The 66,916-nt window shown below is 46.0% G+C and overlaps 1 protein-coding gene across 2 annotated transcripts; it reads right to left on the bottom strand.

Moving 5' to 3' along the window:
• Positions 1 to 38,510: 38,510 nt before the first annotated feature.
• On the bottom strand, positions 38,511 to 60,955 carry UBA52 (ubiquitin A-52 residue ribosomal protein fusion product 1). Of its 2 annotated transcripts, none has more exons than XM_075337857.1 (5): positions 60,879 to 60,955; positions 40,111 to 40,232; positions 39,868 to 39,954; positions 39,668 to 39,770; positions 38,511 to 38,662 (listed from the first exon to the last, which is right to left on the bottom strand). In XM_075337857.1, exons 2-5 carry the CDS (start codon positions 40,211 to 40,213, stop codon positions 38,569 to 38,571), a joined length of 387 nt encoding a protein of 128 aa, XP_075193972.1. In that variant the 5' UTR covers positions 40,214 to 40,232; positions 60,879 to 60,955; the 3' UTR covers positions 38,511 to 38,568. The 2 variants fall into 2 exon arrangements, with proteins under 2 accessions (XP_075193972.1, XP_075193973.1); XM_075337858.1 differs by having other exon boundaries at positions 60,883 to 60,919.
• Positions 60,956 to 66,916: the final 5,961 nt, after the last annotated feature.

Below are 66,916 nucleotides of genomic sequence, written 5' to 3'. Positions count from 1 at the left end.
TAGCAGCTGCGGACGCTCGTAACCAAGATAAATATCGGGTATCCAAGCAAGTTACCCGATGTTTACCTTTGTTACGAGCCTCGCAGCTGTCAGATGCCGGCTCCCAGTCTGGCACGTTTAGTTCCCCTCACTCCCGATCACATGACTCCAATGCCCGCCCCGAAACATCCAGTGACAGGATCCTGCAAAATAACACATGCATGTGTTTTTTTTGTAAAAGCAGGATCCGCTTTTACAGCAAAAAAACGTTCATGACGCATGTTAAAAAAACGTAGTGTGAAAGCAGCCTTAGTTCAGCGAGTGGTGATGATGTCATTACTGCGCACTCACTGTGCTGAGATGTGCAGAGCAGCAAGCCATATGCTGAACAGACCTGAGCAGAGAGGGGAAAAAAAGTGAGGTATTTAAAAAATAAAAAAAAAAAATCAGTGGGTATACTGGTGGAGGACTGTAGAGTGTGCATTATACTATATGGAGGACTATGGGGGTGCATTATACCATTTATAGGACTATGTGGGTTCATTATTTTATACGAAGGACTATGGGGGTGCATTATACCATTTGAAGGACTATGTGGGTGCATTCTATTCAGAGGACTATGGGAGTGCTTTATACTATTTGAAGGACTCTGTGGGTGAATTATTCCATACGGAGGACTATAGGGTATGCGCATTATACTATTTAGAGGACTATGCGGGACATTATTCTATTTGGAGGACTATGGGGGTGCATTATTTTCTATGGAGATCTATGGGGGCTTTATTATACTATATGGCGGACTATGAGGGGTGCATTTTACCATTTGTAGGACTATCGGGTGCATTATTCTATATGGAGAACTATGAGGTGTGCATTATACTATATGAAGGATTATGGGGTGCATTATTCTATAGGGATGACTATGGGGTCTGCATTATACCATTTGAAGAACTATGTGGGGTGCATTATTTTATATGGAGGGCTATGGGATGTGCATTGTACCATTTGGAAGACTATATAAGTGCATTATAATACATGGAGGGCTTTGTGGGGCCCCTTATACTGTATGGAAGACTATGGGGGTGCATTATACTATATAAAAGTCAATGTGGGGCCCATTATACTAAATGGTGGAGCCCATTGTACTGTATGGAAGTCTATGGGGGGTTCATTATACTATATGGAAGGTAATGTGGGCCCCATTATACTATAAGGAGGACTAAGGAGGTGCATAATACTATATGGAGGACTATGTGGGGCCAATTATAATATATGTAAGGCTATGTAAGACCATTATAATATTAAGAGGGAGGACTATGTGGGGCCAATACTATTTAGAAAGCTATGTGCTGACCGTTATAATATTTAGAGAGCATGGAGCACTATTTGATGGCTGTGTTGGGGCGGGCATTATACAGTATAAAGATGTGTTGGTGCCATTATACTGTATGTAGACCCATTATACTGCATGGAGGGCTGTGTGGGGGTCACAGTTTGGGGGATCATACTGTGTTTGGGTTACTTTGCCGGGATAACTTGAAGGGGTACAGTAGGGTCATTAGTGCATTTGGAGTAATACCCTGTGGGGTATCATACAGTGTTTGTGGGCACTTTTGATGGCATCATATTTTATGCGTGCAATGTAAGGGGAATCTAGGGGCTTTAATAGGAGGAAAATTACTTTCTAAGAGCTGTAAAATTGTGACTTATGCTCTTATGTGACCCAGACAAATATTATGTGTTTTGTTTTGATTTGTTTGTTTGTTTTGGGGGGTGCGGCAATTAGATATTCTGCTATGGGACCCAATGATTTCTAGGCACGCCCCTGAAAGGATAGTAAATATTTCTTTCTTGAGGTAAAACATTTTTTACAGCCAAGCAGGGAGCTACTTTACCTTCAAGAAAGAATTCTCTATGATCCTGTGCTGTAATTTCTGTATACTTTTTCACTTCCTCCTCTGCTCAGGAGGTATGGTATCATCAGACCAGGTCCCTGTACAGCCAGAATCCCAGCCTGTGGCTCGCTGGCCTCTGATGTGTGGCTTGTGGCTGTCTTCCAGCACCAGGTCTAGCAAACAGCGATGAAGAACAGTCTCCAGATGGTGACTTTTGTGAGTAGTCCCACATAGAAGAGTAGATCTGGGGTGTATGGTAGATCTTGGTATACTGCCCCAGTGTGATTTCTGTGGGAAAGCTGTGACTGTCATTATACCATTAATGGGTGCTCTGGGTGTGAATTCTGTGAGGGGTACAGGAGCTGGACATGTGCGTATGACCAGAAATGCAGGTGACTTCCAATCATGGGCAGTGAGCATCTTTGAAGCCGGGACTCATACATCTGGCGTCAAATAAGCTTAAAGCGGACAGGTGGAAAGCTGTGTGCATTTTATCACACTGCCATGAAGCTGACATTGTAAAGCAGGTTATTACGCCCACAGGGGTGTAATAACAAACTAAGTGGGCAAACTAGCCAGACTAATGCCCCTGCAACTGTCACAGCCCTCATTAGCATCTCATAAACGATCTTTTAGAAATACCTTTTCTAAAGATCTGTTAATTTGTGCTACTCAGTAGCGTAGCTACTGGGGGGGCAGAGGGGGCGGTTGCCCCAGGCCCCGTGCTCAGAGGGGGCCCTCGAAGAGCTTACGACCTGTCAGTTCTGCAGTGGCATAGCAAAAACTCTTGCCCAGATGACGAAAATACATGCTAGTGGTGCTGCAAGGACCTGCGATGATGTCGTGCCCATGTGACCGAGTGGCAGGAGCCACAGTTGCCGGTCAGAAACCAAACATCAAAAGATACTGATTTCTGAAGGAGATGCAGGGTGAGTGGCATATGAGGGCTGCAGACTGTGACAGAATGGTGTGAAGGGGTGCAGGGTGTTTGAGAGAGGGGTACATTGTGGTACAGGCTGTGTGACATATAGGGATGCAGGCAGGGCCGGCTCCAGGATTTTGTGGGCCCCAGGCAAAAGAGTCTCAGTGGTCCCCATCCACACGTAGGCAGACACATACACAGATACATAACATACAGGCATCTCTGCTATGTGCGGGGCTGTTCTGTGTTGGTCTGCTCAGAGCGGGGCTTCTCTGTGCAGGAGTGTTCTGCTTGGCGCCGCTCTCATCTGTGCAGAGCGACTCTGCTCTGTTCAGCTCTGTTCTGCATGCCGCGGTTCTGCTCTGTGCGTGGCTGCTCAGAACGGCACGTCTCTGGTCTCTGCAAAGCGGCTCTACTCTGTGCGGGGCTGTTCTGCTCGCCAAAGATCTGCTCTGTGCGTGGCTGCTCGGCGCAGCACGGCTCTGCTCTGTGCAGTTCGGCTCGGCTCTCCTCCGTGTGGCGGGTGGTAAGGTATCAGCTATTCTAAAGATGTCGGTGGTGAGGGCTTCTTAAAATTATGGCGCCTAGAGTCGGGTCGTGCGTAGATGGAGCTCTCAGTTCAAGCTCTTATCTGCGCACGAGCCGACTCCAGCCGCCATTATTTGAAGAAGCCCTCACCACCGACATCTTTAGAATGGCCAGTGCCTTACTGCCTGCCACACAGAGCCGTGCCGCACAGAGCAGAGCTGCGGCAAGCAGAGCCGTGCTGAGCAGAGCCGAGCAGCCAAGTACAGTGCAACCATGCAGTGAGTATCTAGGCCTCCCTCTGCACCATTCACAGCATCGCCGTACTCCACTACCACCCCTGCCTCCTGTGACCCCCACTCCTCTGCCAGCCCCCTCCCTGGTAAGACACCACCGGATTATAATACGGACCTCATATTTTTATGTATTTTTTTACTCCAAATTTGGGGTGTGTCTTAAAATCCGCTGCGTCTTAAAAAACGAAAAATACGTTATTTATAGAGAAATTAAGGAAACATATAAAAAGACAAAAATCTATACTCAGTCATGCACACTGACATACATAGATACACATCATACACGCACACACAGACACATTAGAGATATTATTATTATGGGGAAGCCGGTAGCAGCCTCACTCCCCTCCCCTGCTTGTCTCCGTCCAGCTCCTCCTGGGCATGTGGCTGTGCAGGCCGCACTGTGTGATGGTCGTCACTAACAGACATGGCTGCGCACAGTGCACACAGACAGCTGTATATACATCACAGGAAGAGTGACAGTGTGAGGGCTCAGTATGAGAGGAACAGTATACGAGGGACAGTGTGAGGGCACAGTATGAGAGGAGCAGTATACGAGGGACAATGTGAGGGCACAGTATGAGAGGAGCAGTATATGAGGGACAGTGTGAGGGCACAGTATGAGAGGAGCAGTATACTAGGACAATGTCAGGGCACAGTATGAGAGAAGCAGTATATGAGGGACAATGTGAGGGCACAGTATGAGAGGAGCAGTATATGAGGGACAGTGTGAGGGCACAGTATGAGAGGAGCAGTATACTAGGACAATGTCAGGGCACAGTATGAGAGGAGCAGTATATGAGGGACAATGTGAGGGCACAGTATATGAGGAGCAGTATACGAGGGACAATGTGAGGGCACAGTATGAGAGGAGCAGTATACGAGGGACAATGTGAGGGCACAGTATGAGAGGAGCAGTATACGAGGGACAATGTGAGGGCACAGTATGAGAGGAGCAGTATATGACAGACAGTGTGAGGGCACAGTATGAGAGGAGCAGTATACGAGGGACAATGTGAGGGCACAGTATGAGAGGAGCAGTATATGAGGGAAAGTGTGAGGGCACAGTATGAGAGGAGCAGTATACGAGAGACAATGTGAGGGCTCAGTATGAGAGGAGCAGTATATGAGGGACAGTATGAGAGGAGCAGTATATGAGGACAATGTGAGGGCACAGTATGAGAGGAGCAGTATACGAGGGACAATGTGAGGGCACAGTATGAGAGGAGCAGTATACGAGCGACAATGTGAGGGCACAGTATGAGAGGAGCAGTATACGAGGGACAATGTGAGGGTTCAGTTTGAGAGGAGCAGTATATGACGGACAGTGTGAGGGCACAGTATGAGAGGAGCAGTATATGAGGACAATGTGAGGGCACAGTATGAGAGGAGCAGTATACGAGGGACAATGTGAGGGCACAGTATGAGAGGAGCAGTATATGAGGGACAGTGTGAGGGCACAGTATGAGAGGAGCAGTATATGAGGGACAGTGTGAGGGCACAGTATGAGAGGAGCAGTATATAAGGGACAGTGTGAGGGCACAGTATGAGAGGAGCAGTATATGAGGACAATGTGAGGGCACAGTATGAGGGGAGCAGTATACGAGGGACAATGTGAGGGCACAGCATGAGAGGAGCAGTATTCGAGGGACAATGTGAGGGCACAGTATGAGAGGAGCAGTATACGAGGGACAATGTGAGGGCACAGTGTGAAGACTGTACTGTGTGAAAAGACAGCAGAGTATGGAGAATGGGCAGTGTGGCAAGGGACATGGAAGGTGTGGACAGTGTGGAGGCCATTGTTCATATACAGGTACATTATGTTGTATGGAAAGCGTATAGGACATGGTTAATGAGTGGGGATGGTTTTATGGATATTCATAAAGAAATACAGTGTGGTGGCCATAATTCATGGTGGAGGGATGGTGCAGTGATTGTAGTATATGAGAGGCACAATGTGGAGGCCATGTGTCATTAGGGGGACAGTGTGGGGGTCACTTTAGGGGCAGGAAGCATACTGGTGCAAATATTTTTTCAGGTGCACAGTATAAGGGTTATTTAGTGCACAGTATGGCTGGATATTTTTTATTTAGATGTAATAATGACACTGATATTTTTTAGGGCATCATGTTGGAATATGTTTTGGAAAATCAGAGGAAATGGAAGTCTACGGAAAGAAGCTGTGTACATCCAAAGTCATCATGTCGTCTGGATCAGATGAAGAATGGAGTGAGACAAAGCAAATCAGAGAAGAAGTCGCCAATACGGTACCTGGATCTAAGGGAGCATTTATCGTGGACAATCCTTGCATTTAAAGAGAATTTGTCAGCAGGTTTTTGCTCCCCCATCTGAGAGCAGCATAATGTAGAGACAGAGACCCTGATTCCAGTGATGTGTCACTTACTGAGCTGTTTGCTGTCAATTTGATAAAATCAATGATTTCTCTGCTGCAGATCTAGCAGTTATACACACGCACGCGAAGTAGTCCTATAATGATAACCTACTGCTGATTAATCAGTAATTTTATCAAAACTACACTGAGCAGGTCAGTAAGTGACACACCGCTGGAATCAGGCTCTCTGCCCCTACGTTATGCTGCTCTCAGATTAGAGGGCAAAAACCTGGTGACTGATTCCCTTTAAATGATAGTCAACCGTTTGGTTATATGAAGCCGATCGGCAGCTGTTTAATGGCGTCTGACTGCAGACTTGTGAATCCTCATAGCATGCACACAGTGCACTGTCATGGTTTTCCAGTGCCGGTCGTGAGAGTGGCCGTTATGTGATTACAAGTGTGTGATTGGCATACTTCTAGCCACATCTGCATGAGGCTTTAGTCTGATTTATTGGTAGGGTATGTGATCAATTTAAGTGCTTAGAACAGAATGAACGCCAAGTACGGCCCTGCTACACTTAACCGTACCAGTCTGCGCATGCATGATGCAATTTTTTTTTTTTCAGACCACTCTGTCTAAGGGCAAAATTGAACATCTGCACTGCCTCATTGGGTAACAGTGGTCTGAGTGCGATCCAATATTTTGTTGGATCGTACTTGGACCAAAAATATGGTTGTCTAAACAAGCTATTAGGCTGCGACACCATTGTTGTAAATATGGTTACCTGGTTAGGGGCCCACTCAGACGTTTCGCCCCCTCTGAGCCGAACCCCTAGCTACACCTCTGGTGCTACTATATACTGTGACTGTTAGGCAGGGATTCTAGATATGTACAAAGAACTAGTAGTGGGTCTGGGTGTACTGGGGGCGTGACTGGTTCCTTTTAACCCCTTCAGCCCCCGGGCACTTTCCGTTTTTGCGTTTTTGTTTTTTGCTCCTTTTCTTCCAAGAGCCGTAACTTTTTTATTATTCCGTCAATCTTGCCATATGAGGGCTTGTTTTTTGCGGGACGAGTTGTACTTTTAAATGAAATCATAAGTTTTACCATATAGTGTACTGGAAAACGGCAAAAAAATTCCAAGTGCGGAAAAATTGCAAAAAAAGTGGGATCGTACAATAGTTTTTGGGATATTTTATTCACGGTGTTCAATATATGGTAAAACTGATGTCTGGGTGTGATGCCTCAGGTCGGTGCGAGTTTGTAGACACCAAACATGTATAGGTTTACTTGTATCTAAGGGGTTAAAAAAATTCACAAGTTTGTCCAATAAAAGTGGCGCACGTTTTGCGCCATTTTCCGAAACACGTAGAGTTCTTATTTTTTGGGATCTATGGCTCAGTGATGGCTTATTTTTTGCGTCTCGAGCTGACGTTTATAATGGTACCATTTTTGCGCAGATGCTACGTTTTGATCGCCTGTTATTGCATTTTGCGCAAAACTTGCGGCGACCAAAAAACGTAATTTTGGCGTTTGGAATTTTTTTGCCACTACGCCGTTTACCAATCAGAATAATTGATTTTATATTTTGATAGATCGGGCATTTCTGAACGCGGCGATACCAAATATGTGTATATTTATTTATTTTTTAACCCTTTAATTTTCAATGGGGGGAAAGGGGGGTGATTTGAACTTTTAGGTTTTTTGTTTTTTTTTTTATTTTTTAAAACTTTTTTTTTTACTTTTTTTTTTTATTTTACTAGTCCCCCTAGGGGGCTATAGCAATCAGCAATCCGATCGCTGATCGCTAACTGCTGATCACAGCAATACCGCTGTAATCAGCAGATTCACTCACTTTGGTTTTCCCTCTGCTCTCGGCCGAGGGAAAATGAAAGTGAAAGATCATAGCAGCAGGCGTCATCACATGACCCTGTGCTACGATGGCAACCACCGATAGTCACGTGATAACACACGTGACTTCCGGTGGGGGCGGCGGTAAGTAACAAACATGGCCGCGCGCATTTAAATCTTGCTGCCAGACTTTGGCAGCAAGATTTAATGGGTTAATGGCCGCGGGTGGAAGCGATTCCACCCGCGGCTAGCAGGCACACATGTCAGCTGTTGAAAACAGCTGATATGTGTGCCGATCCACGCCGCCTGCCCGCGGCAGGGGGCGGGGCTTAACGGGACACGATCCTGGACGGATAGATCCGTCCAAGGTCGTGAAGGGGTTAATGATAATGATGAGGACAGTCCGGGGATGCAGGGACAGCGTTCAGTTCAGGGATGGAGTTCTGCTTGATGATATGATGAGGACAGTCCGTGGATGCAGGGACAGCATTCAGTTCAGGGATGGAGCTCTGCTTGATGATATGATGAGGACAGTCCGTGGATGCAGGGACAGCATTCAGTTCAGGGATGCAGTTCTGCTTGATGATATGATGAGGACAGTCTGGGGATGCAGGGACAGCGTTCATTTCAGGGATGGAGCTCTGCTTGATGATATGATGAGGACAGTCTGGGGATGCAGGGACAGCGTTCAGTTCAGGGATGGAGCCCTGCTTGATGATATGATGAGGACAGTCCGGGGATGCAGGGACAGCATTCAGTTCAGGGATGGAGTTCTGCTTGATGATATGATGAGGACAGTCTGGGGATGCAGGGACAGCGTTCAGTTCAGGTTCAGGAATTGAGTGCAGCTGATGATATGAGAACAGTCCGGGGATGCAGGGACAGCGTTCAGTTCAGGGATGAAGCTCTGCTTGATGATATGATGAGGACAGTCTGGGGATGCAGGGAATTCAGGGATGAAGCTCTGCTTGATGATATAATGAGGACAGTCCAGGGATGCCGGGACAGTGTTCAGTTCAGGTATGGAGCTCTGCTTGATGATATAATGAGGACAGTCCAGGGATGCAGGGACAGCATTCAGTTCAGGGATGGAGCTCTGCTTGATGATATGATGAAGATAGTCTTGCCTCAGAGCAGTCCCCAAAGGAATAGCAAGCCCCCAACATGTAGAGACAACGGTGATGTAAGAAAACACAATACACAGATAAGATATATTGATTAGTAAAGGCAAGGCCCGACTTCCTAGGTACAACAGGAAAGGAAAGAAAACTGATTGCAGTCAGTGCAAAACCCTGTGTAAAAATACAAATCTCCTGATTTACAAAACTACACGGTCTCTTTCCCACTATATCAGGTAGTCTTGTAAATAATGAGAGAAACAAAATACCAAAAAAAACACAAGAAATATAAAAGTGCAAATAATCAAGTAGAACTGAGAGAATCTCCCTTTTTTCTTGCAGTGGGGCCTGCAGGGGAGAAGCCCCCATTCTCATCAAAACAGAAAGACAATTCCTCTCCTGCAAGAAAATAGACCTTAAGCAAAATGAAAGAAACACTAACACCCTTAGGTGTGGGTCAGGCAATAAAGCAAAGAACTTGCATCTTATCTGGAATGATACAGGCACAGGATAAAGGACACACTCCAAGCCAATTCAGAGACTGAGGAAAAACATCTATTACCGGCCCCAGACAGCAGACACTGCTCTTCTGTATAGCCCAGGCTGATCTGCAATTGGGCTTCCCAAACTCCCCAGTCCTGACCACCAGAGGGAGCTCCAAACCATCACCCCCTCGGATGACATTCACTACAGACAGCGTTCAGTTCAGGGATGGAGCGCTGCTTGATGATATGATGAAGACAGTCCAAGGATGCAGAGACCGCATTCGTGTCAAGGATGGAGTGCTGCTAGATGATAGTGATGAGGAGAGCCAGTCTGAGGAACAGGGTAAAACTAATGCTGTCCAAAGCTAACATTGCTTATCCAGTGAGTAGAATAGAAAAATGTGGTGCCAGCCCTAGTCTGGCAAAGTGTTAGGTCACAAGTTAGTCCTATCTCATTAATTAGCAGACTTTATATTACAAGCAGTTTAAATTATCTCCCAGCACTTGCCTCCATGTTGTAAATCTGACTGGGCTGGTGCTTTACAAATCAGCTGGCAGCTCTCTTAGCCTATGTGCGCACGTTGCCTTCTTTTGTGACCACAAAGATGCAGCGTTTTTGGCCACAAATAAACGCACCCGCAGCAAAAATGCAGCAGTAAAAACGCATGCGTTTTTACTGCGTGTTTGTGCGTTTTGGGCTGCGTTTTGCTGCATTTTTGGTCACTGCGTTTTGCTGCGTTTTTCCAATGCATTGCATGGATGGAAAAACGCAGAAAAGAATTGACATGTTGCTTTTTTTTCACCTCAAAAACTACAGCTAAAAAAAAGCACTGAAAAAATGAAAACTTATAGACTTTGTTGGGAAAGCAAAGTTTTGGCGTTTTCTGACCAAAAATGCACCTGAGAAACGCACAAAAACGCCGCGAAAAATGCACTGTGTGCACATAGCCTTAGACACCCAACACTTGCATCACATAGCTTTGTCCAACTGTTGTAGTGGATGGATGTAAGTGTACAGAGTGGAACATTGCAGCTGTATAGTGCATGGTCTCATACTCCCACCCATTTGATATTGATGGCCTATCTTAATATCAGTATCATAGTGGACAATGCCGATAATATATCACTTTAGGCAAAAGACTGCACAGTTTTTCTGGTCCTATGCAAAACGTTAAAGGGAACCAATCATCAGGATTTTCGTATATAACCTAACGCCAGTGCAGTACTGGCACCATCAGGCTGCTTCTCTACATACCTTTAGTGGTCAGCTCAGATGTATAGGTTTTGAAATCAAAGAAAGTAAAGTTTATAAAATCAGCTTCTTGAGTGACAGCAGCTGAGGAGCAGATAATATCTGGGGGTTATTCATATTTATCCCCTCCCCCTGCTACAATTAGCATAAGTATTATACAATCAATTTTTGACTTGTAGGACCTGTGTGAGGTCATACCCATGTGACCAGAAGGGGTGGAGCCTTAGCCAATAAAAGCTGATAGCAGGAAGCAACATTTTTCTGTTGGCTGAGGCCCCGCCCCTTCTGGTCACATGGGTATGACCTCAGCACAGGTCCTGCAAGTCAAAATTTAAATCGATGGTATAATACTTATGCTAATTCTAACAGGGGGAGGGGATAACTCTGAATACCCCCCCAGATATTTGATCATCTGATCCTCAACTACTGTCAATCAAGAAGGTGAAGATTTTATAAACTTTACTTTCTTGGATTTTAAAACCTATACATCCGAACTGACCACTAAAGGCAGAGGTGTATCTAGGCTTTCCAGCACCCGGGGCAAGAATTCAGTTTGCCCCCCCACAAGCAGTTTGGGTGGTCGTCATGTGACCAATCACTCACATGTGATTTGCACACTTACAGTCACGTGGTAACGAGCTTCTCTTAATAATTCTCTCAATGTTCAATGAGAAACGTATGAAGAACAGCTAATTGTCACATGCAAGTATGAAAATCACATATGAGTGGAGTGGCCATGTGGTGACTAGCGAACAGAGCTGAATTGTGCAGTGAGTATATTACACGCTGTTAGAACTGAGGATACTACACTACTTAATTTTGTAATTAAAGGGGTTGTCCAGATTAGAGATGAAAATCTGCAGTGACTCTATTCTTGACTTCAGGCTTCTGAATTCTGCTCTGCACACTTTTCGGATTCTCCTGTGCCAGTGACGAGAATGGACGATCATGTGAGCACAAGTATGAGATTTGTATACTTCTGGCCACATTCTGGTTTGATGTGTCCAGACTCAGTCAAATCATTTTCATTGAGCATGTCTGTTCAGCACGTGACCACATCTATGTAAATCGCATACTTGCAGCTTCGTAACCTCGCACTGTCACTGCCAGCATCAGAGAATCCTGACAGTGTGCAGTGTGCGCACTGTGAGAATTCAGAAGTCTGCAGTCACATAGAGTGACACACAGAGTGACTGCAGGATCATCACAAACTTGGACAACCCCTTTAATGCTCCTAACAACCTAAATAAAACATAGTAACCCTTAACTTGTCAGACAGCACAAGACTTTATTAAAGAGATTGTCCACCACTTTAACACTGACAGCCTTTCCTTAGGATAGCTCACCAATGACTGATAGGTCGGGGTCCGGCACCTGGCACCCCCGCCAATCGCCTGTTCTAGGTGCCATGCCGGTGGTGGCAGGTGGCCGGAAGTGCTCAGTTCTGGATCTGCTCCATCTCCTGATAGTGGCAGCAGGTTCCTATTAAAATCAATGAGGCAGATGTGCAGTACCGGGCCGCGGACACCAGCAGAGGATGGAGCCGATCCAGAAATAAGCATTTCCGGCCACCTGCACCAAGAACAACTGATCAGTGGGGGTCCCATTGCGCTCACATCAGAAGCAATGCGCAAGTGGGACCAAGACCTAATGATGGTACATAGTCAGTATCACAAATAAACATTTACATTCAGGTACCTTATAGATGATGTTGCCTCTGAGTCATTTCTTTCTATTCTTTATCTTGTCCTGACGCCATGATGACTTTTCACATTCACATCTCATCTCTGCAGATTTCCATCTTCTCCGGTCTTCTGCAGCACATCCCGACACGATGCCCCTGAAAATAGCAGAATAATTATAATACTTCTATTTAAAAATATCTACCCTACACTGTGCCCCAGAATAAATAATGACCCCCTCATTGTGTTCTCTGCACAAAATATGACCTACACACACAGGGCCGGCGTCAGCACGCGGCACACCCGGGCAAATGCCGGGGCCCCAGGACAGCCGGGGGGGGCCATTCGTGAGTTCTAGGGACCGCAGTCCTCTGCAGGAAACTGCGGCTGCTGTCCCTTTAAGGCAGGCTGTCCACAGCATTCGCTGTGAACTCCTTGTTTGAACTTCATCTGTGGGTGGAGCTATCGCGTGGCATCCAGCTCCAGTCACTGTCCCACAGATGAAAATGAGGAGCAGTGCCAGCCAGCGACCCCCAGCACAGCACTGCCCTCCGGTGCTGTGTGGGCCCGCCTCTCCACCTTGATTTGAGCGGTATGTTCTACACCCCTCCCCGCCCCGCCAATTTATGGGCTCCAGTGAGCTGTATGGACTCCCCACGCCCCCTCCGAGATGTCTGTCCTGGCTCCCTTCCCCCCAGAGATGTATGTCCTGGCCCCCTCCCACACCCCGGAGCCGTGTGTGCTGGCCCCCAGAGCTAAATGTTCGAGCCCCCCAGAGCCATCTGTGGGGCCCCCAGAGCCATGTGTGTGGGGGCCCCCAGAGCCATGTGTGGGGGCCCCTAGAGCCATGTGTGTGGGGCCCCCAGAGCCATATGTGTGGGGCCCCCAGAGCCATGTGTGTGGGGACCCCCAGAGCCATGTGTGTGGGGGCCCCCAGAGCCATGTGTGTGGGGCCCCTAGAGCCGCGTGTGCACATTTCCCAGATGTCCCATTATAAGCTAAAACCCCCTGCATTAAAGGGAGATAACTACAACAGTGTGTCTGTGTCTGGGTGCAGCAGAGCCGAGTAGGTGTATGGGTGCAGCAGACCCGAGTGTGTGCCTGGGTGAAGCAGAGCCAAGTAGGTGTCTGGGTTCAGCAGAGCCGAGTAGGTGTATGGGTGCAGCAGAGCCAAGTATGTGCCTGGGTGCAGCAGAGCCGAGTATGTGTTTGGGTGCAGCAGAGCCGAGTATGTGTCTGGGTGCAGCAGAGCCGAGTGTGTGCCTTGGTGCAGCAGAGCCGAGTATGTGTCTGGGTTCAGCAGAGCCGAGTGTGTGTCTGGGTGCAGCAGAGCCGAGTGTGTGTCTGGGTGCAGCAGAGCCGAGTGTGTGTCTGGGTGCAGCAGAGCCAAGTGTGTGTCTGGGTGCAGCAGAGCCGAGTGTGTGTCTGGGTGCAGCAGAGCCGAGTGTGTGTCTGGGTGCAGCAGAGCCGAGTGTGTGTCTGGGTGCAGCAGAGCCGAGTGTGTGTCTGGGTGCAGCAGAGCCGAGTGTGTGTCTGGGTGCAGCAGAGCCAAGTGTGTGTCTGGGTGCAGCAGAGCCGAGTGTGTGTCTGGGTGCAGCAGAGCCGAGTGTGTGTCTGGGTGCAGCAGAGCCGAGTGTGTGTCTGGGTGCAGCAGAGCCGAGTGTGTGTCTGGGTGCAGCAGAGCCGAGTTTGTGTCTGGGTGCAGCAGAGCCGAGTGTGTGTCTGGGTGTAGCAGAGCCAAGTGTGTGTCTGGGTGCAGCAGAGCCGAGTGTGTGTCTGAGTGCAGCAGAGCCGAGTTTGTGTCTGGGTGCAGCAGAGCCAAGTATGTGTCTGGGTGCAGCAGAGCTGAGTGTGTGTTTGGGTGCAGCAGAGCCGAGTGTGTGTCTGGGTGCAGCAGAGCCGAGTGTGTGTCTGGGTGCAGCAGAGCCGAGTGTGTGTTTGGATGCAGCAGCGCCGAGTATGTGTCTGGGTGCAGCAGAACCGAGTGTTTGTCTGGGTGCAGCAGAGCCGAGTGTGTGTCTGAGTGCAGCAGAGAGCCAAGTATGTCTGGGTGCAGCAGAGCCGAGTGTGTGTCTGGGTGCAGTGTGTGTCTGGGTGCAGCAGAGCAGCTGTTTGTGTATGTGTGCAGTAGAGCTGTGTGTATATATACTCTTTGGGCAGCAGACTGTGTATTTACTCTGGGCAGCAGAGCCTTGTGAATATGTGGTGTTTGGGCAGCGTAGCAGAGATGTGTGCAGCAATGCTGTGTGTATATATAGTCTTCGGACATGTGTGTTTGTGTCTGTACATATGCAGCAGAGATGTGTGCAACAGTGCTATCAAGGGGTGTGTATGTGTGTAGCAGAGCTGTGTGTGTGTATGTATTGGGCCCCCCCATAACCATCTGTGCAGCCCCCTGGAGCCTTATGTGCAGCCCCCCAGAGCACTATGCAACCCACCCAAGTAATGTGTATACCCCCAGAGCTATTTGCTATTCGAGTAACATCTATGCCCTCCAGTAATGTCTATGTCCCCTGCCCCTCCTGTGATGTATATATTGTAGCCCCCAGCCCCTCCTGTGATGTATATACAGCAGTGTCAGTGTGCACTGTGCGCGGCCATGTCTGTTAGTGATGACCATCATGCAGCACAGCAACATGCCGAAGAGGAGCTGGATGGAGACAAGCGGGAATGTGTCTGCATGCATGTATGGTGAGTATCTATGTATGTCACTGTATATGACTGTATAGATTTGTCTGTTTATTAGTATTTTTGTGAGTGTGTCTTCAAATATGTATATATATGTATGCCTGTATGTGTATGTATCTGTGTATATGCGTGTCTGCATGTAGATGGGGCCCAGTGAGACACTTCCTCCCGGGGTCCACAAAAACCTGGAGCCGGCCCTGCACACACAGTCTCTCTTATGGTACATGCCCCACACACTGCCCTCTCCTTTCCATACTACTCTTCACACTGTCCTCTCACTGTATCACCCTATACTGCCCAGTCTTTATACTCTGCCCTCTCATCCCACCCCCTCCTCGCTATGGCCTCACACTGTCCTCCAATTCTGCCCCCTCCCCATACCACGTCCCTCCACTACCCAGTCTCTATTCTGTGCCCCCTCACATTTTTCTCATCCGTTACTCTCTTCTCACTACCTCCTGTGTTTCCATATACTTTTCCACCTCACTCCCCATCCTGCCCATTTGCTCCCAATACCATGTCTGTATACGTCACCTCTCCCTCTCCCCATACATCACCCCTCACCCTCCCTCTCCCCATACATCACCCCTCACAATCCCTCTCCCCATACATCACCCCTCACCCTCCCTCTCCCCATACATCACCCCACATCCTCCCTCTCCCCATACATCACCCCGCATCCTCCCTCTCCCCATATATCACCCCACATCCTCCCTCTCCCCATACATCACTTCGCATCCTCCCTCTCCCCATACAACACCCCGCATCCTCCCTTTCCCCATACATCACCCCGCATCCTCCCTCTCCCCATACATCACCCCACATCCTCCCTCTCCCCATACATCACCCCACATCCTCCCTCTCCCCATACATCACCCCGCATCCTGTCTCTCCCAATACTGTGTCCAAAGATGTTTCCATCCCCCATCCTCTCTTCCCACCATACTGTGTCCAAAGATGCTTCCCCCTCCCCATCCTCTCTTCCCACCATACTGTGTCCAAAGATAGTTCCCTCTGTGCTGCGGCCCTGACTTCCGGGTCAGCAGTGTGATCAGCTGACCTGATCATAGTACAGCTGTCGCTCTGACCCGGAAGTCAGCGCCGGCGTCACCACTCCAATTGTCCTCGTGTCTGACAGATAAGGACAATTGAGCAGTGGGAGCCGCGCGCTGCAGTTTCTATGAGTGCGCTCAGAGAATAGCGGCTCCCACTACAGAGCGGCAAACGCAGCCCCCGGGGAGACTGTCACAGCACAGCATCAGGCAGCCTGACTGCGCCCCCATGACATCTGCGCCCAAGCCAGATGCCCCGCCAGCCCCCCCCCCCCCCAGATACGCCTCTGACTAATAGAGGTATGTAGTTAATAAGCATCAAAGTGCCAGTACAGCACTGGCTTTAGGTTATATATGAAAATCCTGGTGATTGGTGCGCTTTAAAAGCAGCTCCTCTTTTTTACCTCAAGAAACAGGCAGGTAGATAGATATTGGGTCCTACCTGATTCATGTACTAAGACTTTATCCACATATCAGTGTTTTTTATCTGCGTTCTGTCCAATTTTATCGCAAAGGGAACACAAGCACCTAATTAGTGATAAGCGAGAACTACCATGCTCTGTACTTGTTAACAGCAGTTGGATTCTCGGATGGGTGCGACTTGAGTACTTGGGAAATCTTTCAGAAAAATGCTTGGGTCCCCATTGACTTCCATTATACTCTGGTGAACAAGTTGTGCCCATCCAACTATCCAATTGCTGTCATTGAGTACAGAGCACCCGAGCATGGCAGTGCTCACTCATCACTAATTATATTCTATATGGCTTCTCCCGTTCTCACGCCTTTTACATCCGCTTGAAGGGAACTTATCTAAAACTATCAGCAAAATAAATTATTTTTTTAGTAAATGTCAATTTGTACTGAGGATTTCAGCCTTTGTAATACATAGTGAAACAATGGTGTAGCATGGTAGGGTCACGTGTCCTAGGTCCAAAATACTTCAATAGAAAAAAAAAAAGAAGCAGTGCTGTCCCTAGCACCGAAGAACCAGGGCAGTGCACATGTTCCAGATTTATAGCCACATGTACAGGATCTAAGGGTAAGTGCCACTTTGAACTGTGTTGGTGTCAACATGCCACCAATAAAGTGTGGATCCTGTGATTCCACTCCCCATCCTGTAGACCACAGGCTGCTATAAGCATGTGGACCACAAGATGTCAGTGTATTGCGCTGTCAGTCATAGCCTGCTGTGTGCAGTGGAGAAGAGGACTCTGGTTAACCGAGTACAAGTACTTCTAAGGGGAAACAGGCCTACTTTCAACAGTGAACATTATTACTGGGTTATTGGGTGCTACATCACAAAGTTAAAATTGTGGTCAAAACTTGTAACAAATATCAGGCCATATAAATATTTTATGAGAAGCTCGGAGTATCAAATCATAGTATCATAGTTTTTAAGGTTGAAGGGAGACACTAAGTCCATCTAGTTCAACCCGTAGCCTAACATGTTGATCCAGAGGAAGGCAAAAAAAAACCCAATGTGGCAAACAAGTTCCAATGGGGAAAAAATTTCCTTCCTTCGTCCACATCCGGCAATCAATCAAATAGGTTTACCCTTTACAGATTAGCAGAGTGTAAAAGCTATTTAGCACTGCCGCTGCTCTTATTGCAGAGCCATGTTGGAAAGCTTAGGATAGATGTATAAGCTTGCCTTCATATGTGGCTGCGGTGTAACTCGTAAGAAAAAACACTTTTAGAAATTGTAGCAAGATGACACAGGAGTGCAGACTAAAGCAATTGGTATACATGAGAGATTTCTGATAAATATATTTTCTTTGTCGCTCCATTGGGAGACCCAGACAATTGGGTATATAGCTATTGCCTCTGGAGGCCACACAAAGTATTACACTTAAAAGTGTAAGGCCCCTCCCCTTCTGGCTATACACCCCCAGTGGGATCACTGGCTCACCAGTTTTGTGCTTTGTGCGAAGGAGGCAACACATCCACGCATAGCTCCACTTTTTAGTCAGCAGCAGCTGCTGACTATGTCGGATGGAAGAAAAGAGGACACATATAGTGTCCCCAGCATGCTCCCTTCTCACCCCACTGTATGTCGGAGGTGTTTGTAAGGTTGAGGTACCCATTGCGGGTACGGCGGCAGGAGCCCACATGCTGATTCCTTCCCCATCCCTTTTTACAGGGCTCTGGGTGAAGTGGGATTTACCGGTCTCCAGGCACTGAGACCGTGCTCCATCTACAGCCCCTGGAGAAGATGCTGGATGGAGCGGAGTACATCAGGGACATGGCCCTGCTTCCTCAAGGTACTCTGTGTCCCCGTGCATTTGGCGCTCACACCGCAGCATGCTGGGTGTTGTAGTGCGCCGGGGGACATCAGCGCTGCGGCGCCTGTGCCATGGCCTCATTCAGCTTCGCTGAAGCAGGCTCACTTATGGGAATTGGTCGCGCCGGCCGCTGGGACTGCGGCGCGGCTGGCACTTGTAGTGCGCCGGGGACTTCAGCGCGGCCTGCGCTTTTACGGCGGCCGCGCTGATAACTAGAGTCCCCGGCTTTTGCGGCCTGCTTCCGTTCGTTCCCGCCCCCAGACCTGCCAGTCAGGAGAGGGGCGGGACGCTGGCCACTTCCAGGAATCGGTCGCGCCGGCCGCTGGCAGCGGCGCGGCTGGCACTTGTGGTGCGCCGGGGACTTCAGCGCGGCCCGCGCTTTTACGGCGGCCGCGCTGATAACTAGAGTCCCCGGCTTTTGCGGCCTGCTTCCGTTCGTTCCCGCCCCCAGACCTGCCAGTCAGGAGAGGGGCGGGACGCTGGCCACTTCTATGAATCGGTCGCGCCGGCCGCTGGGACTGCGGCGCGGCTGGCACTTGTGGTGCGCCGGGGACTTCAGCGCGGCCCGCGCTTTTACGGCGGCCGCGCTGTTAACTCGAGTCCCCGGCTTCTGGGCCTAGTCTCCCTTCGTTACCGCCCACAGCCCTGACAGTCAGGGTAGGGGCGTGACGCTGCATAGAGCAGCGCTGAGAGCTGGAGTATGTTTTGCATACTCCACCCCTCTCACTGTGTGCACTGTGAATCCGGATTCCCGCACTTTCTCAGGCACGCCCACGGCTTCCTTCTCTACAAGGACGCCGGCAGCCATTAGTGTCAGTTTCTGTACGATACAGAGACAAGTGTGGAAGACCCTGGCATTCTGATAGTCACACAATCGCTGCAACAGGCGTTAAGCAGCACCTGTGGTGCTAACCCCACTAGTGCAGAAGTGCACTTATAGATATGCTTGTACTATATACATTGCACTGTTTGGTCGCACGTTGTATATACCCTCCTGGATTATGCGGAGGAGTTATCAGCATATTCTCTGTGTAAAACAAAGGTGCAGAACCACATGTTTTTCTATACAGCTGGTACAGCATGTACGGCTATACGGCCGGCAGGTTACATAGACTCCCATTGTATGCACTAATGGCCAGGGGATGAGGACGGTGTCTGCAGTATTTACTGACAGTTTTTCTGAGACTATGGCTATGATACTAGAAGCCTAGCAGTCCGGACATGTCTCTCACAATATGGGCACTGTTGAATCATTGATCCATGGCCCCCCTCAGTGTGAATAACTAACAGCTCCGGGAATGTCACACGCATCCCAGAGTCACGGCTCTGCACGGACGTCAGTCCCAGACAGCCTAAGCGGGCTCGCTATGAGCGGCCTCGGTTTCATCAGGGTCCTAACAGAAGGACTCGCTGTGTAATGAGGCGGAAGTAGCGGCTCAGGATTCTGATCCTGAGACCGCTCTCAATCTGGATACACCTGATTGTGACGCCATAGTAAATAATCTTATAGCGTCCATCTATAGAATGTGGGTTATTTCTCACAGCTCCTCCAGTGGAGGAGTCAGCTTCACGTATTTTTCTGGACCACTCTGCCTTCAGAGAGGCAGTCCAGGAACACCACGCTTATCCAGATATGCGCTTCTCCAAACGGCTTAGGATACACGTTATCCCTGTCCCCTGACTTGGTCAAGGACTGGACCCAATGTCCCGAGCGGCATCCTCCAATCTCCAGGCTTGTAGCTAGATCCATAGTTGCAGTGGGAGATGGAACTGCAAACTCAAAGATGCCACTGACAGACAGATGGATCTCTGGTCGAAAGCCATCTATGAGGCTGTCGGCGTACCGTTGGCTCCGGCATTCTCTCCCTTGGGGCACTCCAAGCTATTTCAGCTTGTCTTACACAGATTGACACGGTTACACGTACATCTGTGCCGCAGGTGGCATCCTTAACCTCTCAAATGTCTGCATTTGTTTCTTACGCGATTCAGGTTGTCCTGGACTCTGCGAACCGTGCGGCGGTAGCCTCCGCTACTCCGTGTTTTTAAGCAGAGCCTGGTCTGCTCGTTAAGTGAATGGAAGGCAGATTCTGCTTCCAAAAAAGGTTGCCTAACCAGTTGCCTTTTTCTGCTGACCGACTGTTTGGTGAGCGTTGGATGTAACCATTAAACAGTCCAGGGGTAAGGATTCATCCTTTCCTCAGCCCGGACACAACAAACCCCAACAGAGCAAAAGGCAGTCGGGGTTTTCGGCCTTTTCGAGGCTCGGGCAGGTCCCATTTTTCCTCGTCCAATGTGGACTCAAAAGGATCAGAGGAGCTAAGATTCTTAGCGGGCTCAGTCTCGCCCAAAAAAGCGACAGTCTGAAAACCCGCTTCCAAGGCGGCTTCCTCATGACTTGCGGCCTCGGTCGGTAGCAGGCTCTCCCGCCTTGGCGATATTTAGCTGCCATAGGTCAATGACCATTGAGTGTGAGACATTCTGTCTCACGGGTACAGGATAGAGCTCACTTCTCGTCCTCCAACTCGATTCTTCAGAATTTCTCCACCTCCCGGCCGGGCCGCTGCTCTTCTGCAAACAGGGTGCACTCTATAGGCAGAAAGAGTGATGACCCCCGTTCCTCTTCAGGAACAAGGTCACGGTTTTTACCCCAAATTCTTTGCGGTACCTATAACAACGGGCCGTTCCGTCCCGTTCTGGATCTAAAAATGCTCAGCAAGCTCGTGGACACCAGGCGGTTCCGGATGGAATCCCTCCGCCATGTCATCGCCTCAAGGTCCCAAGGATATTTCCTAGCATTATTAGGCATCAAGGATGCTTATCCACACGTGCCGATTGATCCAGAGCACTAGCGTTTCTACGCTTCGTTATAGGAGACGAACACCTTCTGTTCGTAGCTCTACCTTCCGGCTAGCGACAGTCCAACTGGTCTTCGCCAAGGTCAGGGCAGCAGTAGTCACAGTCCTGCACTCTCAGGGTCACTCTGTGGTCCCGTATTTAGACGATCTACTTGTCAAGGCACTCTCTTAGGAAACATGCCAACACTGCCCGAACGTTGCGCTGGAGACTCTCTAGAGTTTTGGGTGGATCATCAACTTTTTAAAGTCAGATCCGACCCCGACCCTATCGATAACATATCTAGGCATAGAGTTTCTTACTCTCTCAGCGATAGTGAAGCTTCCGCTAGACAAACAGCATTCACTACGGGCTGCAAGCTCTTCTTTAAGAACCAGTCGCACACATTGAGACGCCTCATGCACTTCCTACGTAAGATGGTAGCAATGGAGGCAGTTCCTTTCGCGCAGTTTTACTGCGTCCACTACAATGGGACATTCTCCGCCAATGGGACGAGGAGTCGACGTCCCTCAACAGAGTCGTCGTTCTTTCTCAGGCGGCCAAGGAATCTCTACGGTGGTGGCTTCTTCTCACCTCTTGGTCAAAAAGAAGGTCCTTCCTATCCCCATCCTGGGCGATAGTTACGACAGACGCGAGTCTATCAGGGTGGGGAGCAGTTTTTCTCCACTACAGCGCTCAGGGTACGTGGACTCAGCAACAGTCCACTCTTCAGATCAATGTTCTTGAACACAGAGCAGTGTATCTTGCCCTACAAACCTTCCAACAGCGGCTGGAAAGCAAGCATATCCGACTTCAGTCGGACAGCTCCACAGCGGTGGCATACATCAACCACCAAGGAAGAACGCGCAACCGGCAAGCCTTCCAGGAAGTCCGGCAGGTTCTGATGTGGGTGGAAGACACGGCATCCACCATATCCACAATTCACATCCCAAGTGTGGAAACTAGGAAGCTGACTTCCTAAGTCGCTGAGGTGTGGCCGAAAGAGTATGGTCTCCTCACCCGGACGGGTTTCAGGAGATCTGGCGCCGCTGACAGAGGCCGGACGTCGATCTAATGGCGTCACGGCACAACAACAATGTGCCAGCTTCATGGCACGGTTTCACAATCATCGAGCTCTGGCGGCAAACGCCTTAGTTCAGCATTGGTCGCAGTTCCAGCTACCTTAGGTGCCACCTCTGGCATTGTTGCCCAGAGTACTGCGCTAGATCAAGACCGACTGCGGCCGCGCCATCCTCGTCGCTACAAATTGGCCGAGGATGTTGTGGTACTCGGTTCTGTGGTGCCTCACGGTAGGCTAACCGGGGGCACTACCAGACCAATCAGACTGGCTGTCTCAAGGGCCATTCTTCCATTTGAATTCTACGGCCCTCAACCGGATGGTGTGGCATTGAGTCCTGGAACCTAGTGTCGTCAGGATTACCTCAGGACGTGGTTGCCACCATGAGACAGGCTAGCATACCAACGTCCGCCAAGATTGACCACAGGACGTGGAAGATGTTCTTATCTCGGTGCGCGGCGCAGGGTGTTTCTCCCTGGCCGGTTGCATCGTCTATGTTTCCTTCCTTCCTGCAATCTAGGTAGGAAAATGGGTTGTCGCTCAGTTCCCTTTAGGGACAAGTCTCAGCGCTATCTGTATTTTTTCAGAAACGACGACTTCCTCAGGTACGCACGTTCCTACGGGGAGTTTGTCTTCTCAGCACTCCGTACAAGCGGCCGTTAGAGCCCTGAGATCTGAACAAGGTTCTAATTGCTCTCCAGATGCCGCCTTTCGAGCCTTTGAAGGATGTCTCCCTTCCCGTTTTTCACGGGAAGTGGCCTTCTAGTAACGGTCTCGTCTCTTAGGAGAGTTTCCGAGCTAGCAACGCTCTCATACAAACTCCCTTCCTGGTCCTTCACCAGGACAGGGTAGTTCTGCGTCCGGTTCCGGAATTTCTCCCTAAGGTGGTATCCCATTTTCATATCAATCAGGATATCACCTCACCTTCTTTGTGTCCTCGTCCAGTCCATCAATTTCAGAAAGATTTGCATCTGTTGGTTCTGGTGAGAGCACTCAGGTTCTACTTCCCGCATGGCGCTCCTGCGCCACCCGGATGCACTCTTTGTCCTTGTCGCTGGTCGGCGTAAACAGTCGCAAGCTTCCAAATCCACCCTTGCTCGGGGGATCGAGGAACCAATTCTTGAAACCTACAGTTCTACTGGGCTTCTGGTTCTCTCAAGGCCGAAGGCCCATTCTACCAGAGCCGTGGGTGCATCCTGGGCATTACGGCACCAGGCTACGGCTCAGCAGGTGTGTCAGGCACCCACCTGGTCGAGTCTACTTACTTTTACCAAGCATTATCAGATGCATACCTACGCTTCGGCAGACGCCAGCCTAGGTAGATAAGTCATTCAGGCGGCGGTTGGCCACCTGTAGGAGAGGGCCGTTTGACGGCTCTATCATGAGGTATTCTTTTACCCACCCAGGGATTGCTTTTGGACATCCCAATTGTCTGGGTCTCCCAATGGAGCGACAAAGAAGAAGGGAATTTTGTTTACTTACCGTAAATTCCTTTTCTTCTAGCTCCAATTGGGAGACCCAGCACCCGCCCTGTTTTCTCTGGGTTTTTCTGTTTTTTTCGGGTACACATGTTGTTCATGTGGTATGGTTCAGTTCTCCGATGTTTCCTCGGATTGAATTGGTCTTTAAACCAGTTATTGGCTTTCCTCCTTCTTGCTTTGGCACTAAAACTGGTGAGCCAGTGATCCCACTGGGGGTGTATAGCCAGAAGGGGAGGGGCCTTACACTTTTAAGTGTAATACTTTGTGTGGCCTCCAGAGGCAATAGCTATATACCCAATTGTCTGGGTCTCCCAATTGGAGCTAGAAGAAAAGGAATTTACGGTAAGTAAACAAAATTCCCTTCTTTTCATTGGCTCATGACCCTCTCTTTTTTCCTCCTCTTACAAGGTAAGAGCCGACATTGAAGGCAGCTGGTTTCCAGGTCACTGGGATTTGTAGATTAAGGGGTACTTTGCACGTTGCGACATCGTTACTGCGATGTCGTCGGGGTCAAATCGAAAGTGACGCACATCCGGCGCCAGTAACGACGTCGCAACGTGTTAAGCCTAGATGCACCGATAAACGATCGCAAAAGCGTCGTAAATCGGTGATCTGTGTAGTGTCGGTCATTTTCATAATTTCACTGCAGCGACAGGTACGATGTTGTTCCTCGTTCCTGCAGCAGCACACATCGCTGTGTGTGAAGCCGCAGGAGCGAGGAACATCTCCTTACCTGCGTCCCGGCTGCAATGAGGAAGGAAGGAGATGGGCGGCATGTTTACGCCCCGCTCATCTCCGCCTCTCCGCTTCTATTGGCCGCCTGCCGTGTGACGTCGCTGTGACGCCGCATGATCCGCCCCCTTAGGTAGGAGGCGGGTCGCCGGCAAAGCGACGTTGCAGGGCAGGTAAGTGCGTGTGAAGCTGCCGTAGCGATAATGTTTATTATGGCAGCTATCACAAGAGATCGCATCTGCGACGGGGGCGGGGACTATCACGCTCGGCATCGCTACAATCGACTAGCGATGTCGCAGCGTGCAAAGTACCCCTAAGTGTTTATTGTACACACAGGTACTGCATATTTGGTCTGAGTGCACAACAAACTGCACATGGACCAGCGTTAAACAATTGGCTTATGCACATTAGCAATTTTCCACAGCCTCACGTAATACAACGCAGCATGCGCCATTCTGATCCACACTGCATGTAAATAGGCACCTGTCCGCAACGGGGAGAAGTGTTTTGGGCCATTCAAGTTTAACTTGATTTCCTGGACTTTGTTGCTGGAATTCCAGATTTTTTCTGGACAAGGCTGCCAGCTTCTTTTTCCTTGCACAAGTCCTGTACGTAGTGGTCTCCTTTGGCTACAGGTGAGCGGATACTATTTTTCTTTTTTTAGAGTCCCCAAGGCCCTCTGATGTTCGGACATTCCACTTCCTCTGAAAAAAGAAATATGATTGTAAAAGAAATATGATACACTGAAAGGCGAGTCGCCTTTAACATTTTACAGCATTGGCAGCCATATTCTTTGACATCACATTTGGACCCTTTGTGGTAACCCTATCTTGGTAAACTTTTAGTATGTTTTTCCCTACATGTAATACTACCAAATAAAAAACAATAAAACGCTTTCTTGGAATTTGTTCAGGGTAAAGGTTTATTTTTTCGTATTTTGACTGGACTAAAATGTTCGCCTCCCTCCTCCTTCTTCCACCTCTTCCCTTGTTTTCCAAATAAAAGTTTACTTTCCTATTTCTCCCCTTCCATTCTTATACCTGTAACCTATAGTGTTTTATTATATATGTTTACAATGTATCACTCAAATATTGTAATGTATTATCCTTCCCATTACCCAGTTGTAATTCCGCTTTTAATATAAAAATTTTGGAAATGAAAAACAGAGTTCAACCCACGCTGTTTTTTAAAATTATTTATTTAAAATTAATTGATTGATTAATTTTTTTTTTTTAATAAAAAATGGTCTCCCCCAAATTGGGTGACTAGCCAAGACAAAGCAGACAGCTGGGGTCTCGTATTATCAGGCTGAAAAGGTCCATAGTTATTGGGCTTTCCCCAGCCTAAAAATAGTAGACCGCAGCCACCCCACAAGTGGTCACATCCATTACATGCACTATTCCTGGTGCTTCGCCTCTGCTCTTCCGATTACGCTGTTGGCAAATGGGGTAAATATATATAAATATATATATATATATATATAAATATATCCGATACCTGCATTACTAATCCAGTAGTTGTAAATGGTCAAAAGCAAAAAAATAAAAATATTAGCAGATTCAACATTGGCACCCTGTGGTCTTCATGTATGAAAGCAGGTTCACATCACTTAGCACATGACAGAGTCTGGAGACACTGTGGAGAATGTTCTTTCGCCTGCAAAAACCTTTAGCATGACCAGTTTGGCAGTGGGTCAGTAGAAATTAGCGAATCTGGACTGTAAAAGTCCGGATCCGCGTGGTTGAAACCATACCCGAGTGTCGGGCCTGGAATTCTCAGGGAATTTCAGATAATGATCAGGATCTGGCATTAAAAAGAATGAAGCAAGCGCTTCATAATTACCGAGGCTCTGACACAGCCGTAACTGCTCTCACAGCCATTCATTCACTTCTGGGGCCACTCATTATTGCTTATCCATGGGCACTGCTTTCCCAACCCATCAGCACACCTGCCATCTGTGATTGGTTGCAGTCAAATGCGTATGCAGCCTGTATGACAGCGTCTGACTACAACCAATCACAGATGCTGTCTACGGGTCACTATCATGGTGTAAACCAGGGGCGGGTAACCTCTGGCCGCAATTGCATTTTCTGCGGCCCCCAAGCAGATTCCCAAGGACTGAAATGCTCACAACCGTGTGTTGCTGCCTACTAGTTCATTAAACCCTGTATGCAGCGTGTGCACGCCCACCATCCTGGAAGTAGCCCATACATTCTAGGCTCAACCATGCAAACACTGGAGGATTACATCCTCATGCTGGCCAATGCCAGCGTGAAGACTTACTTTGTGAGTGGAGTAGGCCTGCAATGCGCTCTGGTCCCACAGAAGAGGAGCTGTTGCCATAGCGTCCCCCAGGCCTGTGTGTGATGCTTTAGCCTCCCCAGGCCTGTGTGTGACCCTTCGGCCTCCACAGGCCTGTGTGTGACCCTTCAGCCTCCCAGGCCTGTGTGTGATCCTTCAGCCTCCCCATGTATGTTTGTGCTCCAAGCCTCCAAGGAGTGTGTGTGACCCTTCAGCCTCCCCAGCCCTGTGGGTGACCCTTCAGCCTCCCCAGCCCTGTGGGTGACCCTTCAGCCTCCCCAAGCCTGTGGGTGACCCTTCAGCCTCCCCAGGTATGCTTGTGCTCCCAGCCTCCCCAGGCCGGTGTGTGACCATTCATCCTCCCGAGGCCTGTGACCCTTCAGCCTCCCCAGGCCTGTGTGTGATCCTTCAGTCTCCCCAGGTATGTTTGTGCTCCCAGCCTACCCAATCCTGTGTGTGAACGTTCAGCCTCCCCAAGCCTGTGTGTGTGACTTTTCCGTCTCCCCAGGAATGTTTGTGCTCCCATGATTATATATCAATTGTCCTAGTATACAGCACACACTTCAAACCATGCAGATACTACCAAAACCAACCTCTTATACTTGGTTAGACACGAAGTGACAACACACTCAATTATTAGAAAAGTAGGAAAACTTTATTTCAATAATTTCTAGCAAATAATTAAAAACAATTATTGGTTCTTGCAGACCAGCAGTGTTGACGCATCCATTTCTGAGCTCCTTATGACACTGTTGGCATTTGTTTTACATCATAATTTTTTTACTTTTAATAAAAGGATTTATTTACAGCAACATGGCACCACGATGGGGGCCTCATGTGCCCCCTCGTATGCCAATTATTTTTAGGTTATTGGGAGTGCCAACTTTTTTCTGGCGATGTTATAGCAGCAGTGTCGGGAGTTCAGGAATGGATGCGTTATATTGATGACATTTGGTTCCTGTGGTCTGGATCGGAACAGGATCTTTTAAAGTTCATGACTGAACAATAATAAAATGACCTGAATATTAAGTTGACTTACAGATATGACAGACAGCTGGAGTTTCTTGACATTAAAATCGATGTCTCTGAAGATGGTTCGATTCAGACAGACATGTTTCGCAAATCCACGGCAATGAATTCTCTGTTGCATGTCACCTCATCTCATATGACCTCGACAATACGTGGGATTCCTATCAGCCAATTTTTGAGGGCCAAAAGAATCTGCCCCAGTGAAGAGAATTTCGAACTACAATCAAAAGATATTGCCCGAAGATTCATCGAACGTGGCTATAGCAACAGGAGTGTTAAAAATGGTTATAAACGAGCCAAAAAAAGTATCTCCTGTTTGGCTCTAAAAAAGGACATGATAAAGTACAGCCTGATGTGACTAGAGTAATTACCATCTACAATTCCCAGTGGGGTAATTTAAAAACCATATTAGAAAAACATTGGAAGGTCTTGTTGAGTTGACGGACCCCATTCTAAGAAATTATATAACACCTAAACTATCAATAGTGGCAAGACGTTTTCGCAATTTGCGGGATATTCTTATGCACAGCCACTATGAGGCTAATCAAAAGATCAAGAGGGGAGGTGTGCTCAACTCTCTTAATGGCTTTTACCCGTGTGGAATGTGTAAGGCATGCGGTAATTGTGTAAAAATTTAAAATTTCAAAAACCATGATGGAACACGCACATTCAGTATTTGGAAAATACTGAATTGTGCATCAAGTGGGGTAATTTATCAGACTGAATGCCCCTGTGCCAAAATATATATTGGTTTAACCACACGGGAATTTAAAGTAAGAGCCCTAGAACATCTAAAAGACATCAGGAATGCACGTACAATAGAAGATCTGTCCACATTAAAAACCATACCAAGGCATTTCAAGAGGTACCACAATTGTAACCCAAAGTGTTTAAAATTTCGGGTTATTGACCAAATATGCCTTGGACCGAGAGGTGGTGATCTTGGTCAGGCACTGGCCAAATTGGAATGTAGATGGATCTACAGGCTGGGGTCGTTAGTCCCACAAGGATTGAATGAAAACAGTGGCTTTGGATCCTATTTATGATGGGCCTTAAACTGTCTAATGTTTTGAGATTTGTATATTGTGAATTTGTTTTTTATTTTTTTTTTTATGGGTGGGTATGGTTTTAGTCGGGTTGTTTTTAACAGTTACATATAACAATGGGCCTACATTTATTCTCTACAATCAATAAGAGCTGAACTGGGACACTTTTGTGACAATTTTTGAAAAAGGAAGATTCAGTTATCTACATGCCATCAATTGAAAAAATTAATATAATGATTCGCATATGTACAGGTGTTGGAATATCGGTGGAGTGATGTAACAACTATATAGAATACGATGGGTATTTTGATATGACAGTACGTTATTAGCCGATTAACATTAGTTGTATGTAGTGGATTACAGCATTTAACAGTTTCCAATTCTGGTATTAAGCTGGTGTTTATATAAAATACATCTAAAGTATTTTCATAAATATAAATGTGATTTTTATGAAATGTGTATCAACAACATGTATGGGATATAAATTGCGTTGAACTAATGTTCTTTTTTGAGAAATATATACATTGGCATATTTGAAACCCATTATATGTGGATGCTATATGGTATAATAATTCCCATTTGATGCAGCGGTATCTAGCCCTTTGGCAGCGCGCATGCGTGCACCTCAGCTCCTCGAACTTCCGGGTGCGCAAATCATGTGACCTGAAGCGTTTCAGGCTTGCGGTCCAGCGTGCGCAATCACGGAAGTTCCATTATGTGGAGGTAGGCAGAGATAATCACATGCACCGTCAATGCCAAAGTCATGTGATGGGAGCGCATTAGAGGCTTGTTCAATTCGCCGCCGCCGCCATTGGCTGAATATCCGGCATATGAACCCGGACATCTCCCCATCCTGACACGCCCTTTTTGAAGAAGAGAGGCGAAACAACGTCAGGGGTGGCGGGACATGTGGCCAGGTGATCCGATTTCATTCATAGGTAAATATAGAATAAATCCTTTTGAGTTAGTCCTTAAAACGAGTGTCAGTGTGTGTGTGTATATATATATATATATATATATATATATATACCGTGTTTTTCCAAAAATAAGACACTGTCTTATACTTTTTTTGCCCCCCAAAAAAGTACAAGGGCTTATTTTTGGAGGAGGTCTTATTCTTGGAGAAACATGGTTGGGGGTAAGCTATTCCTCCCCAAAAAAGCGCAGACACCCCACTTCTCAGGAGACTCATACTTACCAGACCCGGACATCTGCGTGGCTCCCAAGTCCTTCCTGTGATCTCTGGTGGTTGCTGCACGCCGTCCTCCCCTGCTTCTGGCTGACACACTCACACACAGTAGATCGCACATACACTCATCACATCCAGCATTACACAATGCTTCCGGTCGCAGGGAATGATGAAAGGAAGTCACATGTCCACAGGTCCTGTAAGCTAGCATTGTGGCAGGTCCTTGCTCTCCACCGCACTGCCTCTCAGGATTCTGCCGGTGAGAAGAAATCGGTGTCGCTGGATGTGGTGAGTATGAGTGTGATCCGATGTTTGTGTGTGAAATCAGATGTGTGTGGGTGTGATCGGATGTGTATGGATGTATAATTCACTGCAGGTCCTCCCGCTCGGTGTCTGGTGAGTATGGTTTTGGGGTGCCCGCTGTCTATAATAAAGTGTCCTGCAATATCTTTAACTTTCTCAGTTGCACGGACACTTCATTATTGATGAGTGCCAAGGCCTATTTTTCAGGGGAGGGCTTATATTTAAGCCTTGCTCCGAAAATCCTGAAAATCCCTGCTAGGGCTTATTTCTGGGGGAGGTCTTATTTTTGGAAAAACAGGGCATATATATATATATATATATATATATATATATATATATATATATATGTTCTGCTGACTCCTTTCTAGACTCACTTTTAGGCAATTTCACCTTATTATAATTATAAATGAAACAGCTTTTGCCTGAGTGGCTTCTAGCAAAGGATTTGGACTAATATATGATTATTGGTCTCACCTGTTGCAGGGTAATCAATTCTGGTATACTATGTTAAAATCATTTATGCAGGAATGGATCCCACTTGTTATATAATGATCTCTTATGCCAATATGAGATTAATAAATATATGGACCAAAGATTGTTTGTCAATTATAAATAAGGTAATGTTCTAGCAATTTTTATTATACGGCTATTTATCCTATGGATTGTTAATAAATTGTACTAATTCCTTGTGAATATTTTGATTATAAATTAACTATCGTTTTTTTTGTCCTGGGATCACATGTCCCGCTTGGGGTTTTTTCCTCTTTTTAATTATTTGCTAGAAATAATTGAAATAATGTTTTCCTACTTTTCTAATAATTGACTGCGTTGTCACTTCGTGTCCAACCATGTTTGTGCTCCCAGCCTACCCATGCCTGTGTGTGACCTTTCAGCCTCCCCAAGCCTGTGTGTGCCCCTCTATCCTCTCCCGCCTTGTGTGTGCCTCTCCCAGTGCCATATATAGCAACGGTGACGTATATACCCCATTATGTCTGTACCCCTTAGTGAGGTATATGCCCCCAGCGTCTCCTTTGTGATGTATATACAGCATTTCCAACCGATACAAACCTGGAAAGACAGTTGTGAGAAGCAACAAGATCAATATCACCTAATATCACAGCCGCAGCAAAGAGAAGCAGCTCCAGCCTCCACAGTGAGTTTGACCAAGTATAGCAGGGTAATTTTCAAGTTGATAATTTTGTGCGGCCACAGAATGGTAAAAATCTCCAAATGGCCCCCCAGCAGAAAAAAGGTTCCCCACCCCTCGTGTGAACATAAATAAATGAATGAAACAATTGGCGTAGGGTCCCCCAGTATTATGATACCCAGCACAGATAAAGCATATGGCTACAGGCTGCAGCCCCCAGCCGTGCGTGTTGTGAATGTTAGTTATGTTTTGGCTGATGGGAGGCTCCCTCTGGTGGCCAGGAATGGTTTGGACTTGGACCAGGTGTGTTGTGCAATGGGTGTTTCCTTTGCTAACTCTCTGCTTATTTAAATCCTGGTCTGATTGCAGGCTGTTGCCCGATGTCAGATGTTCTTTGTATCTCCAGCCTGCTTCATCCTGCTCTACACCACATCTATCCAAGATAAGGGCTTGCTCTTTATTTATTGTCTGGTTCTTTTGCTTATCTGGGTTTGTCATTTGCTGTGGTTGTTTACAGTTTATTTGCATGCAGGGATTTTCCCCCTCAGTGGTTTGTTGGGGAACTCCCTGCAGTTCTGTGTGGAGTATAGCTCCTTTGAGTCCATGTGTTTGTGGCTTGTTGAATTTGTTATGATTCTTGTTTTCTGTTCATTGGTATGACAAGGGCACCTGGTATAGGACGGAGTTCAGATCGTGCGATCTGAGGGCCTTTTTGTACTATCAGGAAGTTGGTATTTTGCAGGGTTTTTCTCTGGCCACCATCAGTCCCTTTCCTGTCCTTTCCTATTGTAGTCAGTGGGGGCCTCACCTTTTGCTAATCCTGTCATCTATCTGTGTATTGTGTTTTTCCTATATCACCGCAGTCTTTTAATGTGGGGGGCTTGCTATTCTTGTCTATTTTCTGAGGCAGAGAGTTATTCATCTTTCCTACCTTTAGGATAGTTAGTTCTCCGGCTGGGTTCGCGGTGCACAGGATGTTAGTTCACCCCTCGGCTACTTCTAGTTGTGATGGTTAGTAAGGGGATGGCGGCCAGATTAGTTGACAATGCTCTTGTCACCTTTTGCCAATGATTTGTGGTGGTCTTCCATGGTTCCAGATCATAACAGTACATCCGGCCAACAAATTTAAAGGGTACTCTCTTAAGAAGGAAGGAAATAAAAAAAAGCTGCTGAGAAAATTTTTTTTTTTTTTTTTTGGTGTTTTTCCTCTTCTTTTTTGGGTTCTGTGGAAGATTTATTTTGTCTAGCATGGATGAATTAGATGAGCGTGTTGCTCATCTTGATGCTAAGGTTCGTCGTATAGAGTCTTATCTTGCACAGACTCCCCTTGCAGAGCCTAAGATTCCTGTTCCTGAATTTTTTTCGGGAGATAGGTCGAGATTTTTGAGCTTCAAAAATAATTGTAAATTATTTTTTGACCTGCGCCGTAAGTCCTCAGGGAATCCCGTACAGTAGGTTAAGATTGTCATCTCCTTGCTGCGTGGTGACCCTCAGGACTGGGCCTTCTCTTTAGCGTCTGATGATCCGATTCTCAGTGATGTGGACTCCTTTTTTCAGGCATTAGGTTTATTATATGACGAACCCAATATTGTGGACCAAGCAGAAAAATTCTTGTTGTCCTTAACTCAGGGTTTGGATTCTGCAGAAACGTTTTGTCAGAAATTTCGAAAGTGGGCAGTCCTTATCAAATGGAATGATGATGCGCTTGCGGCTCTTTTTCGGAAGGGTGTTGCTGATTCTGTGAAGGATGTAATGGTAGGATTTCCCGTCCCTTCTGGTCTTGATGCCTCTATGACCTTGGCCATTCAGATTGATAGGCGTTTACGTGAGCGCAGGAAGATACCTGCTGGTTTTGTGCCTGTGGAACAGCCTTTGGTTCCTATGGAGTGTGATAGTGTCCTTTCTAATGCTAGTCGGCAGGGGATCAGACGGAAGAATAGACTGTGTTTCTATTGTGGAGACACTTCTCATAACATCTCTGTCTGCCCTAAACGTGAAAGGAGATTGGCTACTTCTGTTACTGTGGGTTCTTTGCAACCAAAGTTTCTTTTGTCTGTCACATTGATTTGCTCATTGTCTTCCTTTTCTGCATTTGCCTTTGTGGACTCAGGGGCAGCGCTCAATTTGATGGATTTTGGGTTTGCTAGGGATTGTGGTTTCCCCATGGTTCCTTTGCAAACTCCTATTCCTTTAAGGGGCATTGATGCTACCCCTTTGGCAGAACATAAACCCCAATTTTGGACCCAGGTTCCTATGAGAGTTCCATCTCCTAAATTTAAGCCCAGATTTATTGGACCTTATAAGATTTCGGAGATTATTAACCCTGTATCTTTCCATTTGACTCTGCCTGCGTCATTTAAGATTCACAATGTCTTCCATAAGTCCTTGTTGAAGAAACATGTGGTGCCAGCAGTTCCTGCAGCAGCGCCTCCTGACCCTGTTTTGGTACAAGGGGATCTGGAGTATGAGGTTGAAAAAATTCTGGATTCCCGTTGCAGTAGGCGTCAGCTTCAGTACCTTGTGAAATGGAAGGGTTATGGGCAGGAGGATTGGGTTGCGGCTTCTGACATTCATGCGGACAGGTTGGTTCGCGCCTTCCATCATGCTCATTCCGAGCGACCCGGTGGCGTGGGTGAGGGTTTGGTGACCCCTCCTCAAAGGGGGGGGTACTGTTGTGAATGTTAGTTATGTTTTGGCTGCTGGGAGGCTCCTTCTGGTGGCCAGGAATGGTTTGGACTTGGACCAGGTGTGTTGTGCAATGGGTGTTTCCTTTGCTAACTCTCTGCTTATTTAAATCCTGGTCTGATTGCAGGCTGTTGCCGGATGTCAGATGTTCTTTGTATCTCTAGCCTGCTTCATCCTGCTCTACACCACATCTATCCAAGATAAGTGCTTGCTCTTTATTTATTGTCTGGTTCTTTTGCTTATCTGGGTTTGTCATTTGCTGTGGTTGTTTTCAGTTTATTTGCATGCAGGGATTTTCCCCCTCAGTGGTTTGTTGGGGAACTCCCTGCAGTTCTGTGTGGAGTATTGCTCCTTTGAGTCCATGTGTTTGTGGCTTGTTGAATTTATGATTCTTGTTTTCTGTTCATTGGTATGACAAGGGCACCTGGTATAGGACGGAGTTCAGATCGTGCGATCTGAGGGCCTTTTTGTACTATCAGGAAGTTGGTATTTTGCGGGGTTTTTCTCTGGCCACCATCAGTCCCTTTCCTATTGTAGTCAGTGGGGGCCTCACCTTTTGCTAATCCTGTCATCTATCTGTGTATTGTTTTCTTCCTATATCACCGCAGTCTTTTAATGTGGGGGGCTTGCTATTCTTGTCTATTTTCTGAGGCAGAGAGTTATTCATCTTTCCTACCTTTTAGGATAGTTCGTTCTCCGGCTGGGTTCGCAGTGCACAGGATGTTAGTTCACCCCTCGGCTACTTTTAGTTGTGATGGCTAGTAAGGGGATGGCGGCCAGATTAGTTGCCAATGCTCTTGTCACCGTTTGCCAATGATTTGTGGTGGTCTTCCATGGTTCCGGATCATAACACGTGCGCTTATCTTGGATGTGTATGAAAATAAGAGGAAGCGCATATGGATTTATTTTTTTATTATTTCAATAAACAATTAAGAATCACAGCGGGTGGTCCCCCCAATTGTGATACCCAGCAATGATAAAGCCTGACAGCTGGGGGCTGGTATTCTCAAGCTGGGAAGATCCATGCTTATTGGGCACCCCCCAGCCTAAAAATAGCAACAGGCAGTAGCCCAGGATGGTCGCATCCATTAGATGGAAGGGGACCGCACGCTGTTTGTTTGATTTTAATTATTTAATATATATATATTAAAAAAAAAGCGCCGCATGTGGTTTCTCTTATTTTGATACACAGCCAAGATAGGCGCACAGCAGTGGGCTGCAGGCTGTAGCCATGGGCTTTATCTGTGCTGGGCATCATAATATTGGGGGACCCTACGCCAAATATATAATTTATCTATTTTTATATCACGATAGACACACATAGCGTCTTTGATTGGAAGCAGTCAGCTGACACTCACAGTGGGTGCGCGTCTCACTGCAACCAATCTCAGACAGTGGTGGGCGGGAGAAGCTGTGCAAATGCATGAAGGTGAATTAGTATCTACCATTTTGGGGCTGCTCGAGTGTACGGATTGCTGAAAGGTATGATGTAACTTGTCATGAGATGGGGCGTGTTCAAAATGCAGCCTGATGTTGCCAGTCCAACCTTTCCAGACAGAAAAACAATGTTTATTCTAAGTCCACGTGGGCATACGGTTGATAATACATGCCGGGGTCTGGGGGGTAAGGAACCCAGATGGGGGCGGTGCATGATTATAGTGGACAGGAATAAAGGCCACGCCCCTAACCCAAACAGTCACGCCCATGACCTGACTGTAGTCCGTACATTCTAGGCTCAACCGCCACAGAAGTGAATGAGGGGTCTGGAAGTAGTTACAGCCGCACAGGAGACAAAGTATGAAGCACTTGCTCCTATTCCCCTATCCATTCTACCACCATTCTTAGAATCTCTGGATTCCGATCCCCATAGCCTTATCAGGCCGGACACCTGTTCCCATATAACCAGGATCAATCCCGGGCCGGACCCAGGTTTTTTCTTTTAACCCGGGTAGACTCACCAGTCACGTTACTCTGTGAGTACGCCCATTACTATGGGTCAGTAATAGCGTCGGGGAGGTATTTCTTTGGCGGGTCACACAGCCCCCATGTGCTAGCCAGAGGTATCCAGATTGCCATTGGGTACTGGGATGAGATCCTCAGACCCACTTTAAGACCATATCCAGATGCTGTGAGCCCTGGATTTCCTTCTGATGCATGACAATGCTAGGCCTCAAGTGTGTCAGGAGTTTCTGCATGAAGACATTGGTAATATAGACTGGCCTGCCCATTGCCCAGACCTAAAGCCAATCAAGCACACCTGGGACATCAGGTCTCATTCCATCCACCAACGCTATGTTGTACCACACTCTATCCAGGAGTTGTCTGATGCTTTGATCCAGGACTGGGATGAGATCCCTTCAGAACATCTGCTGCATCATCAGGAGCATGCCCAGGCGTTGTACAGGGGTCATACAGGCATGCGCACACAGCTGAGCCTCATTTCCTTGTCTTGATGCATTTCCACTGAAGTTGGAGCAGCCTGCAAGTCGATTTTCCACTTTTATTTTGACTATCACTCCAAATCCAAACCTCCGTGGAATAATATTTTTGATTTACATTGACAATTTTTATGTTTCATTGTTCTCAACAGATGCCACTATGTAATGAATAAGGATTTGCAACTGTAATATCTCATTTGAGATCTAGGATGAGGTATTTTAATGTGCCCTTTTTTGAGCTGTGTATTTTCTGTGACAATAGCATAAAAATATAAAATTTAAAGAATGCAAAATTTTAAGAATTTTTGCTATATTTCCTAGTTTCAGAAATAAAAAATATCATTCATTTAACACTATCATGAACTGCAGTATGTTATGAACAATCTTAGATCTCACTTGTTTCTGTTGAAGCATTCCAGAGATATAACCTGTCAAAGTGAGACTGGTCAGAATTGAGAAAAAAATTTTTTTAGATAGCCTGATCATGAAGGTGAAAACTAGGCTTGGGGGTGGAAGGCTTAAGCCCCCATCTGGTCATATTGATGCAAGATTGGGATAGGGATGTTTACCCATGCCTAAATCTACACTAGATGTGGTTACTTCAAAAAAATCTTCCTTGGCGGGAAATCTGGTTTACCTGCAAAAACTCAAAAGAAATTCACAGGGCAACCAACCATTTTAATGTTTTTGGGTTTTATTTTTTACTGTAGATTCTCTAACATCTTTTGTGCCAAGTTGATCGAAATGGCACAAGCGATTTTTGAATTTTGTGCAAAACTTAATTGCTTTTTTTTCCTGTCCTTAATTGGTTTTGTGAGTTTTTTGTAAAATGTTGCACAAAAGAGAAAAAATAGCTGATATACATAAAATGCTTCCAGAGTGAGAACTGAAGTAGATTTGAGCCAAACTTTTAGAAATGAAATCCCAGAGTTTATGTGGAAGACCATTCACTGACTCTGAAAAATCAATGTCTACACTTGCATGACAATTTATCCTTGGAGGTGCCAACCACCAGAGGGAGTATTAGGCCGGGGCCACACGGGGACTAATGCGATCGTCGCATGACACTCGGCTCACGCTGGTAGCACAGCAGGAGCAGAGTGTCATGTGAGTGTCACTGCGACTGAAGTGCGATCGGACCACAGCTGCGGGGGGTGGGCCGGCTCTGAGGAGGGGAGTGCTGTGTGTACTGCAAGTGTTCTCTCACCCCATAGACTTGAATGGGTGCAAGAGGAACAAGGATCGCATTACACTCGCAGCATGCTGCAATTGTTTTCTCGGTCCGTTGTTTTATCGCGTTCCACTTGCTCCGATTTTCGTGCAGTGTGTCCTTCGCTTTATGGAAATATACAAGCTCAGCTGCTATAGTGAAAAAAATGGAAATACTGTAGATTTCCTTTCAATGCAGGTTAAGATTTCCTTACCCTCCCGTTTGTATGGCAGTTATGCAGTGCAGCAGAGCTGTTTTTCTACCGCTACCTCTGGTGTGGTGGTCAGCACCTAGAAGTAGTGTTCAGCGAGTAGTTAACTTTGTATTCGCTATGCTGTTAGTGAGTACTGTCCGCTACTCGGATATTCATAACGAGTAGAGGGCGCAATGTAAATCAATGGGAAATACTCGCTAAGTAGCGAGTAACCCGAAAGCCGTACTATTCGCACCGAAAGTACGGCTTCTGGGTTACTAGCTACCTAGCGAGTATTTCCCATTGATTTACATTGCGCCCGCTACTCGTTATGAATAATGCGAGAAGCAGATAGTACTCGCTAACAGCATAGCGAATACAAAAAGAGTTAACTACTCGCTCAACACTACCTAGAAGTTACTGTGATCTCTACCATGGATGGTGGTAATCCTTTATACAGCTCATTCTATTAAACATTAGAAACAAATACTTTCTGATTTGTTTATTTCTCAATAAAAGTCAAATAAACACAGGACATGTGAAGCTTATTTGAGCTTCTTCTTAGGGCGCAGATTATTGGTGTGGCCACATTTCTTCTTGCGACAGTTTACTGCACGTGGGTGAAGACGGGCATAACACCTGAAATGCAACAGACAAGTGTTAGAAATTGTCAAATATCAATTATAACAATAAATTAACATTTGCAGAGACATGCAGCGGTTGGCTGCATGACATCACGTCAATCAATTGGTGAAGGTTGAACTAGATGGACCTAGGTCTTTTTTCAACCTACATAACTATGTAATGAGTCTCGGCCCATGGCGACCGTCTATTGCCATGAGATTTTTATCTCTGATCTGGCAATAGGGGGTATCCGCCAGCAGTGGGCAAGTCCAATATGTAGCCGCACCCTAAATTTGCCATTACAATATTGGTGAGCAGTAGAATGTTTCAGCTTTTCTTACATTGCACCATTTTTAGTATCTACACCTCACATCATAAACTGCTCACATCTGCTTACTTGCCTGTTCAGCTATTTTTCCACATATGACAATATCTGCATGTGAGTGACGCAGAAGTAAGCAGAGCGTAACTACTGTGCCCTTAACCCCGTCACGATGGGGCCATTTTCAGTGGGGCAGTCCAATTTTTTTTTTTATTTTACTGTCCATATAAGGGCCTGAAGTTGTATTTTTGAATTATAGTATATTCGTATATTTCATTATGTGATGTACTGAAAACGAGAAAAAAAATTTAAGTGCATTGAAATGACAAATTTCTCATTTATTTTTTTGTGGGGGCGGGGAGGTTATTTACCACATTCACTATATGGTAAAACTGACCTGGTAATGCGATTCTTCAGATCAGTATGATTACATAGGCGATTTATTTTTTTAATCTATGTCACCAAGATGTAAGAGACATGGCTGTATCAGGAGAACTATGCTACTTTTCTAATATTACACCTACACCTACATATTGTGATAGCATCTCAGAGATTGGAAGAACCCTTTAATATTAACTCCCAATAGTCAGCATCTATCACCATACCACTGCCTTCAGACATAGCAGGTCACTTTATTTTGGCAAAGATTCCCATTATACCTTTGCAAAATCAACATATTTCATTGACAGTGGTCTTACTTGCGGCAAATCATCTTGTCACAATTGTACTTCTGGGCAAGTTGGCGGAGGGAAGGCTCGATGATACCACCACGAAGACGCAGCACCAGATGCAAGGTGGACTCTAATGAATACAAACACAGGAGCATATAGCTAAAAGGTCCACAAGCACACAGAAATGAGAGAAAATCCTCTTATGTTCCCTTGTATGCTCATCTCACCTTTCTGGATGTTGTAGTCAGACAAGGTGCGTCCATCCTCAAGCTGCTTGCCAGCAAAGATCAGACGCTGCTGGTCAGGTGGGATACCTAAGAAAATTTAGTCAACATACACAAAAAAATGTTAAATAGGAAAGAATATCCAATTATAAAAATAGGAACAAAGAATGACAACAAGCAAGGTGAAAGCAGGCACAGGTTGGCAAGCCTGCACAGCATTCTAGCAGATTAGGGCATGTTCCTCACCTTCTTTGTCCTGAATTTTGGCCTTGACATTTTCAATAGTATCGCTGGGCTCGACTTCAAGCGTGATAGTTTTCCCAGTAAGAGTCTTCACGAAGATCTGCATCTTGATGCCTTACCGTTTCCTTCAAGACAAAGTACAAGGATTATTAGAGTGAAAAAGGGATTTATTAAGTGTCTCAACAATTGTTAGTTTAGGACCTCCCACGGAGGGACAATTCTAAATGACTAGTATCATCCACTGAATAAAAGGGGACATCCATGAAAAACATGTGTCGCCTACCCACAGGTTAGGAGATAATGGTAAGCTCTCAGGAAGGCATTTGAATTCAGCAACGATCAGTGTCGCCATATCCAGATTCTATAGGACTGAAGGCTACGGCAGACAAAGTGCAGCACTGTCTCTTGGGTCCATGGACACAGCACCGGTGACCAACGCTGCATTCAACCTCCACTGGTGCTTCAACACTAGCTCTAGCCGGTAGATGGGTGTCTATTAGAAGACATAGCCCTTCACTGGCAGAAGCCACGCATGGATGTGGACTGTAGTGATAATGGTATAATGACCACGCCATCTGTGTTCCTTCAGCTATCATATGGTCAGCCTCAAGGCCCATAAGACCACATGCACATGTTCAGTATTTGGGGTTTGCTTTTTTTTACCTTAGTATTTATAAGTGAAAACCAGGAGTGAGTGATAAATACAGAGGTGGTGACGTGTTTCTATTACACTTTTCCTCTGATTGTTCCACTCCCGGTTTTGGCTACAAATACTAAAAAGTAAAAAACTCAAGGTGTGCACATGGTGTTAGGCTACTTTCACACATCAGTTTTCTGTATTCAGGCACAGTCCTTTTTTTTCCTGATCCAACGGATCCTGAAAAAAAAGTGAAAACCGTATCCACCGGATCCGTTTTTTTAACGGATCCGTTATGCTGGATCCGTTAAAAAACGGATCCGGTGGATACGGTTTGCATCCGTTTTTGCATCCTTTTCGTCCGGTTTTTGGCTGGATCCGTTTTGTTAATTACATTGGCGCATGCTCAGTTTAGAAAAACGGATCCGGCGGCCGCATCCGTTTTTTACCGCATTACGCCGGATCCGGCGTCCATAGGCTTCTATTGTAAAACACGCCGTATCGCGCCGGATCCGGCGCGATGCGTTTTTTTTGCCGGACAAAAAAACGTTGCAAGCTACGTTGCCTCCGGCCGCCGCTTTAACTAATTTTGCCGCATCCGGAAAAAAACGGATGCAACGCAAAGCCATCCGGTACAATCCGGTAACAATGCAAGTCTATGGGGAAAAAACGGATGCGGTACCGGATCCGTTTTACCCGTTTTTTTCCGGATTGAACCTGATGGCAAAAAACTGATGTGTGAAAGTAGCCTTACTGTGTAAACTGCATTACTATGTAAAGTCATTAAGAATCAGGGGCTTTATTAGTAACGTTAAAGGGGTTGTCCAGGCGGACCACTGGGACTTGCATAGCAGTGAAGCATTAGTGCAGATGCTAGTTACGGTTCCCTTCACTTTCCATGGGACTGCTTGGTGCAGACTGCCCGACAGAGGATGAATAGAAAACAGGTCACACACTTATGAGGATACAAGAGCCCCATCTTATTCATCAGCGCAGGTCACAATAGTCAGATCCCAGCACATCAATAAGTGATCACGTATCCTGTCAAGCAGTAATAACTATTTCTAGACAACTCCTTTAAGGCTACTTTCACACATCCGGTTTTTGCTCTGCGGCACAATACGGCGCTCTGCAGAAAAACCGCAACCGTTTTTTTTGCCGCCGGTTGCGGTTTTTTTTGCATAGACTTACATTAGTGCCGTATTGTGCCGCATGGGCTTGCGTTCGGTCTGGTTTTTGCCGCATGCGGCAGATTTAGCCGATGCCGCGGCCGGATGGAACGTTGCCTGCAACGTTTTTTGCTCCGGCAAAAAAAAAACGCATTGCGCCGCATCCGGCCGCTGCGGCGCATTGTCAATGCATGCCTATGGACGCCGGATGCGGCGCGATGCGGAAAAAACGCATCCGGCCGCCGGATGCGGTTTCTTCCACTGCGCATGCTCAGTAGCGTGCCGCAACTGGAAAAAACCTGACCGGCCGCATGTAAAAACGTACGCAAAGGACGCGGTGTTTTCGCCGCATCCGTTGCATAGGTTTCACAGCCGGATTGAGCCGCACGGCTCAAACCGGATGTGTGAAAGTAGCCTAAGGAAGTGACTGTTGTACAAAAACGTCTCTTCGGTCACACTGGAAGAGATTACCCAGCACCACTCAATATGCCATAAAGGACGGCAGCTCTCCCCATAGTGTCTGTATACTACGTATCTATACCCTGAATATGCCATAAAGGACGCCAGCTCTCCCCATAGTGTCTGTATACTACGTATCTATACCCTGAATATGCCATAAAGGACGGCAGCTCTCCCCATAGTGTCTGTATACTACGTATCTATACCCTGAATATGCCATAAAGGACGCCAGCTCTCCCCATAGTGTCTGTATACTACGTATCTATACCCTGAATATGCCATAAAGGACGCCAGCTCTCCCCATAGTGTCTGTATACTACGTATCTATACCCTGAATATGCCATAAAGGACGCCATCTCTCCCCATAGTGTCTGTATACTACGTCTCTATACCCTGAATATGCCATAAAGGACGCCAGCTCTCCCCATAGTGTCTGTATACTACGTATCTATACCCTGAATATGCCATAAAGGACGGCAGCTCTCCCCATAGTGTCTGTATACTACGTATCTATACCCTGAATATGCCATAAAGGACGCCAGCTCTCCCCATAGTGTCTGTATACTACGTATCTATACCCTGAATATGCCATAAAGGACGGCAGCTCTCCCCATAGTGTCTGTATACTACGTATCTATACCCTGAATATGCCATAAAGGACGCCATCTCTCCCCATAGTGTCTGTATACTACGTCTCTATACCCTGAATATGCCATAAAGGACGCCAGCTCTCCCCATAGTGTCTGTATACTACGTATCTATACCCTGAATATGCCATAAAGGACGGCAGCTCTCCCCATAGTGTCTGTATACTACGTATCTATACCCTGAATATGCCATAAAAAACGCCAGCTCTCCCCATAGTGTCTGTATACTACGTATCTATACCCTGAATATGCCATAAAGGACGCCAGCTCTCCCCATAGTGTCTGTATACTACGTATCTATACCCTGAATATGCCATAAAGGACGGCAGCTCTCCCCATAGTGTCTGTATACTACGTATCTATACCCTGAATATGCCATAAAGGACGCCATCTCTCCCCATAGTGTCTGTATACTACGTCTCTATACCCTGAATATGCCATAAAGGACGCCAGCTCTCCCCATAGTGTCTGTATACTACGTATCTATACCCTGAATATGCCATAAAGGACGCCAGCTCTCCCCATAGTGTCTGTATACTACGTCTCTATACCCTGAATATGCCATAAAGGACGCCAGCTCTCCCCATAGTGTCTGTATACTACGTATCTATACCCTGAATATGCCATAAAGGACGGCAGCTCTCCCCATAGTGTCTGTATACTACGTATCTATACCCTGAATATGCCATAAAAAACGCCAGCTCTCCCCATAGTGTCTGTATACTACGTATCTATACCCTGAATATGCCATAAAGGACGCCAGCTCTCCCCATAGTGTCTGTATACTACATATATATACCCTGAATATGGCATAAAGGACGCCAGCTGTCCCCATAGTGTCTGTATACTACGTATCTATACCCTGAATATGCCATAAAAAACGCCAGCTCTCCCCATAGTGTCTGTATACTACGTATCTATACCCTGAATATGCCATAAAGGACGCCAGCTCTCCCCATAGTGTCTGTATACTACATATATATACCCTGAATATGCCATAAAGGACGCCAGCTCTCCCCATAGTGTCAGTATACTACGTCTCTATACCCTGAATATGCCATAAAGGACGCCATCTCTCCCCATAGTGTCTGTATACTACGTCTCTATACCCTGAATATGCCATAAAGGACGCCAGCTCTCCCCATAGTGTCTGTATACTACGTATCTATACCCTGAATATGCCATAAAGGACGGCAGCTCTCCCCATAGTGTCTGTATACTACGTATCTATACCCTGAATATGCCATAAAAAACGCCAGCTCTCCCCATAGTGTCTGTATACTACGTATCTATACCCTGAATATGCCATAAAGGACGCCAGCTCTCCCCATAGTGTCTGTATACTACGTATCTATACCCTGAATATGCCATAAAGGACGGCAGCTCTCCCCATAGTGTCTGTATACTACGTATCTATACCCTGAATATGCCATAAAGGACGCCATCTCTCCCCATAGTGTCTGTATACTACGTCTCTATACCCTGAATATGCCATAAAGGACGCCAGCTCTCCCCATAGTGTCTGTATACTACGTATCTATACCCTGAATATGCCATAAAGGACGCCAGCTCTCCCCATAGTGTCTGTATACTACGTCTCTATACCCTGAATATGCCATAAAAAACGCCAGCTCTCCCCATAGTGTCTGTATACTACGTATCTATACCCTGAATATGCCATAAAGGACGGCAGCTCTCCCCATAGTGTCTGTATACTACGTATCTATACCCTGAATATGCCATAAAGGACGGCAGCTCTCCCCATAGTGTCTGTATACTACGTCTCTATACCCTGAATATGCCATAAAGGACGCCAGCTCTCCCCATAGTGTCTGTATACTACGTATCTATACCCTGAATATGCCATAAAAAACGCCAGCTCTCCCCATAGTGTCTGTATACTACGTATCTATACCCTGAATATGCCATAAAGGACGCCAGCTCTCCCCATAGTGTCTGTATACTACGTATCTATACCCTGAATATGCCATAAAGGACGCCAGCTCTCCCCATAGTGTCTGTATACTACATATATATACCCTGAATATGCCATAAAGGACGCCAGCTCTCCCCATAGTGTCTGTATACTACGCATCTATACCCTGAATATGCCATAAAAAACGCCAGCTCTCCCCATAGTGTCTGTATACTACGTATCTATACCCTGAATATGCCATAAAGGACGCCAGCTCTCCCCATAGTGTCTGTATACTACGTATCTATACCCTGAATATGCCATAAAGGACGCCAGCTCTCCCCATAGTGTCTGTATACTACGTATCTATACCCTGAATATGCCATAAAAAACGCCAGCTCTCCCCATAGTGTCTGTATACTACGCATCTATACCCTGAATATGCCATAAAGGACGCCAGCTCTCCCCATAGTGTCTGTATACTACGTATCTATACCCTGAATATGCCATAAAGGACGCCAGCTCTCCCCATAGTGTCTGTATACTACGTATCTATACCCTGAATATGCCATAAAGGACGCCATCTCTCCCCATAGTGTCTGTATACTACGTATCTATACCCTGAATATGCCATAAAGGACGCCAGCTCTCCCCATAGTGTCTGTATACTACGTATCTATACCCTGAATATGCCATAAAGGACGCCAGCTCTCCCCATAGTGTCTGTATACTACATATATATACCCTGAATATGCCATAAAGGACGCCAGCTCTCCCCATAGTGTCTGTATACTACGTATCTATACCCTGAATATGCCATAAAGGACGCCAGCTCTCCCCATAGTGTCTGTATACTACGTATCTATACCCTGAATATGCCATAAAGGACGCCAGCTCTCCCCATAGTGTCTGTATACTACGTATCTATACCCTGAATATGCCATAAAGGACGCCAGCTCTCCCCATAGTGTCTGTATACTACGTATCTATACCCTGAATATGCCATAAAGGACGCCAGCTCTCCCCATAGTGTCTGTATACTACGCATCTATACCCTGAATATGCCATAAAAAACGCCAGCTCTCCCCATAGTGTCTGTATACTACGTATCTATACCCTGAATATGCCATAAAGGACGCCAGCTCTCCCCATAGTGTCTGTATACTACATATATATACCCTGAATATGGCATAAAGGACGCCAGCTGTCCCCATAGTGTCTGTATACTACGTATCTATACCCTGAATATGCCATAAAAAACGCCAGCTCTCCCCATAGTGTCTGTATACTACGTATCTATACCCTGAATATGCCATAAAGGACGCCAGCTCTCCCCATAGTGTCTGTATACTACATATATATACCCTGAATATGCCATAAAGGACGCCAGCTCTCCCCATAGTGTCAGTATACTACGTCTCTATACCCTGAATATGCCATAAAGGACGCCATCTCTCCCCATAGTGTCTGTATACTACGTATCTATACCCTGAATATGCCATAAAGGACGCCAGCTCTCCCCATAGTGTCTGTATACTACGTATCTATACCCTGAATATGCCATAAAGGACGCCAGCTCTCCCCATAGTGTCTGTATACTACATATATATACCCTGAATATGCCATAAAGGACGCCAGCTCTCCCCATAGTGTCTGTATACTACGCATCTATACCCTGAATATGCCATAAAAAACGCCAGCTCTCCCCATAGTGTCTGTATACTACGTATCTATACCCTGAATATGCCATAAAGGACGCCAGCTCTCCCCATAGTGTCTGTATACTACGTATCTATACCCTGAATATGCCATAAAGGACGCCAGCTCTCCCCATAGTGTCTGTATACTACGTATCTATACCCTGAATATGCCATAAAGGACGCCAGCTCTCCCCATAGTGTCTGTATACTACATATATATACCCTGAATATGCCATAAAGGACGCCAGCTCTCCCCATAGTGTCTGTATACTACGTATCTATACCCTGAATATGCCATAAAGGACGCCAGCTCTCCCCATAGTGTCTGTATACTACGTATCTATACCCTGAATATGCCATAAAGGACGCCAGCTCTCCCCATAGTGTCTGTATACTACATATATATACCCTGAATATGCCATAAAGGACGCCAGCTCTCCCCATAGTGTCTGTATACTACGCATCTATACCCTGAATATGCCATAAAAAACGCCAGCTCTCCCCATAGTGTCTGTATACTACGTATCTATACCCTGAATATGCCATAAAGGACGCCAGCTCTCCCCATAGTGTCTGTATACTACGTATCTATACCCTGAATATGCCATAAAGGACGCCAGCTCTCCCCATAGTGTCTGTATACTACGTATCTATACCCTGAATATGCCATAAAGGACGCCAGCTCTCCCCATAGTGTCTGTATACTACATATATATACCCTGAATATGCCATAAAGGACGCCAGCTCTCCCCATAGTGTCTGTATACTACGTATCTATACCCTGAATATGCCATAAAGGACGCCAGCTCTCCCCATAGTGTCTGTATACTACGTATCTATACCCTGAATATGCCATAAAGGACGCCAGCTCTCCCCATAGTGTCTGTATACTACGTATCTATACCCTGAATATGCCATAAAGGACGCCAGCTCTCCCCATAGTGTCTGTATACTACGTATCTATACCCTGAATATGCCATAAAGGACGCCAGCTCTCCCCATAGTGTCTGTATACTACGCATCTATACCCTGAATATGCCATAAAAAACGCCAGCTCTCCCCATAGTGTCTGTATACTACGTATCTATACCCTGAATATGCCATAAAGGACGCCAGCTCTCCCCATAGTGTCTGTATACTACATATATATACCCTGAATATGGCATAAAGGACGCCAGCTGTCCCCATAGTGTCTGTATACTACGTATCTATACCCTGAATATGCCATAAAAAACGCCAGCTCTCCCCATAGTGTCTGTATACTACGTATCTATACCCTGAATATGCCATAAAGGACGCCAGCTCTCCCCATAGTGTCTGTATACTACATATATATACCCTGAATATGCCATAAAGGACGCCAGCTCTCCCCATAGTGTCAGTATACTACGTCTCTATACCCTGAATATGCCATAAAGGACGCCATCTCTCCCCATAGTGTCTGTATACTACGTCTCTATACCCTGAATATGCCATAAAGGACGCCAGCTCTCCCCATAGTGTCTGTATACTACGTATCTATACCCTGAATATGCCATAAAGGACGGCAGCTCTCCCCATAGTGTCTGTATACTACGTATCTATACCCTGAATATGCCATAAAAAACGCCAGCTCTCCCCATAGTGTCTGTATACTACGTATCTATACCCTGAATATGCCATAAAGGACGCCAGCTCTCCCCATAGTGTCTGTATACTACGTATCTATACCCTGAATATGCCATAAAGGACGGCAGCTCTCCCCATAGTGTCTGTATACTACGTATCTATACCCTGAATATGCCATAAAGGACGCCATCTCTCCCCATAGTGTCTGTATACTACGTCTCTATACCCTGAATATGCCATAAAGGACGCCAGCTCTCCCCATAGTGTCTGTATACTACGTATCTATACCCTGAATATGCCATAAAGGACGCCAGCTCTCCCCATAGTGTCTGTATACTACGTATCTATACCCTGAATATGCCATAAAGGACGCCAGCTCTCCCCATAGTGTCTGTATACTACGTATCTATACCCTGAATATGCCATAAAGGACGCCAGCTCTCCCCATAGTGTCTGTATACTACGTATCTATACCCTGAATATGCCATAAAGGACGCCAGCTCTCCCCATAGTGTCTGTATACTACGTCTCTATACCCTGAATATGCCATAAAGGACAGCAGCTCTCCCCATAGTGTCTGTATACTACGTATCTATACCCTGAATATGCCATAAAGGACGCCAGCTCTCCCCATAGTGTCTGTATACTACGTCTCTATACCCTGAATATGCCATAAAAAACGCCAGCTCTCCCCATAGTGTCTGTATACTACGTATCTATACCCTGAATATGCCATAAAGGACGGCAGCTCTCCCCATAGTGTCTGTATACTACGTATCTATACCCTGAATATGCCATAAAGGACGCCAGCTCTCCCCATAGTGTCTGTATACTACGTATCTATACCCTGAATATGCCATAAAAAACGCCAGCTCTCCCCATAGTGTCTGTATACTACGTATCTATACCCTGAATATGCCATAAAGGACGCCAGCTCTCCCCATAGTGTCTGTATACTACGTATCTATACCCTGAATATGCCATAAAGGACGCCAGCTCTCCCCATAGTGTCTGTATACTACATATATATACCCTGAATATGCCATAAAGGACGCCAGCTCTCCCCATAGTGTCTGTATACTACGCATCTATACCCTGAATATGCCATAAAAAACGCCAGCTCTCCCCATAGTGTCTGTATACTACGTATCTATACCCTGAATATGCCATAAAGGACGCCAGCTCTCCCCATAGTGTCTGTATACTACGTATCTATACCCTGAATATGCCATAAAGGACGCCAGCTCTCCCCATAGTGTCTGTATACTACGTATCTATACCCTGAATATGCCATAAAAAACGCCAGCTCTCCCCATAGTGTCTGTATACTACGCATCTATACCCTGAATATGCCATAAAGGACGCCAGCTCTCCCCATAGTGTCTGTATACTACGTATCTATACCCTGAATATGCCATAAAGGACGCCAGCTCTCCCCATAGTGTCTGTATACTACGTATCTATACCCTGAATATGCCATAAAGGACGCCATCTCTCCCCATAGTGTCTGTATACTACGTATCTATACCCTGAATATGCCATAAAGGACGCCAGCTCTCCCCATAGTGTCTGTATACTACGTATCTATACCCTGAATATGCCATAAAGGACGCCAGCTCTCCCCATAGTGTCTGTATACTACATATATATACCCTGAATATGCCATAAAGGACGCCAGCTCTCCCCATAGTGTCTGTATACTACGTATCTATACCCTGAATATGCCATAAAGGACGCCAGCTCTCCCCATAGTGTCTGTATACTACGTATCTATACCCTGAATATGCCATAAAGGACGCCAGCTCTCCCCATAGTGTCTGTATACTACGTATCTATACCCTGAATATGCCATAAAGGACGCCAGCTCTCCCCATAGTGTCTGTATACTACGTATCTATACCCTGAATATGCCATAAAGGACGCCAGCTCTCCCCATAGTGTCTGTATACTACGCATCTATACCCTGAATATGCCATAAAAAACGCCAGCTCTCCCCATAGTGTCTGTATACTACGCATCTATACCCTGAATATGCCATAAAGGACGCCAGCTCTCCCCATAGTGTCTGTATACTACGTATCTATACCCTGAATATGCCATAAAGGACGCCAGCTCTCCCCATAGTGTCTGTATACTACGTATCTATACCCTGAATATGCCATAAAGGACGCCAGCTCTCCCCATAGTGTCTGTATACTACGTATCTATACCCTGAATATGCCATAAAGGACGCCAGCTCTCCCCATAGTGTCTGTATACTACGTATCTATACCCTGAATATGCCATAAAGGACGCCAGCTCTCCCCATAGTGTCTGTATACTACGCATCTATACCCTGAATATGCCATAAAAAACGCCAGCTCTCCCCATAGTGTCTGTATACTACATATATATACCCTGAATATGGCATAAAGGACGCCAGCTGTCCCCATAGTGTCTGTATACTACGTATCTATACCCTGAATATGCCATAAAAAACGCCAGCTCTCCCCATAGTGTCTGTATACTACGTATCTATACCCTGAATATGCCATAAAGGACGCCAGCTCTCCCCATAGTGTCTGTATACTACATATATATACCCTGAATATGCCATAAAGGACGCCAGCTCTCCCCATAGTGTCAGTATACTACGTCTCTATACCCTGAATATGCCATAAAGGACGCCATCTCTCCCCATAGTGTCTGTATACTACGTCTCTATACCCTGAATATGCCATAAAGGACGCCAGCTCTCCCCATAGTGTCTGTATACTACGTATCTATACCCTGAATATGCCATAAAGGACGGCAGCTCTCCCCATAGTGTCTGTATACTACGTATCTATACCCTGAATATGCCATAAAAAACGCCAGCTCTCCCCATAGTGTCTGTATACTACGTATCTATACCCTGAATATGCCATAAAGGACGCCAGCTCTCCCCATAGTGTCTGTATACTACGTATCTATACCCTGAATATGCCATAAAGGACGGCAGCTCTCCCCATAGTGTCTGTATACTACGTATCTATACCCTGAATATGCCATAAAGGACGCCATCTCTCCCCATAGTGTCTGTATACTACGTCTCTATACCCTGAATATGCCATAAAGGACGCCAGCTCTCCCCATAGTGTCTGTATACTACGTATCTATACCCTGAATATGCCATAAAGGACGCCAGCTCTCCCCATAGTGTCTGTATACTACGTCTCTATACCCTGAATATGCCATAAAAAACGCCAGCTCTCCCCATAGTGTCTGTATACTACGTATCTATACCCTGAATATGCCATAAAGGACGGCAGCTCTCCCCATAGTGTCTGTATACTACGTATCTATACCCTGAATATGCCATAAAGGACGGCAGCTCTCCCCATAGTGTCTGTATACTACGTCTCTATACCCTGAATATGCCATAAAGGACGCCAGCTCTCCCCATAGTGTCTGTATACTACGTATCTATACCCTGAATATGCCATAAAAAACGCCAGCTCTCCCCATAGTGTCTGTATACTACGTATCTATACCCTGAATATGCCATAAAGGACGCCAGCTCTCCCCATAGTGTCTGTATACTACGTATCTATACCCTGAATATGCCATAAAGGACGCCAGCTCTCCCCATAGTGTCTGTATACTACATATATATACCCTGAATATGCCATAAAGGACGCCAGCTCTCCCCATAGTGTCTGTATACTACGCATCTATACCCTGAATATGCCATAAAAAACGCCAGCTCTCCCCATAGTGTCTGTATACTACGTATCTATACCCTGAATATGCCATAAAGGACGCCAGCTCTCCCCATAGTGTCTGTATACTACGTATCTATACCCTGAATATGCCATAAAGGACGCCAGCTCTCCCCATAGTGTCTGTATACTACGTATCTATACCCTGAATATGCCATAAAGGACGCCAGCTCTCCCCATAGTGTCTGTATACTACATATATATACCCTGAATATGCCATAAAGGACGCCAGCTCTCCCCATAGTGTCTGTATACTACGTATCTATACCCTGAATATGCCATAAAGGACGCCAGCTCTCCCCATAGTGTCTGTATACTACGTATCTATACCCTGAATATGCCATAAAGGACGCCAGCTCTCCCCATAGTGTCTGTATACTACATATATATACCCTGAATATGCCATAAAGGACGCCAGCTCTCCCCATAGTGTCTGTATACTACGCATCTATACCCTGAATATGCCATAAAAAACGCCAGCTCTCCCCATAGTGTCTGTATACTACGTATCTATACCCTGAATATGCCATAAAGGACGCCAGCTCTCCCCATAGTGTCTGTATACTACGTATCTATACCCTGAATATGCCATAAAGGACGCCAGCTCTCCCCATAGTGTCTGTATACTACGTATCTATACCCTGAATATGCCATAAAGGACGCCAGCTCTCCCCATAGTGTCTGTATACTACATATATATACCCTGAATATGCCATAAAGGACGCCAGCTCTCCCCATAGTGTCTGTATACTACGTATCTATACCCTGAATATGCCATAAAGGACGCCAGCTCTCCCCATAGTGTCTGTATACTACGTATCTATACCCTGAATATGCCATAAAGGACGCCAGCTCTCCCCATAGTGTCTGTATACTACGTATCTATACCCTGAATATGCCATAAAGGACGCCAGCTCTCCCCATAGTGTCTGTATACTACGTATCTATACCCTGAATATGCCATAAAGGACGCCAGCTCTCCCCATAGTGTCAGTATACTACGTCTCTATACCCTGAATATGCCATAAAGGACGCCATCTCTCCCCATAGTGTCTGTATACTACGTCTCTATACCCTGAATATGCCATAAAGGACGCCAGCTCTCCCCATAGTGTCTGTATACTACGTATCTATACCCTGAATATGCCATAAAGGACGGCAGCTCTCCCCATAGTGTCTGTATACTACGTATCTATACCCTGAATATGCCATAAAAAACGCCAGCTCTCCCCATAGTGTCTGTATACTACGTATCTATACCCTGAATATGCCATAAAGGACGCCAGCTCTCCCCATAGTGTCTGTATACTACGTATCTATACCCTGAATATGCCATAAAGGACGGCAGCTCTCCCCATAGTGTCTGTATACTACGTATCTATACCCTGAATATGCCATAAAGGACGCCATCTCTCCCCATAGTGTCTGTATACTACGTCTCTATACCCTGAATATGCCATAAAGGACGCCAGCTCTCCCCATAGTGTCTGTATACTACGTATCTATACCCTGAATATGCCATAAAGGACGCCAGCTCTCCCCATAGTGTCTGTATACTACGTATCTATACCCTGAATATGCCATAAAGGACGCCAGCTCTCCCCATAGTGTCTGTATACTACGTATCTATACCCTGAATATGCCATAAAGGACGCCAGCTCTCCCCATAGTGTCTGTATACTACGTATCTATACCCTGAATATGCCATAAAGGACGCCATCTCTCCCCATAGTGTCTGTATACTACGTCTCTATACCCTGAATATGCCATAAAGGACAGCAGCTCTCCCCATAGTGTCTGTATACTACGTATCTATACCCTGAATATGCCATAAAGGACGCCAGCTCTCCCCATAGTGTCTGTATACTACGTCTCTATACCCTGAATATGCCATAAAAAACGCCAGCTCTCCCCATAGTGTCTGTATACTACGTATCTATACCCTGAATATGCCATAAAGGACGGCAGCTCTCCCCATAGTGTCTGTATACTACGTATCTATACCCTGAATATGCCATAAAGGACGCCAGCTCTCCCCATAGTGTCTGTATACTACGTATCTATACCCTGAATATGCCATAAAAAACGCCAGCTCTCCCCATAGTGTCTGTATACTACGTATCTATACCCTGAATATGCCATAAAGGACGCCAGCTCTCCCCATAGTGTCTGTATACTACGTATCTATACCCTGAATATGCCATAAAGGACGCCAGCTCTCCCCATAGTGTCTGTATACTACATATATATACCCTGAATATGCCATAAAGGACGCCAGCTCTCCCCATAGTGTCTGTATACTACGCATCTATACCCTGAATATGCCATAAAAAACGCCAGCTCTCCCCATAGTGTCTGTATACTACGTATCTATACCCTGAATATGCCATAAAGGACGCCAGCTCTCCCCATAGTGTCTGTATACTACGTATCTATACCCTGAATATGCCATAAAGGACGCCAGCTCTCCCCATAGTGTCTGTATACTACGTATCTATACCCTGAATATGCCATAAAAAACGCCAGCTCTCCCCATAGTGTCTGTATACTACGCATCTATACCCTGAATATGCCATAAAGGACGCCAGCTCTCCCCATAGTGTCTGTATACTACGTATCTATACCCTGAATATGCCATAAAGGACGCCAGCTCTCCCCATAGTGTCTGTATACTACGTATCTATACCCTGAATATGCCATAAAGGACGCCATCTCTCCCCATAGTGTCTGTATACTACGTATCTATACCCTGAATATGCCATAAAGGACGCCAGCTCTCCCCATAGTGTCTGTATACTACGTATCTATACCCTGAATATGCCATAAAGGACGCCAGCTCTCCCCATAGTGTCTGTATACTACATATATATACCCTGAATATGCCATAAAGGACGCCAGCTCTCCCCATAGTGTCTGTATACTACGTATCTATACCCTGAATATGCCATAAAGGACGCCAGCTCTCCCCATAGTGTCTGTATACTACGTATCTATACCCTGAATATGCCATAAAGGACGCCAGCTCTCCCCATAGTGTCTGTATACTACGTATCTATACCCTGAATATGCCATAAAGGACGCCAGCTCTCCCCATAGTGTCTGTATACTACGTATCTATACCCTGAATATGCCATAAAGGACGCCAGCTCTCCCCATAGTGTCTGTATACTACGCATCTATACCCTGAATATGCCATAAAAAACGCCAGCTCTCCCCATAGTGTCTGTATACTACGCATCTATACCCTGAATATGCCATAAAGGACGCCAGCTCTCCCCATAGTGTCTGTATACTACGTATCTATACCCTGAATATGCCATAAAGGACGCCAGCTCTCCCCATAGTGTCTGTATACTACGTATCTATACCCTGAATATGCCATAAAGGACGCCAGCTCTCCCCATAGTGTCTGTATACTACGTATCTATACCCTGAATATGCCATAAAGGACGCCAGCTCTCCCCATAGTGTCTGTATACTACGTATCTATACCCTGAATATGCCATAAAGGACGCCAGCTCTCCCCATAGTGTCTGTATACTACGCATCTATACCCTGAATATGCCATAAAAAACGCCAGCTCTCCCCATAGTGTCTGTATACTACATATATATACCCTGAATATGGCATAAAGGACGCCAGCTGTCCCCATAGTGTCTGTATACTACGTATCTATACCCTGAATATGCCATAAAAAACGCCAGCTCTCCCCATAGTGTCTGTATACTACGTATCTATACCCTGAATATGCCATAAAGGACGCCAGCTCTCCCCATAGTGTCTGTATACTACATATATATACCCTGAATATGCCATAAAGGACGCCAGCTCTCCCCATAGTGTCAGTATACTACGTCTCTATACCCTGAATATGCCATAAAGGACGCCATCTCTCCCCATAGTGTCTGTATACTACGTCTCTATACCCTGAATATGCCATAAAGGACGCCAGCTCTCCCCATAGTGTCTGTATACTACGTATCTATACCCTGAATATGCCATAAAGGACGGCAGCTCTCCCCATAGTGTCTGTATACTACGTATCTATACCCTGAATATGCCATAAAAAACGCCAGCTCTCCCCATAGTGTCTGTATACTACGTATCTATACCCTGAATATGCCATAAAGGACGCCAGCTCTCCCCATAGTGTCTGTATACTACGTATCTATACCCTGAATATGCCATAAAGGACGGCAGCTCTCCCCATAGTGTCTGTATACTACGTATCTATACCCTGAATATGCCATAAAGGACGCCATCTCTCCCCATAGTGTCTGTATACTACGTCTCTATACCCTGAATATGCCATAAAGGACGCCAGCTCTCCCCATAGTGTCTGTATACTACGTATCTATACCCTGAATATGCCATAAAGGACGCCAGCTCTCCCCATAGTGTCTGTATACTACGTCTCTATACCCTGAATATGCCATAAAAAACGCCAGCTCTCCCCATAGTGTCTGTATACTACGTATCTATACCCTGAATATGCCATAAAGGACGGCAGCTCTCCCCATAGTGTCTGTATACTACGTATCTATACCCTGAATATGCCATAAAGGACGGCAGCTCTCCCCATAGTGTCTGTATACTACGTCTCTATACCCTGAATATGCCATAAAGGACGCCAGCTCTCCCCATAGTGTCTGTATACTACGTATCTATACCCTGAATATGCCATAAAAAACGCCAGCTCTCCCCATAGTGTCTGTATACTACGTATCTATACCCTGAATATGCCATAAAGGACGCCAGCTCTCCCCATAGTGTCTGTATACTACGTATCTATACCCTGAATATGCCATAAAGGACGCCAGCTCTCCCCATAGTGTCTGTATACTACATATATATACCCTGAATATGCCATAAAGGACGCCAGCTCTCCCCATAGTGTCTGTATACTACGCATCTATACCCTGAATATGCCATAAAAAACGCCAGCTCTCCCCATAGTGTCTGTATACTACGTATCTATACCCTGAATATGCCATAAAGGACGCCAGCTCTCCCCATAGTGTCTGTATACTACGTATCTATACCCTGAATATGCCATAAAGGACGCCAGCTCTCCCCATAGTGTCTGTATACTACGTATCTATACCCTGAATATGCCATAAAGGACGCCAGCTCTCCCCATAGTGTCTGTATACTACATATATATACCCTGAATATGCCATAAAGGACGCCAGCTCTCCCCATAGTGTCTGTATACTACGTATCTATACCCTGAATATGCCATAAAGGACGCCAGCTCTCCCCATAGTGTCTGTATACTACGTATCTATACCCTGAATATGCCATAAAGGACGCCAGCTCTCCCCATAGTGTCTGTATACTACATATATATACCCTGAATATGCCATAAAGGACGCCAGCTCTCCCCATAGTGTCTGTATACTACGCATCTATACCCTGAATATGCCATAAAAAACGCCAGCTCTCCCCATAGTGTCTGTATACTACGTATCTATACCCTGAATATGCCATAAAGGACGCCAGCTCTCCCCATAGTGTCTGTATACTACGTATCTATACCCTGAATATGCCATAAAGGACGCCAGCTCTCCCCATAGTGTCTGTATACTACGTATCTATACCCTGAATATGCCATAAAGGACGCCAGCTCTCCCCATAGTGTCTGTATACTACATATATATACCCTGAATATGCCATAAAGGACGCCAGCTCTCCCCATAGTGTCTGTATACTACGTATCTATACCCTGAATATGCCATAAAGGACGCCAGCTCTCCCCATAGTGTCTGTATACTACGTATCTATACCCTGAATATGCCATAAAGGACGCCAGCTCTCCCCATAGTGTCTGTATACTACGTATCTATACCCTGAATATGCCATAAAGGACGCCAGCTCTCCCCATAGTGTCTGTATACTACGTATCTATACCCTGAATATGCCATAAAGGACGCCAGCTCTCCCCATAGTGTCAGTATACTACGTCTCTATACCCTGAATATGCCATAAAGGACGCCATCTCTCCCCATAGTGTCTGTATACTACGTCTCTATACCCTGAATATGCCATAAAGGACGCCAGCTCTCCCCATAGTGTCTGTATACTACGTATCTATACCCTGAATATGCCATAAAGGACGGCAGCTCTCCCCATAGTGTCTGTATACTACGTATCTATACCCTGAATATGCCATAAAAAACGCCAGCTCTCCCCATAGTGTCTGTATACTACGTATCTATACCCTGAATATGCCATAAAGGACGCCAGCTCTCCCCATAGTGTCTGTATACTACGTATCTATACCCTGAATATGCCAAAGGACGGCAGCTCTCCCCATAGTGTCTGTATACTACGTATCTATACCCTGAATATGCCATAAAGGACGCCATCTCTCCCCATAGTGTCTGTATACTACGTCTCTATACCCTGAATATGCCATAAAGGACGCCAGCTCTCCCCATAGTGTCTGTATACTACGTATCTATACCCTGAATATGCCATAAAGGACGCCAGCTCTCCCCATAGTGTCTGTATACTACGTATCTATACCCTGAATATGCCATAAAGGACGCCAGCTCTCCCCATAGTGTCTGTATACTACGTATCTATACCCTGAATATGCCATAAAGGACGCCAGCTCTCCCCATAGTGTCTGTATACTACGTATCTATACCCTGAATATGCCATAAAGGACGCCATCTCTCCCCATAGTGTCTGTATACTACGTCTCTATACCCTGAATATGCCATAAAGGACAGCAGCTCTCCCCATAGTGTCTGTATACTACGTATCTATACCCTGAATATGCCATAAAGGACGCCAGCTCTCCCCATAGTGTCTGTATACTACGTCTCTATACCCTGAATATGCCATAAAAAACGCCAGCTCTCCCCATAGTGTCTGTATACTACGTATCTATACCCTGAATATGCCATAAAGGACGGCAGCTCTCCCCATAGTGTCTGTATACTACGTATCTATACCCTGAATATGCCATAAAGGACGCCAGCTCTCCCCATAGTGTCTGTATACTACGTATCTATACCCTGAATATGCCATAAAAAACGCCAGCTCTCCCCATAGTGTCTGTATACTACGTATCTATACCCTGAATATGCCATAAAGGACGCCAGCTCTCCCCATAGTGTCTGTATACTACGTATCTATACCCTGAATATGCCATAAAGGACGCCAGCTCTCCCCATAGTGTCTGTATACTACATATATATACCCTGAATATGCCATAAAGGACGCCAGCTCTCCCCATAGTGTCTGTATACTACGCATCTATACCCTGAATATGCCATAAAAAACGCCAGCTCTCCCCATAGTGTCTGTATACTACGTATCTATACCCTGAATATGCCATAAAGGACGCCAGCTCTCCCCATAGTGTCTGTATACTACGTATCTATACCCTGAATATGCCATAAAGGACGCCAGCTCTCCCCATAGTGTCTGTATACTACGTATCTATACCCTGAATATGCCATAAAAAACGCCAGCTCTCCCCATAGTGTCTGTATACTACGCATCTATACCCTGAATATGCCATAAAGGACGCCAGCTCTCCCCATAGTGTCTGTATACTACGTATCTATACCCTGAATATGCCATAAAGGACGCCAGCTCTCCCCATAGTGTCTGTATACTACGTATCTATACCCTGAATATGCCATAAAGGACGCCATCTCTCCCCATAGTGTCTGTATACTACGTATCTATACCCTGAATATGCCATAAAGGACGCCAGCTCTCCCCATAGTGTCTGTATACTACGTATCTATACCCTGAATATGCCATAAAGGACGCCAGCTCTCCCCATAGTGTCTGTATACTACATATATATACCCTGAATATGCCATAAAGGACGCCAGCTCTCCCCATAGTGTCTGTATACTACGTATCTATACCCTGAATATGCCATAAAGGACGCCAGCTCTCCCCATAGTGTCTGTATACTACGTATCTATACCCTGAATATGCCATAAAGGACGCCAGCTCTCCCCATAGTGTCTGTATACTACGTATCTATACCCTGAATATGCCATAAAGGACGCCAGCTCTCCCCATAGTGTCTGTATACTACGTATCTATACCCTGAATATGCCATAAAGGACGCCAGCTCTCCCCATAGTGTCTGTATACTACGCATCTATACCCTGAATATGCCATAAAAAACGCCAGCTCTCCCCATAGTGTCTGTATACTACGCATCTATACCCTGAATATGCCATAAAGGACGCCAGCTCTCCCCATAGTGTCTGTATACTACGTATCTATACCCTGAATATGCCATAAAGGACGCCAGCTCTCCCCATAGTGTCTGTATACTACGTATCTATACCCTGAATATGCCATAAAGGACGCCAGCTCTCCCCATAGTGTCTGTATACTACGTATCTATACCCTGAATATGCCATAAAGGACGCCAGCTCTCCCCATAGTGTCTGTATACTACGTATCTATACCCTGAATATGCCATAAAGGACGCCATCTCTCCCCATAGTGTCTGTATACTACGCATCTATACCCTGAATATGCCATAAAAAACGCCAGCTCTCCCCATAGTGTCTGTATACTACGCATCTATACCCTGAATATGCCATAAAGGACGCCAGCTCTCCCCATAGTGTCTGTATACTACGCATCTATACCCTGAATATGCCATAAAGGTACTGTATCTACGCGCTTTGCACCTGCAGCAGGCCTCTCGGCACATACCGATCGCCATGCACCGCCATTAATGGGCGCTTACAGCAGGCCGGGGCCATGTGGAGCCTCGGCCGCTGCTGTACCGCCCGGAGCAGAGCCGCACCCGCCCCACCGGACACTGCCGCTCGGTCCCGAGCCTGTGTTATCCATGAAGGCGTTTACACTCGGTATAGCACGTGCACGACCACAGCGCCACACTTACCCACCCGCACGGCGGCCCGACAGAGGAGAAAAGGAGGGGCCGGACCTGGAAGTGACGTTTTCCCTGCAGCTCTTGGGGCGGGTCCAGCTGATTTCCTCTGTGCCGCCATGCTTGTTGTGGGCATTGTATTCAGACTTTCTAAAACCTGAGCTACCAGCATCATAACGTCCAGTCAAGTTGTATGTGTGTATATATATATATATATAGTTTATATTTAAATATGTTATTTATTTCAATAATTGCGCTCTTTGCAACATTTCGTATTAGCCCCAGGCTTGCGCCTATACGACATATAGGATATTTTGATCACCTATCTCATACACTGCCCACGTTATACATGGCCCCTGACTGCCATGGCAACAGATCTGGAAGCCGTCTAAATTCTGTTAACTTGCTTGTCAGAGGCATTGAAGGGGTTAAAGTGATGAAATCGGAGCTAGCGCTGGTCGCATCAGTTATTCTTGAAGATAGGAACAATACGGTATTACGATGTGTACTACCCCTGACTATACACCATCTGTGCTGTAATGACAGCTGTGACAACATGAAAACTGAGAAAGTGGCGTAATTAATCACAGTGTAAAATCTGGACAGTGCTTGTACTGCATAGCGGAGCACATAAGAATATCATGGATGGCATGTAACAGGCTATCTATCCCAGATCCAAAGAGAAAGTTACTCTGAAAAAATAGACCAGAATAATATATATGAAAAAGAGAGATTTTATATAATTTAACTTATGGCCACTCATGTCCCTGAGGTTGGAAGCTACACAGGTCACAGCTGGCGGTTCCCACAGTACCACAGATATGACCTCAGGTGAACGCATTGAACTCAGTGACCTCATCTCAGGGGAAGTCAGTGAACTCAATGCCGGATTACCGGATTACGCAATGTGCGCACATTGAATATTTGGAAATCATATAAAGAAATTGTGCATGAGACATCAAATAAATTTTAAAAATTAATAATTATTGATGTAATAGTTAAAAAATGGGTGGACATGATAACAACTTTGGAAATAGTGAGGACAACCAACACACCAAGACAGGTAAATGTACAGCAGGTAAGTAATAGAACTCAAGTGATGAATCTTTCACCAATGAATAACATAGTCTGAAAATAATAAAACCACTAAAGATGGAAAGTAACACGTCAATACATAAAACTCCAAAATAATTAAATTAAATCTTAAAAATGAGGTTTGAAAAATGGGATGAGTATACCAACAAATATATCCTAAGGTCATAATGGTCGATCAAAACAATCATGTGATATTATCATAGGTGATAATATTGAAATAGCATATGGCACATTTATATTAACGTAATAAACACAGAGATGTTTAGCATGTACTTGTCCACTATACACTGGAAAAAAACTGGTCAGTCTCTTGAGGCATGTAGCCTCCTCTCATTGTGTTCCAGCCAGACAAGAGCTTCCTTAGGCCTGAAACACACATCTGTGAAAACGCACGCACGTGTAATATGGGCCGTTTTTCAGGTCCGTGATCCGTTTTTATGTCCGTTTTCATGGTCCTTGTGGCATTCGTGTGAACGGAGTATGCTAACCGCGTGTGTGTGTGTGTGTGTGTGTGTGTGTGTAATGCCCGTGTGTGCGTGAGATTCGTAACTGACATGTGAGTGTGATGTCCGTGTGCAATGGTATGTATGTGATGCTAAATGACATTGATGCATACCCGCAGACAGCATCGCGCTCTGAGAATGAACTCGGGTGAACTTCACCCGACTTCATTGTCATACCGCGGCTCTGTCTGGGTGTCGCGTACTGATTAGCGGTCACCCGCGGCTAGCTGGATCCTCCACCCGAGACCGCAACTCACCTGTGACTTCATCGCTGTCACTCGGACGACTTGCTGTCACAGTTGGAGGATCTGGCGGTGGCCGCGAGTAACCTCAGTGACAGCACAGCTGATCGCGCTACTCACCTCAGTTGCTGCGTGGAGCTGACAGGAGCAGCGGTGTTCTTCTGCAGCTGCTGTCACCTTCATGTAGCAGAGCTGGAAGCGACGCGGGACCTCCATGGATTACGCCGGACATGGAGGGTTTTTTGGAGCTTAATAAATTGGTGAACGAGGGTATTTGTTAATGTTTATTATTGTAAATAAAGGATTTCTTCGGGTGTATGTGTTTATTTACTCTAACTTACAGATTAATCATGGAAGGTATCTCGGGGAGACGGCTGCAATGATTAATCTTGGACTTAGTGGCAGCTATGGGCTGCTGCCATTAACTCCTTATTTCCCCGATTGCCAACGCACCAGGGCAAATCGGGAAGAGTCGGGTAGAGTCCCAGAACTGTCGCATCTAATGGATGCGGCTATTCTGGGCGGCTGCTGGCTGATATTGTTAGGCTGGGGGGCTCCCCATAATGTGGGGCTCCCCATCCTGAGAATACCAGCCTTCAGCCGTTTGACATTACCCTGGCTGGTATCAAAATGGGGGGGGGACCGCATGTTGTTTTTTTAAAATTATTTTTTTTTTTTACTGCACAGTATAGACCAGCCCACCGGTGGCTGTGATTGGTTGCAGTGAGACAGCTGTCACTCAGCGTGAGGGCGTGTCTCACTGCAACCAATCATAGGCACCGGTGGGCGGGGAAACCAGGGAATACGAGATTGATTAATGAGCGGCCGGCTTTTTCAAAATAGTAAAAGCCGACGGAGTTTATTTAACAGCCGTGCAGCGCCGCGCCGGTGATCGGGGATTGGGAAGTATGAGAGAGGGGGGAGACTGACCGACATGGACAGAGAGAGAGAGAGAGGGACAGACAAGACAGAGAGACCGACCGACGGACTGAGGGAGATTGACCGACATACACAGAAAAAGAAAGAATGACCGACATCGCAAGAAAAAAGCACCAAACGGACACGAACCATTGGAAATGCATACGTGTTTACTAACGTGTGCACACAAACCCATAGACTTTCATTGGGTCCGTGTGTGCGTGCTCCGTGCAGAAAATGGACATGCTTCAACACGAAAACACATACGGATCACGGACACACGGTCCTTATGGAATAACACGTGTGACCTCAAACATAGATTAACATTGGTGCACGTTTGTCCGTGTCTCCGGTATATACGGAAACGGATCAAACACGCACGTGTTTAACGGATGTGTGTTTCAGGCCTTAGGTGTATCAAAGAAGTGCGTAGTGTTCATAGGCACCCTTAAACTTGCAGGGTATATCATAAAATAAGGCACATTACTCTGATGGATTCTACTCTTTATGTCAAGGAACGGAGCTCTCTTCTTTTGTACTTCAATAGAATAATTCAGAAAACGTGACATCTTGTGACTATTATTGGACAAATCAGAGATATCCTTTGCTGTTTAGAGTAAAATGTCTCTGTTCTTGTAGTGTAAGATCCTTATAAGCACTGTGCATGGTGGCCTACCTGGAGGAAGAGGCCTGCTTGGTGGGCCTGTTCATTAGCAAACAGTGGGGTCAAGGTATCTTTTCCAAGTGTTTTCAGCACCTAGTCCTCAAATAACTCAGTGGGCCTAGCACCCTCCACTTTCTTTGAAACTCCCACTACTCGGATGTTATTCCTGCCCAAGTGATTTTTCCGGGTCGTCTTGTTTAGCTGATTGCAACCAGAGACCTACTGTACTATGCTGCTGCATAATTTTTCTCATAGGCCAAAGTATGTCATTCATTTCAACAACTTTCTCCTCTAACTCAGTGGTTCTTTTATCTAATTTTATTATGTTATGTACCACACTGGTCACTGCCTCTTTAATGCAATGTGAGACTTATCAGGGATTTATTGCACTGAGTTATAGCTGTCATCACATCTGTTACAGTAGGTTCTTTTATTTAAGGAGAGGTCTCCTGTGGTTTATCTCCTGTAGAGGAGTCCTGAGCCTGCAAATCTGCGCCATAGCATGTTACTGGGCCCTCTGTGGCGTTTTGTGAGGTGTGCAGCTTCTTTCTAGTGTTCAGCTGCATGTCTTGTCCTCGTCGTGGTTAAAGCCATGGTGGCACCATGTTGGATTTAATTCTCAGCACTTTTAGTGATCTTTCCTCTCCTCATTCTTGTACTTTGTCACTGGAAAAGATTCTCCGGATGTCCCCGACATTATTTGTGGGTAGGTACAGGGCAACTGAGAGATGACTGTGTCTAGGCTACACAAAATAAAGATAAAAAACAAGGATGATAGTCCCAGAGCTGTCTTGGATCACGTCCACTGAAAGGGAAGGCCTATTTCAGTCTTCTATATGATTGCCTGTTAATAGGAATCTGTCACCACTTTGACCTTTTTAAACTCTTAATAAGGGCATACAGGTAATATGATGCTAACAACAGTCTTACCTGTATGTCTCATAGCAGATGCCTTGTTGTAGAAATATCATCTTTTATCAAGTTATACTAACTAGTTCTTCCAGGCTATGGCGCATATGCTGCCCGGAAGATAGCCTTACCTCAACGCACATAATAAGCATAATTTTCGCCATCTAGTAGCACCATAGTTTTCCTGTGATGTGTAGTTCCTGCTCTGAAATTCCACGCCTGCGCGCTATAAGTATAAAGGAAGCAAAATAGAGATTAAAACAGCACAGTCGTACTTACCGAGTCTCCCACACAGCTGTCACACAACTTCCATGTACGCTCATTAACCCTCATGCATATTCACTGCTTCACCCTCCCACACTCTGTGACAGCATCTGTGATTGGTTGCAGTCAGACTGCCGGTGTCTGTGTTTAGTTGTGGAGTGTAAAAATAAATAATTGGAAAAAATGACGAAGGGCCCCACGCATATTAATACACAGGGCAGATAAAGCAGACGCTACAGGCTGCATCCCCCAGCTGTGCACATTATCTTGGTTGTGTATCAAAATACGAAGGACCCCATTTGGCTTTTTTTTAATTATTTAAATATATAATTAAAAAATCAGAGTGTGGTCCCCCCTAATTTTGCTACCCAGCCAAGATAAACCGGACAGATGGGGGGTGATATTCTCAGGCTGGGGAGGCCCATGGTTATTGGGCCCCCCAGCCTAAAAATAGCAGCCAGCAGCCAACCCCAGAATTGTCAGAACCATTAGATGCGACAATTTCAGCACTTTACCAGGTTCATCCTGATTTCCCTGATGCAATGGTAATCAGGATAATATAAGGGGTTAATGACAGCTGTGAATTGTCAAAAAAATCAATATGTCATCAAGCCTTGAGGTTAGTAATGGGGAGGAGTCTATGAGACTCCCCCATTACTAATCGTGTAAGTAAAAATAAACACAAAACAAGGAAAAACCTTTAAAAAAAAACTCTTTCTCCAATTTATTAAGCCAAAACATTCCTGGAGGTCCGAAGTAATCCAGGCAACGTCCCATGTTGATCCACACTCTGCTACATCTGAAGTCGCTGTGCGAGGTCACATTAGAAACTGTGATCACTCACTGTGGCCATCAGGGCCACACTGACTGAGCTGCAGCTGCAAGCGGTGACATCACTGCGTTTACCTAAGGTCACAGCTGGAGGTTCCCATGGTACCACAGTTGTGACCTCAGGTGAACTGACATGATGTAAACTCATTTTACTCAGTGACCTCACCTCAAATGAAGTCAAAGCCATATTACGCTATGTGCACACGCTCAGTATTTGGTTGCAGACGTTTCTGCACCAAATCTTCATCTCCTGACAGAAAAATGCACCTAAACCGCATCAAAACGCATATGGTTTTGGTGCATTTTTTTGCCAAGAAATTTCTGCATCTACAAATCTACATCTTCTGGTAGAAAAACGAGTCAAAAACTACATCACATTTTGAGTGCATTATTCTGCCAGGAGATGCCAATTTGATGTAGAAATTTGTTGCAGAAATTTCTGCACCAAATCTGCATCTCCTGACAAAAAACACACCAAAACCGCATGTGTTTTGATGTGGTATCAGTGCGTTTTTTTGCCCGGAGATGCAGATTTGGTGCAGAAATGTCTGCACGCAAATACACAATATGCACACATTGTGTAATCTAGCATTGAGTTCAATGACTTCATCTGAGGTGAGTTTA

The sequence above is a fragment of the Anomaloglossus baeobatrachus genome, chromosome 1 (genome assembly GCF_048569485.1).
Source record: "Anomaloglossus baeobatrachus isolate aAnoBae1 chromosome 1, aAnoBae1.hap1, whole genome shotgun sequence".
NCBI lineage: Eukaryota > Metazoa > Chordata > Amphibia > Anura > Aromobatidae > Anomaloglossus > Anomaloglossus baeobatrachus.
This window is presented reverse-complemented; position numbering and strand designations above follow the sequence as displayed.

Bases quoted from the DNA above. Each gene is read 5' to 3' on its own strand.
- UBA52 (XM_075337857.1), bottom strand. From the start codon at position 40,213: ATGCAGATCTTCGTGAAGACTCTTACTGGGAAAACTATCACGCTTGAA. The intron at 39,771-39,867 runs GTGAGATGAGCA...TGTATTCATTAG, and splicing joins TGACTACAACATCCAGAAAG to AGTCCACCTTGCATCTGGTG. The intron at 38,663-39,667 runs GTAAGACCACTG...GTTGCATTTCAG, and splicing joins GACAAGATGATTTGCCGCAA to GTGTTATGCCCGTCTTCACC.